This window comes from Anser cygnoides, chromosome 1 (assembly GCF_040182565.1).
Source record: "Anser cygnoides isolate HZ-2024a breed goose chromosome 1, Taihu_goose_T2T_genome, whole genome shotgun sequence".
NCBI classification, from domain to species: domain Eukaryota; kingdom Metazoa; phylum Chordata; class Aves; order Anseriformes; family Anatidae; genus Anser; species Anser cygnoides.
Window position 1 is genome coordinate 38,430,790 of NC_089873.1, and position 60,948 is coordinate 38,491,737.

The 60,948-nt window shown below is 40.1% G+C and overlaps 3 protein-coding genes across 4 annotated transcripts; all 3 read right to left on the bottom strand.

Annotated features, from left to right (window-relative positions):
- Positions 1 to 7,128: 7,128 nt before the first annotated feature.
- IFNG (interferon gamma) lies at positions 7,129 to 11,735 on the bottom strand. 2 transcript variants are annotated; one of them, XM_013198313.3, is made up of 4 exons: positions 10,390 to 11,735; positions 8,446 to 8,514; positions 7,900 to 8,079; positions 7,129 to 7,259 (listed from the first exon to the last, which is right to left on the bottom strand). In XM_013198313.3, exons 1-4 carry the CDS (start codon positions 10,510 to 10,512, stop codon positions 7,137 to 7,139), a joined length of 495 nt encoding a protein of 164 aa, XP_013053767.1. In that variant the 5' UTR covers positions 10,513 to 11,735; the 3' UTR covers positions 7,129 to 7,136. The 2 variants fall into 2 exon arrangements, with proteins under 2 accessions (XP_013053767.1, XP_047921287.1); XM_048065330.2 differs by lacking the exon at positions 10,390 to 11,735 and having other exon boundaries at positions 8,446 to 9,227.
- A 20,010-nt stretch (positions 11,736 to 31,745) lies between these two features.
- IL26 (interleukin 26) lies at positions 31,746 to 39,340 on the bottom strand. The gene is made up of 5 exons (XM_048065363.2): positions 39,056 to 39,340; positions 38,587 to 38,643; positions 37,021 to 37,152; positions 32,414 to 32,479; positions 31,746 to 32,328 (listed from the first exon to the last, which is right to left on the bottom strand). Exons 1-5 carry the CDS (start codon positions 39,224 to 39,226, stop codon positions 32,242 to 32,244), a joined length of 513 nt encoding a protein of 170 aa, XP_047921320.1. The 5' UTR covers positions 39,227 to 39,340; the 3' UTR covers positions 31,746 to 32,241.
- A 15,061-nt stretch (positions 39,341 to 54,401) lies between these two features.
- IL22 (interleukin 22) lies at positions 54,402 to 57,154 on the bottom strand. The gene is made up of 5 exons (XM_013196285.3): positions 56,502 to 57,154; positions 55,700 to 55,765; positions 55,461 to 55,604; positions 55,153 to 55,218; positions 54,402 to 54,666 (listed from the first exon to the last, which is right to left on the bottom strand). The coding sequence occupies exons 1-5, from the start codon at positions 56,703 to 56,705 to the stop codon at positions 54,553 to 54,555; spliced, it is 594 nt and encodes a 197-aa protein (XP_013051739.1). The 5' UTR covers positions 56,706 to 57,154; the 3' UTR covers positions 54,402 to 54,552.
- Between the last annotated feature and the right edge of the window lie 3,794 nt (positions 57,155 to 60,948).

Consider the following 60,948-nt stretch of genomic DNA (forward strand, 5'->3'; position numbering starts at 1 on the left):
GATCCCTACCACATCACTGTGCTGCACTTTCAGAAATGCCCTGCAGAGAAATGCACACAAACAGCTTGTCCTGGAAAGGATAGCTAACACTGACAAGTATGTCAAAAAGAAGTTGATCCAATATTAAAGGCACCTTTGCGAGAAAGCCTTTTCTGTACTGTCAGGCTTTTGCTCACACAATTTCAGAAAGTTTATCAGAACAGTCACTCTGAAGCAGAAAATGGCCTAGGAAAATTGAAAATACACGAACTGATGTTGTACATGGTCTAACAAATTAAAATCTGTGTGAAGTGAGTACTGCGTGGACAACAAGAGTGTCTAGAGCTATTAAACTATTGTGGAGGGAGGACAGAGCTGCTCCTTAGCACTGAGAGCTCAGATGGACCCTGTCACATTCTCCAAGATCACCTCTGGTTTGAGACAGGGCTTTCAGTAGGTGGATTCCACAAGGAGCCAAGATGTCATTTCTGTAAAAAATGAAAATAAAATGTGCTTGGGTTTACAATAATTTTTAAAGCTTTTTTTTTTTTTTTTTTTTTTTAATGGTATGAGAAATGATTATTTGGAAGTAGCTTTCATCACTGGAGAGAAATTATTTAGCTGAGTTGGCTTCTACTTCTTATCTGAGACTTTGGTTTTCTCTGTGCAGTCTAAAAGATACCTATCTTGTCCTATCTGTGTATAACTTATTATGGAAACATAGACAAAAATGCATGAGTGTTTCTTCTCCTAATTGTTCATCTAGCATTGGTGCAGTTGGTCTATACATAATTTTAGAATTCATAAGAAAGAACACTGAAAATGAAGAGCTAGCTTAATAAGAGGACCAGTTAGAGGTTTTAAAATGAGTAATTATTTCCATTTATATCCATGTCATTAGCCACTTGTGAGAAATGCCATCACAGAAGTATACCAAGGTATTTTTTTTGCAGTGTTCAAGAAGCAAATATTTTTTTTGCAAAGTCTGTATGATTAAAAAACAGTGGCTAGATAAGTGCCAAGAACTTCATCAGCTGGGTAATATACATGGACCTTCATCTTCGTTTGTTTCAGACAGGAAACCACAAAAATCTGTTAGTTCATAGATAATTTTTCATAAACGTCTTCCCTGATAATCTACAAACTAAGACAACAATTACATGAATGTCATAAGGCAGATGAGAGCATTTTATGCATTTTCTACAAAACTCTGAAAGCTGCTGTGTACATTTTAAATTCATTGTTTTCTGGTATTTTATGTATTTTTGAGAATGTTGTTACTTATCAATAAATTATAGCCCTTCCATAAATTCATAACCATATTATTCCAAACATACTTCTAATAGTTTTAATGAGGGAAAGGAATTTAGCACATTTTTTTGTAATCAAAACCAGAACAACTCAGCTTTACAGAGAATAATAAAATCTTTCCAGCATTAGGTAAAAGGTGTTCCCTGGGTGTCTGGAGTGGCTGTAAGAGAAGCTTGACTGAGGAATCAAAAGACTTCAAGGCTTGACCAGCCAAATTAAGTAGAGTTCATGATACGCAGTGGTTTTCTGATTATGGGGAGCAACCCATGTTTTTCTTACTTCTGAGGATTGCACATCAGGTGCAAAGAAAGATAAAGAAAAGAAGAAAAGAGGAAGCTGGAAGATGGGTAGCAATATTTTGCTACACTAGGACCAATTCACCCAGAAATCATATTTATTGCTGTTGCTAGACCATTATGCTGCTCCTCACCTACTTCATCAGCCTACATATATCTTATGCATTGTAGAAGTTGCTGTTATCTCTACTCTGTCCTACACAGAACAGCAGAGAGGTGGTAGGTTTTGCATGAGTTGCTATTTTGAGCTGAAAATCCCACACTCGTCTGCCAAGTCTGGGTTGTTTTCCACCCCTACCTTTTTTGGGGGACTTTTTGATTACTCCTGCCTTCTACCAAGTAAAACAAAACAAAGCAAAACAAAAAACATGGTCACTCCTGGACTGGTGGAGGAAGGTGACAACTAGGAGAGATTTGAGCTGACGGCGTTGGCCCTGCAGGGTTCCAGAGTGAAAGAGCTGAGCTATAACCTGTAGGTACGGGGGATATAACCTGCTCTCGAGCATGCTTCTACACCAGGGGTGCAGCAAGTGGGCTGAGTGGCTATTGGTTTTCTAAAAGGTCTCAGGGGAATCCCGGAGATCTGCAAGCCAGTAATGGTGACATACCACGCAATACCGAGACAGAGTGGGCCCGTGGATAAATGTGGTGCACAAGAGAATAGTAAATGTGACGTTTATGAAAGGAAGTCACACCTCACTGCTAAGCTAGAGTTTACTGAGGAGTCAGTGAATATACAGACAGAGCAGAACCAAAATAACATAATCTCCTCGGATCTATAGAGGAGTTACAGCTGAGTCTCACAGTACAGGTACCAAAGAAGTTGAGTTGTTATAACAATAAGCAGTAAGAAAGTCCTCACATAAACGTGTAGCTGTTTAAAGATAAGAAATAAGTGATAAGAATCAGTGTACGGGTTTCGCAATTAAGAGAGTTTAGTCATGAGAAGGCTTGCCTGAGGCATGTGTTTTTTAATGTAGCCATCAGAAATTTGGGAAACGGGGTGAATTGTGAAATAATAAAGTTTGCTGGTATACTAAGTTATTCAGGATACCTAACAGGAGGTCCAGCTGCAGAGAACTATTAAAAGACTTCAAATTACTGAGTAACAAGGCAATAAAATGGCAGATAAAAATCAGTGCTGATAATTACAAAATTATACACATGAGAAAAGGCAATTTTCATTTTACATGCACAGTGACAGGCTCTGAGTAAGCTGGTAAGTCTAAGGAACAAGATTTTAGGATTGCGGCAGCCAGCTCTGTAAAAACATCAATTTGTCTGTGTAGTGGTAAAAATGTCAAATAGAAAACTAACGACTGTTAGAAAAGAACTGTCAGAAAACAGAAAACATCATTATGGCACGGTACGCTCACAGCCTGGTGCGTAGCACTGGTTCCCTGTCTCAAAGGGGCCAAAAGGTGGGAGAAAAGAGGTCAGGCTGCTGAGCACAGAGACCCTGCCTCTGCCTCGGGGAATATTTGTGCTACAGACACATGGAGGTCCTGGGGCAGCATTGCTACCTACTGCCCTGTCTTTGCTCCATATATATCACCAGCTACTGGCCATTGCTAACAGCTCTGCGGCGGACGCTGATCTCTGACCCAGCTGGTTTAAATGCATGTCTGTGCCTCCTTGCATATGAGCAGGACAGTAAGAAGGAGAATGCCAAGGAGCTATGCAGGAATACAGAGTAGGAACAGAATAAATATACTGCAGAAGCGGTGCATACACCACACAGACTTTCTGAGACAATGTTATCTTTTATTACTATTATTATTATTATTATTTCCTTTCTAATTTTAACTACTACATAGTATTGTTTCACTCCCGTGTATACACACACATCTATTAACTCTCTTTCTCAGTCTGTATAGCTGGAAATATTTATATCGACCTTCAGTAAAAATGTTCAATGCTTCTGCAATGTTTCTCTTCGGAAAGATTTAGGGCAGCCATTAAAATTCATTTCAGACTTAAATTTAGCTTAGCTGGAAGTGCTTCCCTTACTTGGATATAGTGAGGAATGATGCAAAGAGGAGATCCAGGACTTGTATTGGTATGAAATAAGAGATGACAGGCTTTCATACTGAAAGTGATTCATCTCATTTGTATAGTACACACAACTGAGAGGAAAAATGTGTTCTAGTGGAGTCTGATTTTTATGCTGTTCTTCTCTAACACTATTACCACATTAATGGAATAAAATGGGGAATTATTAGTTCAGCATTTTATCTTAAGCACCCAGCAGAAGTGCATCTCATGGACTTAAATTGGGTAGGGAAGGCTCAGGGGAAAGTCAACATGAGAAACAACTTATCTGGATTCCTATTAATTGTGAGGTAACTGCAGTAACGCTGGTGCATCTCTGCAATATCTGGTGTCAGGTTTATCACAAAAGGTTTAAAGATGCTTAAAAGTTGAAAGAGAAAGAAAGAAAGAAAGAAAGAAAGAAAGAAAGAAAGAAAGAAAGAAAGAAAGAAAGAAAGAAAGAAAGAAAGAAAGAAAGAAAGAAAGAAAGAAAGAAAGAAAGAAAGAAAGAAAGAAAGAAAGAAAGAAAGAAAGAAAGAAAGAAAGAAAGAAAGAAAGAAAGAAAGAAAGAAAGAAAGAAAGAAAGAAAGAAAGAAAGAGAAAGAGAAGAGAAGAGAGAGAAGAGAAAGAGAAGAGAAGAGAAGAGAAGAGAAGAGAAGAGAAGAGAAGAGAAGAGAAGAGAAGAGAAGAGAAGAGAAGAGAAGAGAAGAGAAGAGAAGAGAAGAGAAGAGAAGAGAAGAGAAGAGAAGAGAAGAGAAGAGAAGAGAAGAGAAGAGAAGAGAAGAGAAGAGAAGAGAAGAGAAGAGAAGAGAAGAGAAGAGAAGAGAAGAGAAGAGAAGAGAAGAGAAGAGAAGAGAAGAGAAGAGAAGAGAAGAGAAGAGAAGAGAAGAGAAGAGAGAAAAGAAAAGAAAAGAAAAGAAAAGAGAAAAGAAAAGAAAAGAAAAGAAAAGAAAAGAAAAGAAAAGAAAAGAAAAGAAAAGAAAAGAAAAGAAAAGAAAAGAAAAGAAAAGAAAAGAAAAGAAAAGAAAAGAAAAGAAAAGAAAAGAAAAGAAAAGAAAAGAAAAGAAAAGAAAAGAAAAGAAAAGAAAAGAAAAGAAAAGAAAAAAGAAAAAAGAAAAACTACTGATATCTGGGTGTAAAACTACATTTTGGCAGCTGCTACTCCATCTCCCAGGTGTTCATTGCCTCCCTACACCTCTGCCTCTACTACCCAGCTCTAAGATGAGCAGCACGTCAAACCTGGGAAATGATGTGGCTGAGCAACAACCTCCCCCTCCAAAAAACAGCTATTTTGAGCCAGGTTTAATAGGTAGCAGCAGGAATACTTAAGATGGCACAGAGGATGACATGTTTGTGGGCATGGTCATCTGAGGTAGGATGGATGGGCTAGTGTTTTCTCTGTTGGATGTATAGCAAGGGCCTTATTTGTTTTTCTGCGGACCCCCTTGGCAAGGTGTGGAAGGATGTAGATGTTTCAGTTTATAGTCTAATAAAATAGGAAACTTCTCTTTGAGCTCCTAACCAGTCCTGGCTTTAAATTTCAAAAGCTGAGTATTAATTTAATCAGGAGTAGCAGGCACAACCACTGTCTCAGTGTTGGCGGCCAATGAACCTTTAACTTGTCCCTTCCCTTCCCTTCCCCATAGAATCTGCTATTGCTGGCTTTGCTTCCTGAGAGGACAGCTATTCCCTTTTAAGTAATAGCTCACAAAACAGCACATACAGAGGACACACTGCCTATGTTAAACGCATACTGAGGCTTCTCTTGCTTAGTCCAGGAACTGGAGAAATCCTGAAGCATCGCATCTCTTGCATGTCACACACACATTCATGGCTGTGATGAGTAGAAACAAGAACAGCTGTTTCTTTCAAAGTCAGTTCAAGTCTCCAGGATTACTGAGTCACTTTGTTATGACTGTAAAATGAGGATAGAAATGAAGGTGTCTTACCCCAGGGGAGACAGCTGGGCCCAAGGGAGTAGAAAAGCCTGCAACAGTTACAGCTAAACCCATTGGGCTTACTGCAACTAAACTTTGGGCATGGCCAGGTGTTACTGACAGAATTTATGGGTTCAGCCAAAGTTCGGGGTGGATTGGAGGTCCCATGTTGGCAGGAATCCCAAAGAAAGTCTGTCCCATTCCCAGTCAGCCCAAGCAAGTCTACCCCCAGGTTGTTTGTTTGGTAACCACCTGGGGACCTGAAAATTTGAAAGTCCCATGAACTGCCCTCCCCAGGCCCAAGCCTCCGAGACAGCTCAAAGCCCAGACAGCCCTAGGCCTTCGGCTTGTACCACTTGCAAAGAGACCAGCAGATGAGCCGACTTCCGTCTAGGCTCCATATCTTTGACTCTTTGACTTGCAGAGAAATTGAGAAGTGTTGGTTTTTTTTGTTAGTTTGTTTTGGTTTTTGGTTGTTTTTGTTTTTGTTTTAATCAGAGTAACAACACGTTTCAAATCATCAGAGCCTTCCTTGGAACAAAGTAATGTTTCTTCATCCAGAAGAAACAGAACTTGAGGAACTTGAGGATTTTAGACCCCAGATTACTTCTGCCAGATTTCTTCAAACCCATTGTCCATTCCCAAATCTTGGGCAGAAAGAAGGAAATTAAATGTGTTTTCATATGTCTGTACAGGGCCATCTTTGATGGCATCAACCAAGATTAGAATTCTACTTTGCACAGAGATTCTGGTGAATAAATAAGTAAGCATATTTAATTAATTTATTTTTTATTTAATATCCAAAAATTAAAAAGCTTTCATTGTGAAATTCAAACATTTAAATAATATTCCAGTACAAAAATATAGTCCTTAAGATAAAAACATCCATACTGCTACCTCCAAATAAATAAATTGACATCAGACACATTCAGATGATTCAATACAAAAAAAAAAAAAAAAAAAAGGAAAGAAATTTTCATAATCAGTGAGTTGAAGTCAGTGCAATAGAGTTCGTCACATTTCCTGGAGCTGTCAAGTAGCCTGTCCTCTTAGTCAGTTCAGTGCATATCAATAACTATCAGCAATAAATCACCAAAGCCCCAGTTCAGAAAAGTGCTTCAGCATTTTGCTCATCTTTAAGCATGTCTATTTGCTTGATTTGGATTTATATATGCTTAGAGCTAAGCAGATATGCATGTGTTTTCCTGAGTACAGAAACTTTCCCGGCTTGGTGCCTCAAATAAGCGAAGGATGAGACTGATGAGGACAACACTACTTGGATACCTGGGTATCACGTCAGTTCAGTATTTCCATATGGAAACTGGGTAAACATCACCTCATTCTGTAATTTCAGATCAACAGACACGTAACAGATAGACAGAATTTTAAGACAAAATAATTTCTTACATAGCAGTAGGAGGTATAAATACTTTGATTGGTGTTTCTTTATAAATAATTATTTAAAATACTTAAATATTAATAAATAAATGTATAAAAAGCTCAATGAGAAGATTTAAAAAAAAAAAAACTGTGCATCATAAAATTTGTAAAATAATTCAGTACAAAAGGCCATATGATGTCATTAACATCTGCATCTCTTTGGAGACTGGCTCCTTTTCCTTTTGAGAGTTGAAGTCTCCAGCAGTTTCTGTAAGACACTGAACAGCTCACTCACAGCCTTGCGTTGGATTTTCAAGCCAGTCAGCTGTTTTGAGTAAGAAACAAACAGAATGAAGGTCACACCAAGAACTGTTATTATTTACAGATCACATCCTACAGTCTACACTGCTAATGGGGCAGAGCAGAGAGGAACCAGCAGCTTTCAATTACTCTACCACCCAATTCCTGAAACAAAGAGCCAATATTCATATATTTTTTTCTGCTTTCTTCATTACTTTGCAACACGTCACAGACTGGCTGTGTGCTGTGCAATGGAGGCACTCTATGATTATTGCTGTGTTGCAATGCCATCTGAGTTACCCACGAGGAGTCAGCTCAATCAGGGCATCAGTATCAGCGGAGGTCGGTGGCTCACACCGCTGACACCCAGTAAGCCAGGTGGCCCCAGAGCCCTCAGAGGCATGCCATGGCCAGGCACAATTTTCCAACCCAATTTGTAATCATAAGGAGCTGTTGATGGTGCCTCTGTGCCAGACTCCACCAAGACTCGGGGTGGGCAGTCTCTGAGCTGATGCATGGCTGGAAACATCAAGTTTTCCAGCCTGAACAGAGCCATCCGGGGATTACCAAATGGGTTACTAAACCGTTACTGGCCTGAGTCAGACTCAAACTCAGCTGGAAAATATAAAGTCATGAGTGCCTTGGAGGCAGGGAAAGAGCCTTACCTGAAGGTTTGACAGGTCCACGAGGTCTTTGAACTTCTTATAGTCATCAGAAAGGGTGTCTCTCAGAGTATTGAGCTGCTCAGACAGGTTTTTGATGTGTGGCTTTGACATGTCAGTTTTCTTTAACATTTCCAAGTACAGGGAAACAATCTGGCTCAGTATGATCCTTTTTTCATTTCTCTGTTGAAGAATACAGTCAAAAAGAAAAGCTTGTGAATGTCCATCAAGAGGAAAATGAACGAAACTAAAATACAGCATTTGGGGTTTCTTTCTGCCACTAGAGACAGGATGCCAAAGAAGATGCTGTAACTCATCTCCTGGGCTTACTGTAGCTCAGGACCAGCTTCATGGTGCGGCACAAAGCACTTTGATCTTTATGAAGAGCATTTTAGTACGTTTTTTTTTTTTTTCATTTTTAAGTTCCTAAAGCAACCTCTGCTTTTGTTCGTTCTGCCCTGTCTGGTTACACTGGTCTTGGAGCTGCTTTTTACCAAAAGTGCCCTACAACATGCCTGAGATGCTTTGTCACGTGTGGTTCTGACTTACCTCTGTCCAGTTTTTCAGTTTCTCTATAAAAACAGGATTGCCATCAGCTACATCTGAATTACTTGCGTTCTGCAACAGAGAACATACACATCTGTTATACATACAGTACTTATCACAAGGCAAATAGTGTTCTCCTCTCAAATGAGCAGTAAAAAACATAGACAAGTAATTTTTGCACCACTGGCCTATAACTACTACTGTGCTTTCACTTTTGGACTTCTTTTCACTTCTGAGAGTATATTTTGCAAATATGTTCTCTAAGCACCAATTCACATTGGATGACTGCATAGTAACAGAAACAGCATTAATCTGCTTTTAAATGTCTTCTCCTGCTATAACTCATCTGAATAGAGACATTTAGCACCACATGTTTCACTAAATGCTCTATGCAAGTTTTGGTACTGACAGCTGAGAATTAAACTTAATAAGCCCAGCAGCTGTCTAGGCAATTGTCAGACCTGGTCTTGGATGTTTTCTTATAAGTTGAAATCCACCAGTCTGTGGGCTTGAATTTACCCAGTCTTAGTAAAATCTCATATGGAACAAAGACAAATTAACTGTACTATAAAATTGCAGTTTGTAAAACCAGAGAATAGCCCAGTAGCCCACAGTCAGACGTGGGGATACATAGGGGTTGTGGGCTACCAAAAGGCTTGCAGGGTCTGAGTTTAACCATCAGGTGTTAGCCACACACTGTGGCAGATTCTAGGAAACAAAGAGCAATACAATTCTCCTACCAAGGAAAGGCAAATTGAATCATTTCCTTTTCTCTGTGTGTATGTTTTTTTTTTTCATTTTTTTTTTCTTTTTGTATACAACAGTCACTATTTCCTTTTTTGTCTGCTTGGTAATTTAAATATAATGAGTGTAATGGGAAAGCTTGCAGGCTGACAGAAACCTCGTAGGCTGATTGGCTCCCCACACCAAGCACCTTGCCGAGCCTTGGTTTGCACTTCTGAAAGGTGGTGAGCACCTGCTGCAGACTGCAGTTTTAATTTCTCTGCAAGAAGCTTACCACTGCTCAAGATGTCTCAGACAGTGTTATTTATATTCTAGTGAGAGCCTCTTTGATCTACACTAATGAAAAATTTAAGATATAAATCAAAATGCTAAAAAATCAGAGCTGGAAATAGGAGAAAACTCTTGCAGTTAATTTCATGTGTTTACAAATATATATATATGTATAATATATTAAGAATAAAATCTGTTAACTAGAAGTGACTCTATTGTAGATCCCTTATCTGTACGACTAATCCCAGCTAAAGTTAGCTCTGGTCTATTTTAATGCCTCCTGGGTGGAGAGAGGTGAATTGATATTACAATTAAGTTATCAAATTTCTGTCTGAAAAGAAGTGATATCACTTAACATTCCCACACCAGATCATAGGCAGAGATACGGAAGCAGGATGGCTGGAAGATGCTAAAGAATAAGCAGTAGTGACCAACCTTGGGCAACATATTATTGATAATAATAAAAAGCACAAGATGCTTCTGTTAAAGCAAAACATTTTGCTTATATTGCAAACTAATAATAAATCCTCCGTTAACTTAACTAAGCTAAAACTAATTCAGTGTCAGTAAATTGTAGCTGAATAGAATTGAATCAAGGTTCATTCATCCATTCATATCAAATTGCATTAAGATTTTTTTGTTATAAAATATTCCATGAAATCAAAAACCAAATGGAGCTGGTAGAAGCTCTGAAATAAATGCAAACTACTAAAAGCATTATTGAAAAACTGAACCATGTTAGTGAATAAATAAAAGCTAACAAAACCAAAGAAATTGTCCATATTCTGGTTTTAAAAAAAAAATGTAACAAGCGTTAGTTCTATGATCACTATTGGTACACACTGAGGTTTATGACAAGCAGTGCTCAAGCCTGGATTATATCTATAGCACAAGCAGAAGAAGAAGAGAAATGCAGTAGAAGATTGTACTTACAAAGTCAGCTTTCAGTTTGTCTATGTCATGTTGAAGTTGACTAAGAAATAGAGCACTTCCAGAACATCCAAAATAAATCACGATGACAGAGAGAACAAACAAGCAGTAGGTCTGGCAAGTCATTTTCTTGGTGATGGTTCAGTTATGGTTCAGTTAATATGCTCAGGTAACTTCTGGGAGATGTCAGATCTAAGAGTAATGAGCTTCAACTTCTAATAGTTGTGTCTTCTATTAGAAGAAAGTAGATGAGTGAACTTCATCTGACTGCCAGTGGTATTTATACCTGGTCTTGAATTTTTTTATTTCGTCATCACAGGCTGTGTATATTTAGCCAAGATAGTGTCAGATAAGACTTCACTTTTGGCTAGTCGAGGGAATCCCTCGAAAGCATCTTTCTTAAAGTATGGTCCTGGAAAATTTTTCAGTGGTTTGTCAGAGGGTAACATTTACGTGACAGTTCTGAATTTTCTTTTACACGTGGTTGGGGAAAAGGAGGAAATTATGATACGGGTTAAAGAGTATCCATTGTGGCTCAGGCATTCTTACAAGCTATCTGAAAAATCATATCATGTGGTTAAGGGGTCAATATAACAGCCAACTCACTTCCGGCATTCTTTTAAAGTAACCACTGAGACTGACATGGTATACTTCACAGTCACTTAAAAATTGAAATCTCCTTACCACTGTCCTTTTGTGAAAAACTATTTGCATTGTTTCCATAGTCTAAGGTGTATTTTTTGCCTCTTTCCCATTATTCATCCCCAGATTCAAACTAGGCTTGTGGAAAATTAGGTTCTATCAAGGATACAATGATGCATCATATTAAATATCTCCATGGTTCCCTACTATCTGCAAAAGTAGAATATTTGCTACTCAGGACACTCATCTGTGTTTGACAATAATTAAAGTTCCCCACCTGCACATTCATTTGCACTTGTGCACATGAAGTATGAAAACAGAAGGACATGATTAAAAAAAAAAAAAAAATGGAAGCAGGCAGACAGGATGGTCTCCAGGTGTACACAGGCCACTGCAACAACTATGTTGAGGTAGCTGTGGAAGATGTTCCTGTGTAATAATTGAACTCTGCTTTGATGGATATCAAGGGAAAAAAGTTGACTGTGCAGAGCTGTATAAAGAAATCAGAGTAATTTTAGGCTATAGTATATAAATACAGGGTAGGAAGGAGACTCAATAAGGGGAAGAAGAAGGAACCCACAGGAAAAAAAAAAAGAGGGGATCAGGCAGAGGGCAGATGTGGGCTCAGTTCACACAGTGTACAGTGGAGGACGTCTGTAGCCCATCAGAAACAGATGAGAATCAAACAGGTCTCCAACAACTATGATTTGAGCTCTCCAGCTCCTGGATGGGTCATCAAGTGTTCTTTGCCAGAAGCTGTCTCCTTCCTCAGCAGCACCTCCAGCCTCAAGAAATGACCGGTAACTCTATCAACAGTTTTTAATCTGCAGCTTGAAAGAGGACCTCCATCTAGAAACTGGGTCTAGACTGCTACTACCACTGCAAAAGGGGAATTGCCATTTTGCAGAAACTAGAACCAAATCCCATCAGCAGTCACAGGCCCAAAAGCTACATGCAAAACTCCCTGGGAACAGCAGCATACCCAGATGGCACATGCCTCACAACAGGGGCAGTACTGTACAAATGTTATGACTGTAAGTGTACTTGGGGTAGTAATGCTATGCAATGTCTTTATAGGTTTTAACTTGAGAAATTAAAACTGTGTAAACAATGACTCAATTGCTGGAAGTATTGCTTTGGAAGTGAGATGATAATGCTAATCAAGGCTATTCAATGATGGTTCAAAGCACTGTAAAAACCACAAAGTAATCACATTAAAAATACAAAGTAGATTCACAGGTGTGCAAGGTAATAATAATACCAGCCTATCAGTGATGTGAAAATATCTGGATTGCTTTTCAAGGCAAGCACAGTCAAATGACATGTTGTTGCATGGTCAAACATAGGTTCATATGTACAGGAAAACCAAGAAAAATTTACAAGGTGAGAGATGTGCTGAAGGACATCAACTGGCCATGAGCCAATGGAGTGATTCTTTGGCAAAATGTTGGAAAGGAGTAGTCAAGTGGCATATGGAAAGCAATTCCTGTTACATATGGCTCTCTTTAAGCTGTCAGAAATATACAGTTGGAAGAGGGACTGGGTTATCGAATTCTTTTTTTTTTTTTTTTGCACATCCTAATTTGAGCAATGATTTTCTGTTGGATTACTAGAGAATGTGCAAAGAAATGCTGCTAGGATGGTAAATAGTTTGGAACAGTTATTTACTCAAATTAAAATACAACTGAACGCAATCAATTGCTGTAATTATCCAACCAGGCAGGAGATGGATATTCCAGGAGATGGAAACTGAAGTCAGTAATCCTGGCTTCTTCTGCAGAGAACTATTTATCATGTGCCGGGCTAGACTGCCTTGTTAAACCTATCAGACATGCATCTTTCATCTACAGGAGTCTGTACCTCTCAGGTCACCTCCCTTTGATCTCCCATTACCCAACAGAATGTTAAGCTAAGCTTTTCAGAGTAACAGGAAAATAAAATATCAGAAATAGAGAATTTTTCCAGTTCACCTTTTATAAATGCTGATTAAAACCTTTGGGGTGGTTAATTTCATCCCTAGATCTCATCACCTTTCAGAGGAGGCCACTGTCAACCATCTAATTTTGCGGGTAAGAAAACAGAAACATAGAACAATTCTTGATCATTCAGCATCTAGGAAAGGCAAATCTAGGAACACAAACAACATCCCCCAGTCCAGTCCTTTGCCCACTAACCATCACTAAAAGTATTATATATTAAAATGAGGCAAGAAATTAAGAAAATATTAAAGAAGAAAGCCATGACATCTGGCTTTGTCATATTATCTTCTGAGTGCAGGTCTGACTTCCAGGTACCTCTTCTGACTATCAAGGTTATATTTCTGTTTCAGTACTTCTACTCATCACCATATTTGAATTATCAGACAAAGGGGCAAACGTTCTGTGGCAAATTCATCATCTGGTTGCAGGACAGAAAATGAATCCTAATATAAAAATAGATAATACTTTTTCTAATTTTTTTTACATTTGAATAAGTGGTACCATGTTAAAGTTGACATGCTTGCCTTGTAACATTCTCATATATTAACACGTCACCACGTCTCTCCAGATCATATTGAAACAAGTCAACAGCCTACAGCAGGTGGTCAGAATGTAAGGGCCCTCAAGGCCCAGGGATCTTGCCAGCTCCCAGCCCTGTTTTGCGTCCTTCCCAGCAAAAGTGTTAAAACAAGTGTCCATTGTCTCGTGTATGCCTTGTTGCCCAAAAAGAGTGATCAGTCAAGTGGGAAGGAAGACTCAAGTTCAGAGAGCTCCTATGGATTGATTTTCCAGAGCATCAGTTCCAGAGACTGACCCAAGGGCCTAAAAGCATCCAATCCTTTTTCCGTCTTTCTTACTACAGATGTACCAAGCATATGCTGGATGGGACTGAACGTTTACCACTAATACAAGCTCTTTGCCTGAGTACTAGTCCTAATCTAGCAAAAAAAGAGGTGCCAGAACAGTATTGAAAAGTCTTGTGCCACATATAATTGGAGTGGTCCTTGTGTGTGGCTTAACAGTCGGAGCTGGACTCTCATCTGTTCCAAAAGCAGTAGGAAATGAAACCAAGGTGTTTTTTTCATTTTGCTGCCTGGAAGTCATCTGACTCTTCATGTAAAGTAGAGGTTTCACACCCTTTTGTTCAGGCAATGTGTTACACCAATTACCCGATGATGTCCTTGCAAAGTCATGTCAGATTTCACTATGACCACTTACTAAAGATTTTTCCCTTTCATTTTTTATTTTATGTGAAATCCTAAGAGTGCTGGCTGAGTGGTTAGCAAGGAACTTCATTTACCAGTCCAGCAGATCTCCTCCAGACTTTCGTTTCTCTAAAACTCAGTGTCTGTTTCTATTACCACTGCACAAGGAAAGCAGCCCAGAGTTGGAAATCCCTGCCTGAGCTGTAATTCTGATCTTGCATAACACTTCACCTCTTTGCTTTACTTTCTTATAAAGCAGGAAAATATTTCCTTCTTTTCTTCCTCCACAATAATGAGGGTATTTTTTTGGGAATTCTACAAATATATTTTCCTCTGGAAAATGATGATCTTTTTAAAAGGAACTTTTCATTGAATAGAATTGACTTCATAAATTTTCTTTTTATTATTTTGAGGTTGAGAGTAAGTTCTGAAATTCTCAAAATTATTTCTTTTATCACTTTCTAAACTAAATATTCTACTCTGCCCATTCAAAGCACTTTTTGGAAATTTTGTTGTTTGGAGAGAACTAGAAAAGCAGTTTGTACTGACCTGAAATACCACACAAGAAAGACCCTTCAGATAAGATACTTTGCACCTTACCGTGTATAAAGTTTTCTATAAAATGAAGATGCATTTTATAAACATCGTTCTACCCAAAATGATATTCCGAGATGTTCTAGCTCTTCCATAATACCGCTGCTCTCTGTAAGACCGGCAGTCTAGTATTTCCATTAGCTTTTCCACAAATATTTGTTAGTTGTAAGGTAACATTTTTATTCACTTTAAGAAAACTAATTCATTAAGAAACAAATTCCAATGTAATTTGGCTTGACTGTATACTCTAGTTCCAACTTGCTGTTACTTCCCATGAATATATTTGTCTTTGCTGTACATTAATATCCACACAAAAAATAAAAAATAAAAATAAAAATAATAAAAATAAAAATTCGCTCACAGTGTCTTTCCCAGCAAAAGGGAGCATGTTTTCATCTATATACAACTCTTCATCCCGAGGAATCTCTGTCATTTTCAGAGACCACTATTTATTCAGTTTCACTTTCTTAGGACCTTAGGTCCACATTCAATAGAAGCCAAAATGTCATCTGAACTTCCGCATCCAGGTATCTGTCATAGTACCTCATGACACCTTTTCAAAAGGACTGTGTTGTTTTTAAAGAGAGAAGGCCAAATTACACTAGACTTTGATCAGCTGTCAGTTAGTTGTTGTATGTATTGGGTGAATACAGTTAGGGGTCTACATCAACCTCATCACCAGCTTGCAACATCTCCCGAAATAGCAGGGACTCTGCCAGAAGTTCATTGCAGACTGATCGGGGGCTATGATTTCCAGTGTTAACAACCCAGTACCTTCCACACATTCTCAATATAATATCCCAATAGTGTTTTTCAGACTTTCCACCGGTTGGTGAGCCAGCTCCATTCATCTTCTTCCCATTATGTTTATTGAATTTTCTCTGTGTATTGGTTTTTGTGACTCATTCCTTCTTCTTTTGTTGATTGTCTGTGTTGCTGGCTTTTATCTTCAGTGGAGTTTTATGCTTTAGTTTTTAACAAGAAATTCAAGTGTCGTTCCAGTGCTTATTGTACAGTCACATTTGTTTTCCCAGCTTAAGTACCTTTCTCACACAGACACAGACTTGTATTGTGCGAAAATAATATGCGTATTTAAATTTGAAGGAAAACACTAGTGAAAGCAACCCTGTAATGCCTTAATTTCTTACTGAAATACGTTGAAATATGAGCATTGGGGGGGGGGGGGGGGGAAATCTTGTCATTTTCATGTTATCCCTTACATTGTTTGTAATAATCAAATAACACATACGTATATGTAAGCACAAGTGTGCAGGTGTGGGCACATGTTGAAAGTTAATGACCTGTTTCAAATGTAAGTAAGACAAAAAATCCATGAAATATTTCAAATCAGCCTACAGAGTGGACATTTTTTGTCATAACTTTTTAGAAATGTCCACAGGAGGTTTCCTAGCAGAAATCTGATATGTGATGCAATCCTTTCTTCTAAAACAACCCAGGAGACAGTTTGGTGGGGATTCCCCTTGCCCGCCATACTCTTTAGTGCCATTCATAATTGTGTGACTAAGCAAACCAGTCAACTTTACTCACAGAAAAAAGCAAATCGGAATGATGATTTGGTCCTACCTGTTTCTGTCCTGCCTTCAGAACACTTATGAGGACACCAGAAAATCAAACGTACAAGCAATCCGTCCACAGATGACATTTTACTTAGAAATGGACCTCTTGAGAGCAATTTAGTTGCAAAGAGTTTCGAGTTAGATTTAAAATTTAAAGTCAAAGGAGAAATATGCAAGACCTTTGCTCTTTAGGAGTTAAAAAATAAACTAAAGAAACTTTTCACACCCTTAGTACGTTTCCTCTTCATCTCCACAGGAAATAAGACTACCTCTAGAAGAGCTACTGTGGGTCGAGTGTAGAGGCACTTTATTTTAAAGTCACATATCTTCTTTTTTCAAAGACCCAGACTAACATCTATAAAGTGCTCCGAATGGACATCCTCTAATCAGCATTAGGAGATGTGAAGATTTAACTAGCAAATGTGCTAATAATAAATATTTGAAAGAGAAATCAGAGAATTAAGATTCTGTTGCTTTTTGAAGTTGCTAGCAAGTCTCTATCCCCAAACTAAAATAAAGCAAGATTTGTAAAAGACAATAAAACAAAGAGTTGTAGGAGAAGAACAAAATGCAATCCCAAGTAGCATACTTTAAAATAATCAAAATGCAAGTATCATAGCAGATTGGGTTGCTAATCTTTTTTTCCTAAGGAAATGAAACTTCTGCAGTTTCTCTCACTGTCAGTTCCTTCCCCTTCAGTAATTTTTGAACAAAGTCAGCAATTTTATCCAAATCTGAGAAAGAGTAAGAAGATTCACAGCTAATTTAATCCCTGACACTTTCATTAAAATTGACAGCTAAGCATCAGCAAGATTGTTCTACTAATCACGGACCGCAGGCTGGTATTTTAAAGTATCTGTATGAGTTGAATACTGTAAAGAGAGGAATTGCTTTCCTTATACAGCTATTTGATTGTTGTGAAATCATATTCATTACAACAATTATTCAATGGTTTATTAACATCTAGGAAAGCCTATATGGTGGTTATGAAAAGCTTCCAAAACTTATGAAGAAGAGTTATGAAAAGAACTTTACCCTCCCACATAAGATAAGCTTATTGTTTCATATTAATGTGTACAGGGCTCTGGACTCTTACTTCATTCTTCTTTGCCCCTACCTCTACTTTGCCACATCAGCCTATTCCGTGTTTGTCATTGAATCATAGGCTATCTCGAGTCGGGAGGGACCCACAAGTATCACTGAGTCCAACTCCTGGCTCCACACAGGGCTACCTAAAAATTAAAACATAAGTCTGTCTGTGCAGCAAAATGAAAGGAGAGATTTTAGCATGTGCTAGCATAGCTAGGGCTGTCGTATTTTAATCTGGCTAGTATGGATATGAGTAGCAGAGGAACTATGATACACCAGGCTTCAGCTGTGGTGTATTATTACTCTATATACACAAGCAAAGAACAGCCATCCTTTTGAAGTTTTGCAAAAACATATACATATACAAGTTGAATTTCAATTGTGAAGGGCACAGAGTGCAGGTACTTCAACTCTGGTTCTCATTAGCACACTTCAAATGTTCTCCCCATTCCATGGGAGGTTTTTCCTTTGTAAAATCACCGAGTCTGCTTGGATAGATGCTTCAAAAATGCCCAAAGAAGTTTCAGATTGGCCGATCATTTTTCTCCTCTCATTTAAGGTATAACGGCGTATGAGTGAGTGCTTCTACTTTAGTGCGCCGTTTGTACCACACATAGGAGGTTAAAACCAGTCTCCTGATCAACTCTGCTCACCGCACCTAGGGTTCCACTGATAAGCTGTCTTGGAGCCTGCAGAACTGGATTCTTTTCAGATAAAATAAAACTGGAAGATGTTCTTAGAAACTCACTTGATGTTCCCCAATTGTTAATGGGATTCCAGCCACAGGACCAGATTACAGCTAGTTTAAAACTCAAAACAAATCTGTGCAGCAGTTGGGTCCTCAACATCAGGTTACTTGACTTACAGATCTGCTCCTACAGCATTGCTCTTTTTGATAATGCAGATAAAATATGTCTTGCAGCAATGTCTGATGTCTTATTTGAACTGTTTAAGTGCCAACATTGAATGTTCTAAGCACTGGGAAGCAGGAAATTAAAATGTTTCTGTAATAGATCCTTAACCAGAATAATCATTCTCAATGAGACAGACAGGTGTACTGAAAGGAATACTTATGGGAAAAGTGATTAAATATCTAAGAGTAATCATGAATCTTCTTATTTGTGGACACACACAGAAACACATCTAAAAAATAAATAAAAATGCAATCTCTGTCACTGCATCTTGAATTACACTCAAAAGAGGCTATAGTAGGATGTCACTGCTTCCAAGGGAGTCTGTGCAGGAACGGTATGTCAAAGAGCCAGTGATAATAGAGTATTGATTAGCTGAAGAAAGAATTGATTCATCTGGGTTTTCTAGTCCTCTTGAATTACATGATTATGCTTTGTTGGGATTTGCAGTTTTAGGAAGTCTTAGAGTAACTCCAGAAGTGCAGTAGAACTTATGAAAAAGAAATAGTGAAGCAACAGTCGTGCCTGGAGCACAGACAACAAAGTTTAGGAAAAGCAGAAGTAAAGAAAGAGGTGATGAAGACATTTTGTATGCCACTGAAGGAAATAATTGTCAAAAAGTCTGAAGAAAAATCGTAGAGAAAAAAAAATGGGCCTAGGTAAAATATCCTAGTAAAAGGCATTCTTTTGGACTCATGCAAGGTGTTCACCATCCAATACCATGGCTGTATAAATATAAAATACAATCAAATAGAATATGATTAAGAAGGTAAATACTACTGGGAAATGTATCATCATAGAAGATCTTAATTTTCTGATTAAAGACAGGATGTTTTTACATGAGCTATAACTTTACAGTTACATGATAATATTTTCATTTCAAAGAGAAACATTTTGAGAAGTTAGTGAAACTAATTACAGGATCTGAAAGGAAGGCGAATATGAAGCAAAACTGGAGTTTCTGAAAGTCAGAAGTGCACAATTGTTTAGAGTTTAGCTCAGAGCTAAAAAAGAAAACTATGACCAACTGGAGTCTAGCTTTACTGAAGAGGACCTGGAAAGAGGTTCAGGTGGATAACTGAACATAAGTGGGCATTGCATCCTTGAGCAATGTAGTCAAACTGTGCCCTGGGCAAAAGCATCTGCAAAAGTACGGTCAGAAGGTCATGGGATGTAATCTCTCCCACTCTGCTTGGCACTAGTCAGGCCACTTTTAGTACAATGCACCCAATTTTGCTCCCCACAGTTTAAGAGAGACGCTGAAAAACAAGAGGTTTCAGCAGAGGATCACTGATGTGATTAGACCGTTAGAGATCATTAGTTATGAAGAAGGATGGAAGGAATTGCGTTTGTCCAGCTACAAGGTGAGAAAGCTTGGGAGTACCTAACCACAGCCTTCCACTAGCCAAAAGGTAGCTACAGGGAAGACAGAAGTACTCATTTCACAGATATGCATGGTGGTGGAGCAAGCCAACAGGAAGAAGTTGCTTGAAGGGGATCTTCATCATGAGAACAATTTAGCCTAAGAGTAGGTTGCCCAAAGAAGCAACAGATTCTGTCTTCAACTATTCAAGATTCTTCATGACAGGACTCTTTATAATCTAACACAAGGCCTTGCTTTCAGCAGCAGGTTGGACTGCGTATCTCCAGTGCTCCCTTCCAGCTTGGTGTTTTCTATGATCCTATTCTCATGAGAGCAGGCAACCCAACCACCTCTTAAAGAATAGCAGAAACGTATTAGAGCCTTGAGGGACAGAAAGATGTGCTGATCAGCAGTGATAACTGCATCTTAAAACTTAACAAATGCACAGCGAACAAGTTCATGTAAAGGCATCAGTAGAAAAACAGTAAAATGTGCCTTCATCGTGTAAACAAGAGGAACATAAGGAAAAAAGTGAGGCTGGCACTGGTTGAGGTTAAAGCTATGCTGCATGATTGTGTACAGTGTAGCCCAAAAATTAAATGGACAATTTAGCTCAATTTTTAATACAGTCAGGGATGTTAAAAAGTGAAGGTAGTAGGTGAGCAATATAATTTTGAGTGCTGCTGACACAGAAGAAAAATCAGGATGACTGATAGTGACAGGAATCAAACTATCTCCTCTAAGGCAAAAGCAGAAACAAGAATGTGTAGTTAAAGGTTCTCTCATCAGAGAAATAACTTGAATAAATAGGCATATAAAAATGCATCTAAAGTAAGGAGAAAATTTCATCAAAATGAGTGATAGTGCTGTCAGATCAGAGAATAGCAAATATAACAGCTGTGATTAAGAAAAGAGAAATAACAGGCAAGGTAGATAAAGACATGTTATCTGATGACAGTGACGTGCAAGGCTTTAGAACAAATTATGAAATAATCAATATTATTAAAGACAAGTAAGTGTAAGAAAAAAAAATGAAGCCTGGGTTCATCAAAGGCAAACTGAACCAAGAGGGACTTGATTTAGTTGAGAATTAGATCAATAAAATTGGGAGAAATGTGATTATACAAATGCCAGGCCTGGTGTGTGAGTTCTAGTCAGGAAAAGCTGGGACAGGACCTTTTGTAGGAGGGGAACAATCTCAGTGTTGTGCTGCTTATAGCAGGAACCATAGAGGCAATGCTGTGATGGAAATGGATGCTGTGAGGATTAATTGTACAAGGTATATCCAGGCGAGGGAGGAAGGGAATAATGCTAATGCACGGCTGGGGTTAGCCCTGTGCTGTAAAGATGAGTTCAAAGTAGAAATGATCCATAAAACAAGTAGTGATCTCCTGTTCTATGGAAGTCTACAAGAGTTTGGCTTGTTCAACTACAGAAAGGCAAATGCTGAGAGAAGTAATTGTTACTTGAACTATATTACAGTAGAAAAATAGTGAATTCACTAAGTCATGTAAGCTAACAATAATTTGTACTAGAAGAAATAGCTATAAGCTGGCCACATGCAAATTTAGACCAAAAGATGGAAGATTTCTGGCAATCTGAACATGAGATTCTGGAACAGCCTTCCCAAAAAGAACAGGAAAGGATTCTTAGCTATAAAACTTCCTGAGTGTTTTGTCTGCCTTCTTCAAAACTGCTTATTCTTGAGCTCAGTATCTTGTGCTTACAATAAATAAATAAATAAAATCCATTTTACAGTCTTTAAAGTAATAATTTAAACCAGTTGGTCTGGTGAGGAGCTGTCTTATTGTTAGTTCCAGGCAAACTGGATTTCCTGATTTTAGTAAAAACAAGTAAATGTATGTTGTGCTTTCTTCTGTTTGACTGGAGAATTCTGGTGCTTCTTATAAGGTCACTGTTGTCGATGAACTGCAGTCTTTTTTTTTTTTATCTTCCCTTTTGTTGATGGGATTGAATTGATGTCTTTAATGTCTTGTTTTTACCAGAGGGCACATTTACTTATAACTCTTCTTCAAATCCATTGTAATATGCCAATGTTTCAAAGGAATAAAATGTTGGATCAGACTCAGAAAATCAATAGTGAAACCACATATAGAATTTAAATCATCTTCCTGGTTCCTCTCATTTGTCCTCGTTGAGGAAAGAGTTGGGCACTTGTACGCATTCTTTTTGCCATAGTACCACAGGGACTGTTTGTAACAATTCTTAAGTCTTTTCACAGTCATTGAAACACCTGTCCTAGAGTTTAGGTATGGGAAATAATCTTTATTAGACCATAGCCCCCCAGCACATCAGTATGGTCTCTTCCCTTCCACCTACTAAACCTCCCTCAAACATTCATGTTGTTTTCCTTTGTATAGAGGGGTATGTGCCAGTACCTTTCTTTTTAATGACCTGAAAACAGATTGTGCTGAATATATCTACCAGCTGAGCATGGTTTGTATCAGTGAGATATTCTCCTCAACCATCCTCTGGTGTCAGCAGGGCTTTTGGAGAATACGGGGAACACAAGCACAGGTTGCTGGTCGCAGAGAAGCAAGCTGCTGACAAGCAAGGCAGCACCTTCTTTCTAGCCATTTGTCACCTTGCAATCGCTTTACTTGTCTCCGAACTTTGAATGCCCTTGGCTTTGCTCAAGTGGAATGGGATTTCTTTTTCTAAAATCCCCACATATTTCGTTGAGCAAGAAACCATCTTCCATTCCAGTGGTAACAGCAAAGGAGCCCCAGATAGCCAGAAATAGCCTGAAATTGAGAAGCGGGGTGGTGACCCCACCACCATCCACGCAGCAGCTCCCACCTCACATGGGGGACATCCCGGCAGCGGGGGTGATGCTGGGTACCAACCCAAGAAACTCTAAATTTAATGCTGACGTGGGCTGCTCTTCTCCAGCCGCCACCACGGCCGCCTGCCGGCTTGGAGTTCACGTCTGCCAGCCATCGTGCTGAGTTTTACGTGAAGCGCTCTTTCCTCTGCTGCGGGTAGAAAAACAGGCTGCCTTTTCCACTAACAATGTGTGGTTTCTCATTCACAAAAATTTTTTCCTCACATATAGGAGTCTCGATTGTAAATACTTTATCAAGTGACTAATTTATCACGCCTGTGGTTTATCTCGTTGAGCTCTCTTCATCACTTGGAAAGTGCTACTGGTTATTCCCTGATCGTGGTACAGGAACAGAGAAAACATCTACACTGACATGACCAAGTTCGTCTAGGAGACGTCAGTGGGTTCTTCGCTCGTGGTTAGGGACAACGTTCAGGTCTGGCGCATACCATCTCTTCTTTCTTGCAGGGAGGGAGAAAGCAGGAAGGAATTGATGATATTTAATTAACGATGGGCACCCATGCCAATTAACCGATTGATGCTTGTCCTTCCACTTTCCCCCTCTCCTGCTCGTTCAACTCATTTTGGTACTTTTATAGTGCAACCATGCTTTCAACCGAGCTAATGAGAAGGAAGTTACGTCCCTGAAGAAGCCAAGGTGCAGAGCTGTTTTTGTTTGCTTGTTTCTGCCGATTATCAAGCTTCAGCTGCACGGATCAGCCCCCTGCAGCCCTTCTAACTAACTGAACAACTAACCAAATCTTCAGCAGAAACAAGCAAATGTAACTTCCTTCTCATCAGCTCGGTTGAAAGCATGGTTACACTATAAAAGTACCAAAATGAGTTGAACGAGCAGCGGAGGGGGAAAGTGGAAGGACAAGCATCAATCGGTTAATGGTAACAAGTGATTCGCACAAACAGGCCAGAACTGTGGTATTATGTCATGCGTCTAAAGGTCTCTGAGACCTTAGAGAGAATAAAAATGTAATAATTGACTAAAGGCTGGTGGAAAAGCAAAGCCAAATTTGCATAACCCTTAAAGGGAAACAAAATTTTTGTACCCAGCTGCCACTGGCCCAGCGGTTGCTCAGCAGTCAGCTGCGTCATCTCCAGATGAGTTGTCAGTAGTGTTCAGTTTGGTCAGCTCAGGTTCTGGCAGATCAGGAGACATGGCGAACCTCCTGCCTGCATGGCCAGCTGCAGGAGTCCACTCAGTGTCGGGCTCCAAGGCTGAAGCAGGCAACACATGCTGGATCCCAGGCTTGAAAGAAGCAGTCCAGCTACGTGATCTACCTCCAAAGCTATCAGCAACTTTTGTGTATGGTTCGGAGAGGATGAAGCGCCATTGATGAACACATTTCTGAGTTAAGTAAAGGAGCACAAAGTGAATACAGGCATTTCCAGAATCAAAATGGACTGTGGAAATGGCACATATCTCCCTACAAGGGAGATTCCCTCAGGTTCATTTAATGGAAATTAATTTTATCCCTTTCATAAGAAAAGATTACATCGCCCTCTCACTATTTGAAAATTGCAGAACCTGTCCCTAACATTATCATGATTATAGACTATTCTGGACACTGTTTTTGTAGCAGTAATGAAATTAAAACCCATGTACAACCTCACGCATACTCTCTAATAGTATTTCATTATCTTCTCTGCAACTTCGACTCCTGGAAGTCCCACTCCCTGCTGTCTTTAAAGAGATTATTCTGTCTGCAAAATACAGCAACAGACTGAGGCTAAAGCTGAGAACCAAACACCCTGAGCTCCTGTACTCTCCTGGTGTCACTCTTCCACTTCTGCACTCCCATGCCAGCTTCATCTGGTGCCCTCTTCCTCCATATATTTTCTCTTACTAAGCCATGTTAAATTTAGATTTTCATAGGTTTTTATCTTTGAATATTCAAAAATCAGATAACGGCAATCAGATAGCTGTTATTACTTAAATATTTTATCATGATGTGCTCTTCCACTGCTGTGCCACGTTGCTGAATCTTAAGAAAAGGGATTCACTGACCCTCTGCTGAGCCTGAAAACAAGTTTCTCACCCCAGGAAGCGATGTATCTCCTAAAAAGTCACCAAAAGCTGTGGTGAGGGGGTGAGACATATCAGGGAGAGAGAAAAAGAGAAGGCAGGAACAGGCTGGAGGTCACTGGGGTGGACACCAGCCTGCTCAGAGGGGAGATCAAGGTCCTTTGACTGGTGTCTAACCTGCCCTATAAGAGCGGCCATCTTGGCCTGCGGAGTCTCCAAGGTTGGGTCTTGTGCCTAAACCTCTCTGCTCATTTTGCATGAAAAGCAAAAGCCTCAGCGTCTCTAGCAAGGGGACTACAGTCTTCTTCAAAGATATCTTACTAAGAAAGAAACATCTGTGACTTCTTATCTCTCTTAATTATATTTCATAACTCATTCAACCTTTTGCTCTTGCAGGACTTGATGACCTCCTGCAGCTATTCTTTCCCCCAGCACAGACATTTTATGGCAAGGCAGTTGCATGTATTTTTTCTTTCCACTGTGGAAATAAAGCCCCTTGTCCTTCAACTAACCTTCTCAAGACACAGATGGCCAACAGTGACTGTGGGGCTGTATTTGATGTAGTTACAGCTGAACACAGAGATGGGTTTGACGGGGCAAACTAGGGGGCTTCAAGGTATGACATGCATGGTTTTGTGACAGAAGAGCTCCGCTGAGGCTGCGCAGTCCCACTGCTCACAGTGAGGTTACGTGCATCTCTGTAACACTTTATCCTGTCAGAAATGAGGCAATAGTCCTTAAAAGCCAGCCTTCTGTAGCTCCTAACAGAGGTTTTTGAGACCCAGCTGGGTGAAGTCCCAGACAGCCTGATCCAACCCCCTGGCTGACCCTGCTATGAGCAGAAAGTTGGCCTCTGGAGGCCCCTGCCAGCCTCAATTACCGTGTGATGCTGTGGCTTTATGATAACTGATGCCTTTCAGAGCTGCAACCCCACCCATGGGACTGAAAAAAAGCATTATTTGAAATATTTTGCAGCTTAGCCTACTCCTACTCCTGACACATTACCAATGTCTTTATTCCATGATCATCTACAGCTTCACTCAACAGTATTGTATTTCCATTACCTTCTTTTTCCATCTAGCAATGCTCCTTGTACACCTATCGCCTGCATTTACATTTCCTAATCCCTCTTCTACTGGAGCCAATAGAATAGGGATACTGAACTAAATACTGATTTTAAAGTGAAATCTGAATTAAAGTGAGACTGTTCTCTGGATGTGTTCATGGAAAGCTCAATATTTCCTGTCAGTTACCAAAAGAGAATATCACAGTGGCAGTCGTTATTTACAATAAATAAAAGCTTGGGTAGACATGGGAAAAAACTGCAAAGTGACCATATCATGTTGGGTGAACTCCGGCGTAATCTTTCCCTTCCAGTAACAGCGCTGCCTGCACAGCCATCCTTTCTGTTCGTGGCCACATAGGTGCTGACGGGGAAGATGACACGAGCGGTACCTGGGCACAGTGCCTGCAGGAGGCTGTTTTGGGAAGCGTCTTGCCAAACATGAGACCACCACTCCATACATTTCACTTCTGGCCACACATCTTTGCAGTGAAGAGGCTACCATGGATGTTGGTGTATGTTGTGGGCGTGGAGAAACAGTGGCCAAATCCAACACAAGTTACACTATCGTCCAAATCCTGTTCTTATTCCTGTGTTTCAAGAAAAATTACCTTCCTTCTAATGCTGTCTAAAGGAAACCATTACAGCGTCTGCTAAGGACTACTTCATAATACTACCTCAGGACTCCAGCTGAGATCAGGAATTTGCAGTATATGGTTCTGGCTATAGCAGAAATTGCTTATTAAGAGATGGTCTCTGGTCTGATGATTTTGCACTTCAGAGAAAAAAGCCTGAGAAAACAGATAAATTTTGTACTTTGTCTTACCTTTGATGGAAATTGTTGTCTTTGCTGACTGTTGCTGTATTATTTACATAACGCCAAAACTATACGTACAGCTGCCACTTTCCACTAGATCAGTGTTTTTCAAGAAGTTACAAGGTAGCGACAATTTTATTGCACAGCCACACATTTTTCATTCTTACTTTTACAGTAACAGTCACAAAATACCCTTTTCCCTGTAATAACAGTCATTACTCCAAAAAGACCAAAACACTGTGATAAGACAAGCCGTGCTAAACAGAGTTGCCAACTAACACTACATAAGTTAATCTCCTTCTGCAGATTCCTGTGCACAAAGCAAAGAAAAACTAATTTATGCAAATAATTGATAGACATTTTTTCCATTTGCCACATGAGAACGGTGCCTGAATGAAGTGACTTGCCTAAGGTCACATAAGAAGACTGTAACAAATTCAGGGACTAAATTAATATCTGATTTATAAACCTAGTTTTTGCTTAGATGCCTATCTTTCTTCCCCTGCACTTTTAATTCTAAAATTGTTGCAATTTAATTAAAAAAATATAATAATCTTTGAATCCAACTGTTTATCTATCTCAGTTTTACATTCAAGGAAACTACTTATGAAACGTGATCTAACACTTTCTCCATTAACTGAAGAGTCAAAAGTAAACTGGGACCAACATGAATCTTGTTTTCTAAGAGTGACACCTAGAGTTTCATTTGAAGAATGAAAAAGGTTTTCTTTACTTTTTCAAGGTTAAAAGGCAATAGGCATTTTGTCCAAGCTTATTACTTCAAATTGATGGTTAAATATTATATACTAATTATTTTGCTATGTTTTTGTGTGGATACCACACACAAAATCTGTTGTTAAGTGGCTTGCATATGTTATCTGTCATTTACTGGAACAATTCTCTATTAAACAAAAGCCTTTATTCTGCAGGCCCCATAATTTACCTTTCATTCATGAGTAATTAATTGCTTTGGAAATGAGATTTGCATTAGTGTATGAATAGATGCACAACACCCAGAGGTGCTCTCATTTTATAGACAAGGCAACCAAGATTCTGCAGTGTCCTAAACCATACGGAAAATGAGGGTGAAAACCCCCAAGTCCCGAGGCTTTATGCCATGAGATAACCTGATTTTCTCATCAGATGGATGGAGGCAGCAGGGTTGAGTCTTGATGCCCAAATCCTCTCGTTTTGGAGGTCTCCCGCCCGTAGTCAGATCTAACCTGTGAGAGCACAGCGTTGAGGCTGGGTTTGCCCTTCCTCACCCCACCACCGTGAGGCAGTGTCCAAATCACTGAAGAAGGTGCCACTTGTGGGTTGACATATAGTTAGACAAATTACTTAAATTCAGCTGGAATATATAAAAATTAGCTATCATCTGATCTGTTTAGGCCCTTTTCAAACTGTGTCTATTTTTTTCTGTGCCATCTCTGTATGGCTACATCCCTTCAAAAAACAAAGCAGCAAAGATTATTTTGAGAAGATGTTTTAAGCCACTTCAGTAATTTTGAAAAGCTGTTGCTTTTTTGTTCCAGGAACTCCTTTTCAGCACAAAGCTCATGTCCATCTTCACCTCTTGTCACAGTGAAAAACACAAATAATCCACATGCAGTCATTGCGGACATCTTCTGCAGTTTTTAATTTTCAACTCTGAACATCCATGAGGGGAGAAAAAGCAAGACTGCATGTGGTAGCTCAGCAAAATTTCCACAAGAAAAAAATCACAGAAGTCACTCAAAAATGTTGCTCATGGATTCTCTGAACTAAATGTGGAGGCTTTTCTGATTGCAGGCATCAGTTGCTGTCTTCTACGACAGAGAAGCAGCAGCTACTCCTGCTCCTGCACCCCTGAGAGCCCCTGGGACATCTGATGGAGGTCATGTTCATGGTCAGTTTTCTATTCCATACAGCAGGCCCATTCCTGCCCTGGAGCCGGCTCTTCTGCAGTGGCCATCCCATGGCAGGTGAGGCTTTCCACCACGCACTGTGCCAGGCAAGCATCCAGCAAACCTGCTCCAGGCTGTCACCAGGTCCTAGAGCATTTCCAGCTGCTTCCCTTCCCTCAGGTCCTCCCACTGCCCAGCTCACTCACACCATGGGAGAACATCCAGGCTCCTGCTCCAGCTGTGTGTGGATCCTGCCCTTCAGGGTGGTGGGGTTCTGAGACCTTCCCTGCTCTGTCTCTGCAGCTTCCTGTTAATTAAAGAGCTCTGACAGCTTTTCCCGCTCCTTTTCGCTGAATATGTCACAACAAACAGCTTCATGAAATCTAAAAGGGAGAGTTAGGACTGCATTTCAGCCTCTGAACCTCTTAACTGTCTTACTATATATATATATAGTAAATTTAAAAAAAAAAAAAAAAAGGAAAATCATTAAGATATGAATAATTTGAAAGTGATTCCACTGAGTCAGAAATGCTTTTGTTCAGTTAGTTTGTTTTATACTATAGTATGCTGAAATAAAATACGGTAACAGATATAGACGCCTGGTAAGGTACTGCAACAAAACCTAGTGTGCTGTATTCTGCAACCCCCTCTAGTAATAAAATAATAAATAATGGAATATGACATAACAGGATATATCATAATAGTAGGATACAACAGAGGATTAAATCTCAGTCTCATGATTAAATACACAAAAGTGTTCATGTGGAGCTGATATTCCTCTAGAGCAGCTGGATAAAGCAGTCTCTGACCCTTCTCAAGGGATTGGAGGGGCAGAAGGAAGCTTTCCTGGCCTCACCTCCTCCTTTTATGTAATTTCATATGTGTTCTGGATTGACATGTACCTGTCAAATTTAAAATCATAGTGTAGGATGGAGTATTAGGTTTGCTGTCTCCCAGAGTATGAAAGTTACATTCACGAGAAGAGTTTTTGTCAGGCATATCTGTTATCCATCATGAGGAACAGGTTTAAATTTATTGTGCCAGGCTGTTAGGAAAAATTTTAGCAAATAATATATTCTTCACTGATTAGATGTTTTTTGATGTGTTTGTTTGAGAATTATTTCAGCAAGTTATTTACTGTTTCATTAACTTTTATAGGAGTTCGCAACTGAATTTGTCTTACAAAATATTCTCACACTTCTCTTTTCCCCCTGTGTGCCCTGTAACTTCAGTTGCTGATGAAGCTGGAGATCAGAGATGGTGTGAAAATGATACAGGTCAAAAAAGAGTTGCTCAACGGGGAGGAGCTGTCAATCACCACCTGACTTGTTATGTGAGAGGTGCCTTTGTTTTCTTCTTGTATCATATTATTTCATCTGTATAACTGGTTTTCTGTCTTTGGAAGTGTAACAAGAATTTGAATTTACCTGAGAATCATCCATAGTGGAGACTGTTGGATTTTCTCCTCCTTTTAGAATTCTTCCAGTCATCCCTTCTTTTTACAGAACCTGTGGGATACATGTAATCATGTGAGATCATGGTAAAAGAGGAAAATGGTCAGCGAACAGAAACTACCATGTACGAATATTTCTTTACATCAACGTTAGACCACAGCATCTTCAGTGTTTACCCTAAGTGTTAACCCTAAATTGTTAACAAGTCAGGTTCTCTGGACGAGGATGGATAATATGTGATGGCTGAAGTCAACAAAGGGGCATCAACAGGCTCCTGCAAGAGAAGCGTGTGTCAGAGTCATGGCACTGACAGGTGAACTCTGGAATACACAAAGCACACAAAGTGCTTGCTTTTATTGCTGTCCCAGAACTTTAGTCAGTCAGTGGTATTCCCCAAGAGCATCCAGTATAACAGAAAAATGTCCTATATTTCAACGGATAATGAATACACTTGCTTGATGTTAATTGCTAAAATGTAAAGCTAGAAAACCAATGTCATGACAGTTCATTGCTTGTGCTGAAAGGCTCATCATGTCTTCATTGCATGACTCTTCATATGAAATTTAAGTACAAAGCAATTGCATTGTGTTCTCATTGAATATCAGTGCTTGTACCTGTCTGAAATGATTTGTTATTAAAAAGAACATTTAAAAGTACTGGGTTGCCATCAGAAGCTGGTGCTGCTGGGATTTGCTAAATGCTTTGGCATGTTCCCATAATAATGGTGTCCTTTTTTTTAAAAAAAAAAAAAAAAAAAGTATAGGGTATTAATGAGTAACTGAGTAACTTGCACATTGCAGTTTAATATTTCCTTTCTTTGGTTTTTGCCACAAGTGGTCAGTGCTGATGCAGTGTGTTGCAAAGTTGTGGAAGGAGCTGGAAGAGAAAGCCAGCCGTGCTGCAGATCTCTGAGCCATACAAAAGACCAAGGCAGATATGCTTTGTGAGAAGGGAGACGGGAGGTGGGGTTGTAAGGAGTTGCTGGAGTATGGGCTAGCAAGTAGCTCTGATCCCCACAGATGCTGATCACTAGCTAGATTCACTCATGCTTTCTCACCTCCACAACGCTGGGAAGTGATTCACAAGCTTAAAGAAGACGTGATGCTCTTCTCTCTCCTCAGCTCTCACCAGCTACAAACAACTCACCTGGATGAAGATAGCAGCCCACTGGACCTTTCACAACTTCAGGAGAACAGGTAGCCACCCTGCCTACTACTGCTCCAGCTATCACCTCTGCAGGATCCCCAGAGACCTTCTGAGTGGTCTCTGAATAAAAATGAAGGAGCATTGACCTGAGCCTGTTCAGAGAGCACATGTAGTCAGATCCTAGAGCGAAAAACATCACCTGACAGCGACCAACCACCACTACCCCTGGGCTGCAGAAGGCCACAGCACAGAGGAACGACTGTCTTGCGTTCTTCTGTATCAGCACACTAATGTGTTTAATGCTCTGGCATAACAGTCACTATGAGATTTGAAATTCTGCAGAATTTCACCCTCATGGAAGTTCAAAAAAAACTAGGAATACTTTCATTACCTAGATAGTTTCTTCTGATAAGTCTTTGCAAATGTGGGAAAACCAGAACTCTATCTTCATTCTGTACTATATGAAAGATCTTTTGGAAACAATTACCATCACTGAGTAACAACTTCCTATAAATCCCACTCACACCATCTTGCAGTCCCAATCAATGATGATCCATTTGTTGTGTTTTCTGCATTGTTTAATCTCAGACAGAACATGTGACATCTGAAGGTCATGCATGAGTCACAGACCAAAGTTTTGTCATTAATTGGAGTATATTTATTAGGTATCAATTATTAACTTAAATTAATAATAACAATAAGCAGCATAGACTTCATTTTCTTATTGATATGTAGAATGGCTTATGTATAGTTACATATCTATAGCAAACAAACAAACAAATAAACAAAAAAGAAGTATAGCTTAGGGGAAGGATTTTCAGAAGTGCTTCATGTTGCTTTGACTTGTAATTACACAGGGGTGGCACAAGGCCTGGCTGGATTGTGCCCAGTGCTCACGGGACATTTTGTCTGATCCGTGTGGGAGCAGACTTCAAGTTAGGCTCGTACAGTGTGCCCGGGGGCTGTCTGCAGCTAGCAGGCAGGTAGGGCACAAAGTGCATCATGCTGTAAACTCTCCAGAGGCTGCTCTTGCAATTGAGAGCAGGTGTAGCTGCTATGCCAGGCCAACCTTGAAAGCTTTTGAAAATCCATCTTTATGCCTCTGCATTATAGAGGCTCTCTTCCAGTGTGACAGAGCTGTTGCCAGGCCAGTTGTACATCAAGTTCTCGGTTGATTTTCAGGCCTTTTAGGTAAGGATCCATTCTTAGCACAGAGGTGGCATGTTGTCAGTCACCTCCTCGTTCCTCATAAGATGGTTTGTATGTAGGCCTGAATCCAGGGAAGGAGAATATCCAGCTCACTGATGGCCTTGTAGATTCCCTTCTCTCCAAGCTGTCAAGAAGATAAAGACATTAGAAAAGAAACCACCCACAACACTTAAGCAGCACAGGTGGGAGCTAACACCTCCTGGTCTTACCTTAAGAAATGTTGTCTTTATATTTTTGACAGCTGGAGTTAACCTTGTGGATGGAGCACATGGAAGCTGAAGGGATGAGAAGAAACCAAAAGAGCTTGTTGCACCAAAGATGCTGATGGAAAGACATAGCAGTGAGGAAGAGTCAAACCCACAGTGTGGCACCATCGGACTGCTTGTAAACCGCGTGAAATCAGCATCATCTCAGCATCTCCTGCTACTACACTTGTGTCATTTTACTTGTGTGCTTACTGGAAAATTGAGTCCACACCACAAAAACTGTAATGTGGGTATCACCACGTCTTCATATTACACTCTTTCTATTTATCTCAGGGCTCTTTACACCAGTGGCAGTTACAATTTTTGTACAGTGTGGCCTATCTCTAAAGTTCAGGTCATTCAACTTGAATTTCCAGCCTGGAGGCACTGCCAACAGGGTGTCCCCAGGCCTGGCACCCACCAAACCGGGGGGCTCCACCTGCTGTGCACCACTGCCTGCTCGTTCTGCATGCTCACAGTAAGTCCTCACTCATCACAACTCTTTTAGCTGATTTTTTTAGAGAAGTCTGGCTAAACTTTCTGAGCAGCACCTTCATCATGGCTTCCTGACTCCCCAGCTCCCTGTGCTTTACGAGAAAAAGAATCCTTCTTTTAGGGAAAAAGTGGAAAAATCTGGTATTATCCAATTTATGAAAAAAAAGACAATGTTTTGGAAAAGGAAAAAGTCAAAGATCTTGAACTCATATGAAGAGACGTCACTACTGAAATGGACAATGAGTCCATCCTTCTACCTCAAAGAGACTTTTTAAAAAGGAACACAAACATTTCTTTTCAAGTTACCTTTTGTGCATGTTTTATTTACATGAAAATGTGTATAAAAGCAGCTCGAATTTATAAACCTTAAATAATCTTCTAACTAGGTCGGAACTTCATGATCTGGGGCTTTTTTTTAAGGTACATCTGCATGATGCAGATTTCCATAGAAGTAAATTGGTAGCAGAACTGACCACTGATTTAGTGGTAAAACTGCCCCAAGTGTTAATATGCATTACAAACTCTTCTCTTCTTGCATACAGAGCAAATGAACAAATAAGCAAGCAAGCTAGTTTGCTTATTTCAAGCTATGCTGCAATCTCTGCTAAAGACCTACAAGCTCTGCCTGTAATGATTAAAAATCCTGCAGTGAATATATTGCCTTCCTGCACTCCATTCAAATGCAAGAAAAAAAAAATTCCGCAACCTCCTATTTATGTAGGAACATCATAAGCAGTTCAGAAGCAGCTTGACGCTGTTCTCAACACTGTTGTCATCCCGATAGGGCACATGAGCAAGTAAATGCGCTTTTTGTTGAGGGCAGTAGTGCTGCAGATGGATGTTCCCAGTTTCCAAGAAGAAATGTATATTCCCTTTACCATGCAATCATATTCTAAATGAAAGACCTTGATTTCACTGCAGAGAAGGGATTTAGAGATTTTGGTACCTACGTATTTTTAAAAAAACAGGACTCAGGCTCTTAAGTTATTGGAAAATGTTAATGTTTCTTTGTTTGGAAAACAATCAAACAAACAAACAAAAAAAAACACCAACAACTAGCAACATTAAAATCACGATGATAAGGTAGTAGAAAATCTTCAGTAGCGGTTTGGAAAAAAATGTTAAGATTTTTAAATAGCATGGCTATTTAACTTGGCTCTATAGCTGCCTGAATTAGAGCCAGAGTTCATGAAAGAATATAGGGTGGGTAAGTATACAAAGGTGTCACTCTTTCCCTCAATTGTATAAAGAACTCAACCCTTGAAAGAGGATGAATGCCTTATGGAAGTATGTTGCCATGGTGGAAATCCCTTCTGATAAACATCTTATAATACAACTAGATAATAAAAATTAAAGATCTTATGTAAATGGATGAATTAGATTGCTAATTTATTGGGGAATAATATGGTGGAGAAATCCCAAACTGTGTTTTAGCAGAAGATTCATTACTTTCATTCTGATCACAGTTTCTATTATTCTTTCATATGATTTCTATTGTTGGCTTTGAATTAATAAAAATTATTTAAAAATTGTTAGTTTCCAGAAATGAGATGTCTCCTAGAAAATCATGACAAGTCATCATTTCAGAAAGAGCTATTGTTTTTCTACTATAACAGGAAGTCTTTTCATTCCTACCAGTATATTTTAAGATCTGGAAATTTAAATAGTAATGTTTAGATTTGTGTTGGATAAAACACAGACACTAATTATGAAAAAGAATATAGGAGCTTTGAGAAATGCACTTGTCTCCATACAGCACTAGAAGCAAATGTATTACTATATATATTACTGTATATATTGTGTATATATATATTACTGTATTATATAAATGCATTACTATACATGATTCTATGATTCTATGATTCTATGATAGTAGCTCCAGTCACTGACGGTATATCAGAATAACTAATGTTCTAAGTTGAGTCACAGCTGATAATCTGAACTTCTCTGCGTGTACTGGCACTTGTATGGGGCGTAATTTCTTTTCCAGACAACAATGGAATCTCTTTCAATGATATTTTAACATACAATACCTGAAATTTTGACAGACACAGATAATTAAAATAGGGTGTGGAATGCTGTGAATAATGACTGTAAATTGCAACAATGTAGCACGGTTTAAATGCAGAACCTGAGAACTGGTGGAGTTTTCTCCCATTGGGGTCTGAATATTTTTATATTTTACAAATATTTTGGTTGTATTTTGTAATTCAGCACTGCAAGGAGATGTCTGAAGATACTTAGTCTTGAATAGCAAATATTTGTGTGCATGTAGAACCAATGTTTCTTTCTTATATGCCACCACACATAGAGCAGACAAAGGTATAACTCAATAACATTTCATTGACTTCTCACCCTGCCTTCACTTTTTGAAATTACCATAGACATTTACCTGGCCATTCATGGTTATATTAAACCCCAAGTCACACTTGAGATTTAGTGACACTGTCATTTGTGAGGACTACAGGTTTTGTGGAGAAAAAAAAAAATTATCCACAGGTCAAAAAGCTATAAGGCACACCCTGTCTTTATTCATCTACTCTTAAAAAAGAAGAGCCAGGTGGTAAGACCTCACAGGGGGTTCAGCAAGCTCACATGTAAGTGACAAGTCTGGGAAGAGAAATGATCCACAAGTGACACTGTCATGTTAGCATCATCCAGTAATCTATGTGTATATTTTCATTGGCAAATGTGTGCTTTAACTGCTGTCCTGGTGTCATTTGCAGGGTGAGATGATGACATGCTATTGGTAGAAGCACCTCTTCCCTGGAACACCTGGATCCACTGTCGGGACATGTTGCCAGTGGGCAACTGCTTTGACTTACAGGTATAACTGACATACGGAAACTGCTCCCTTGTGGTTTATTCCACATCATAGAATCACAAAATCCTAGGAACCATTTAGGTTGGAAAAGACCTTTGAGATCATCAAGTCCAACCATCCACCTCACACTACACATCCACCACTAAACCATGTCCCTAAGCACTGCACCCATATGTCTCTGATACCTCCAGGAACAGCAACTCCACCACCTTCCTGGGTAGCCTGTTCCAATGCCTAACCACACTTTCCATGAAGAAATTCTTCATGATATCTAATTTAAACCTCCTGTGGCACAACTTGAGGACATTGCCTTGCATCCTATCGCTTGCTACCTAAGAAAAGAGGCTGACACCCTCCTTGCTGAAACCTCCTTTCAGGTAGGTACAGAGAGATGAGATCTCCTTTCAGCCTCCCTTTCTCCAGACTACACAGCCCAGTTCCCTCAGCCACTCCTCATATGTCTTGTTTTCTGCTCCGTTCTCCAGCTTTGTCGCTCTTCTCTGGACACACTCGAGCAACTCACTATCCTTGCAGTGAGGGGCCCAAAACTGGACACGGTACTCAAGGTGTGCTCTCACCAGTGCCAAGAACAGAGGGATAATCACTTCCCTAGAGCCGCTGGCCACACTGTTTCTGATGTAGGCCAGGGTGCTGCTGGCCCTCTTGGCCACCTGGGCACACAGCTGGCTCATGTTCTGCTGGTTGATGAGCAGCACCCCCAGGGCCTTTTCTGCCAGGCAACTTTCCAGCCACTCTTCCCCAAGCCCATATTACTGCATGTCACTGCTTGCTTAGGAGATACCACCAGCTCTTTCCAGAGTATGGTGGAGCAGAGATGACATGTGAGTAAAGGTACCCAAGTCCACTGGGTATGCTGCTGAAGAAAGAAAGTATGACCAGAGTTAATGCTGTGGAAACAAAGAGCCACATTTCTCTGTTTACTCTGCATCTTTGCAGCTTTGGTGCTGAAGGGCAGTACAAGGCGACATCATCAGAAGCACCAGTGGGGAAGTGGGTTGTCTCCATAGCACCTCCGCCACCTCGCCTGCCCCCTGCACTCACTCTGAGAGGAAATGAGTGGTGTGAAACTTCCCCAGGCTCAGGGGGAAGCCCTCGGGAAGCTGGGTCCTCTGTGATGTAGGGCACACCATGACTACAAATCACCTTTTCTACTTGCTAAAAAAGTGCGATCTTGCCCTTTCTTAGCCTCTCAGATGAACAGAGGTAGTTTAGCTCTCACAAATATACTCACACATGCATTCATGTTCTCTTGCAGGACCTGGAAGGCGCTAATAACGTACAACTTTTCACTTTCCACTTCAAGATGACTGAAAACATTTTTCACGTAGAATGAGAGGACCTGGTCTCGAACACTGCAATTTGTCTGAAAACAAAGCAGGTAAGGAGCTACCAAATGAAAACCTTACAAGTCACGTATGACCTAAAATTTTCGCCTTGTAAAAATACATGTAGTTAGAAAGCATACAATCAATAGAAATATTTTCATGAACTTTAATATTCAGCTCAGCATACCCCTGTGTTTTCTGAAGGTAAGGCAAAAAGATGTTGCACTGGCACAGAAAGGAGAATTGTTAAGACTAGCCATGAAAAGAAGTGACAGCAACAAATTTAACTAATTCACAAGGAATAAATGGAAGTTGAATAGGGGAGTTAAGCCAGATCATCTTGGCCAAATTGTAGGTGCCATTGTCTGATTCCTCCACACCAGTGTCCCATGCCAAAGTGCTGTAAGGAATCCTGACCATCCCCCAGCTGTTGCTCCAGAAGAGATCAGTCATCTTGTACATGCTAGGCAATACCTTACTGAACCGTAGGATCTCTTGGACAACCAAAGGTATTTCAAATGGCTATATGCCCATTTTTATGCAACTGAACCAAGTATAGGGTGCAAAATTACCATCAGGAGGGGAAGGCAGCTGCAGATTAAGCCAGCAAAATGCAGGTGTCCACATGAATGTCCCGTGGGCAAGTGAGGAACATTTACTCCCAAGGTGATCAGTGAGATCCAGGGGAGTTCAAAGGCCAATAGGTCTCTGCTTAAGGATAAAACGACTCAATTGGCCCTGCTGACTAGATCCCTGCATAAAGGATGCTAAAATAACTCACACACTTGTGAGCTCACATACCTATAAATAGAACCCCCAAATCAGTATTTTACATGCCAAATCTTTAGGGGGTACTCTGATCTCCCTCTTCTAGAACATCTGCGGAGTTCAAAACCCAAAGCAGCTCTTGGGTGCTTGGGTTTCTTGGGTGCTCTGTAGCATTCCTGGGCCATCTGCAGTTCTGCACACCCTCAGCAGAAGGTTTCTCAGCTGCTGGGATGGTGGCTTTGGCTTTGTCCCTCATGTAAATAAGCTAATGCCTGAAAAGCATTGCTGGGAAGGACCACACACAGTAAAGCATTCACAGGAGGAGCAAGAGCTACCACAAACACACACCTCCCCAATGCGGCAAACACCCTCACCCCAACTCTCCAAGGAGAGTACCGCTGCAACCACCAAGAGACAAGTGCCTACAGCTAGGCTTTCCACATCCTCTTCTTTCTCCCCATATCACACTCACATCCCCTTCATGTCCCATAGGAAAATCACTTTCTTGGGGGGCAGAGATAACATTCTTCCTCTAAGTGAAGGGTTTCATTAAATGTACGGCTCTCATAAATACAATGTCCTTCCCAATTAAACACAGCTGACTTATGTGTCAGCTGTCATTCCTTTTGATCCCACAGTCTTATCTCTACAACCCAAAGGAAAATCAAAGCAAGAAAATGGAAAAACGGTTGTATAAATCTTACCATAAACAGCACTTTTGTTGTCTTTTTTAGAAGTCTTGTGTTCTTGATGAGATCCTTCTGTAAAATACAGTGTGCTAGTATTAATTAATCTAAGAAGAGGAAGGAAAAGAGAGCTTTGTCTAGTTGGTACAAAACTTCCTTCTGCAGTAGTGTTTCATACCAAGGTTCTTTGGGTGTTGTAGTAGCAATAATTATAAAAATGATAATCTTATTCAGATGTAGAATGAGGACTCAACAAATCTATGCTCCAATCCCAGCCTAGCTACAAACTTCTTCCATGACCTTGGTGAAATCATTCCACCTCTCTATGCATCTTCTTTTTTTCCATCTTTATGAAAGGAGTAGCATTTCCCTGTCTCTCAAGACCACAGAGATTATTCAGCTTATTAAAGTTTCCAGGTGGTCAATAATGAAGCTGCCAAAGAAGCATCCATAAATAAATAAACTTCATCTAGTGGGATCAACTTACAGGAACAGATGATTTTAAACTAGTTGCCTTGATATACAGGTTCTCTGTCACTTGGGAGAGGAGTCCTTTTCGGCAGATATGCTTTCCTGTAGGTGACTTTTTGCCTTCCACAGTGAAAAGACAAAGTAGAACTAAAAAATGCCCAGATCTGAAAATAGAATATACTTTCATCTTCGCTCCCAAATCTTCGTGCCTCTACAGTCACAGCAGCGTATGTGATACAGCAAGACTGGTTAGACGACAGAGGTTAACCTAATTTTGTTAACCCTCAAAGCAGCTTCTGCACTGAGATGCTCATGTAGATAACCTATTGCTCGTGTGCTGGCTGATCAGTATTGTTGCTGCGCTTTTTTATACATCTTGCTCCACTTTCAACAAATTTGACCACAATCATCTGTGACGTTTTCTAAACGATATCTCCATATTTACTGGCAGCAAGGTCAAGGTTTCCAAGAAAGAAGAACTTCCCTCTCATGTGAGAAGTTTTCTTTCATTTAAGTGGTGGTCAAGTGAGAAAAAAATTGTTGAGCTGGTTAGTTTGGTTTCGTAACAAAGTATACCTAATGTGTGATTTTTTTAAATTTTTTTCCACAAAACCTTATGGTAGCACTTTTGTAAAAGGTAATGGCCCAAAGGGAAAAAAAAATCAGTGTTAGTTTAACTGAGAAGTTTCAGAAAATCAGTTATCTATAAGGAAGCTGGACTATCCTGCCTTTAAAAATTCATTGCCTAGACTTTAAGAAGTGTTTTGTTTTCAGGGTATGGCAGCTAGTAGCAAATGATCTTGCTATTTTAATCTCTTGAATTAGTCTTCTACTGGGGCAAGATTTGTACCTATAGAAGCAGCAGGCTATGTATTGTGAAACAGAGGGCTCCAGCAAGGGCTCTGCTCAAGGACCAGGGCATGCCTGGCTATGAGGCTGCTTCAAAAGACCACCAAGAACCAAAGGTTGCTGGAAAATGGCATGTAGGGTCCCAACATACCCACCACAAAGGCAGTAAAATTTAAACCATAGAGTCAAATGCTCACTTTTCTACAGTCATGCTCAAACATAGATTGGTCAGTCTATATCTCTAGCCTGCTTTTGAGACAGCCAAATGCTTAGAGCTTCAGAGCTGTCTGAAGTGAAGCTGGAAGAATGGGATAAATTCATCTCATGTACCACTCAATTAATGCAAGGAACATCACATCAAAGATAGACTTGGAAATCCTGAAGCAGCACCAGCAGTATGATGCTGTTAAGCCGAGAACTGGTGTAAATCAGCCATCAAGACCCCTAGGACTAGCTGAGGTGTATGCAAGAAATGGGAGAAAGCAGCTTTTGGTCCAGCATAGCAATTCTTCAGCCTACATTGATACCAGCTCTGGGAGAAAGAAGGATGAGATGAGCTAGATTATAAACTCACCCCAGCCTGGATCCCACTAGATATTTATACAAATAAATGTACATAGCCTCCAGGCCAAGCTGGACTTGAATGTGGCTCCAGGGATCCGAGGATCATGGAAGCTCTAGCAAGTCCAGAGGAGGGCCATGAAGATGATCAGAGGGCTGGAGCATCTCTCTTATGAAGACAGGCTAGGGGGGTTGGGGTTGTTCAGCCTGGAGAAGAGAAAGCTGTGGGGAGACCTTATAGTGGTCTTCCAGTACCCAAAGGGGGCCTACAGGAGAGCTGGGGAGGGACTCTTTGTCAGGCAGTGTAGTGATAGGACAAGGGGGAATGTTTTAAACAAAAAAAGGGTAGGTTTATAATAGATATAAGGAGGAAATTCTTTACTGAGAGGGTGGTGAGGCAGTGGAACAGGTTACCCAGAGAAGCTGTGGATGCCCCATCCCTGGAGGTGCTCAAGGCCAGGCTGGGTGGGTCTTTGGGCAACCTGGTCTAGTGGGAGGTGTCCCTGACCATGGCAGGGGGTTGGAACAGGGATCTTTAGTGTCCCTTCCAACCCAAACCATTCTATGATTCTATGATCCCACCTGTAACAGCTCCTGGAAAAGGGTTTAAGCACACAACTACCCACACATCCCATTAGCTTCACCAGTGCTGAAGAGCTCTTGGGGTCCAGGCCGAAAGAGGGCTGCCAAGAGAGAGCTTAGACTTTTGGTAAGTGGAGATGATAGAGACCTGATTCCCTGCATGCATTGTAGTGCTCATTTGAACTATGGTCTGTGCTTAAGCTCTCTAAATGCTGTCAGACTTGCTTAATGAGATACACAAAACCTCAGCATACAACATATATGGACGGAAGGTTAACCACTTGCTCCAAGTTTCTTCCTAGAAAAGGATCTCAGGCAACTGCAAGAGTAGAGTCAGAACGCAAAACTGCCTCAGCTTCCCCAAGGTGTGGTACTCCCTGGTCAACAGTTTTCCTCTAAATGGAATAAATGGGTCATGCAGCCAGTCTATAATGGCTTTTCACAAGAAAATCAATAATTTTCAACATCTCTGAAACTTCTGTTGCTGGAAAACCCTTGAGCCCACAAGTTTCATTTTGTCTGTTCTGTGAGCTCCTATGCTTGGAGGGCTGTAGTAGTAATACCATTGCATTGGGCTCTAAAGAGCTCCTCAGGTGAATGAGCAAACACCTTGATGGATCTGGCTAACTTTTAAACTGAGTGGTGTAAACAAATGCAGATGGATGTAGAAGTATGCTGTCCATATTACATACTGATAATATAAGATATAGGGTTTCCTTAGCATTCCTGACATAGAAGGATGGTGGGTACCATTTAATATCAGATCCTGTACAGTTACACTCCACCTCTTCTGAAATGCCTACTTAGTTATCAGTCAGAGAATAACCATTATCCATTAACTTTCTGTTCCCTGTTCAGAGCAAAGTTGTTTTTTTTTTTTTTGGGGGGTCTCATTTAGTGTTCCGTAGTACCACTACATTTTAGTGCCACTTTGGCTCTCAGGCATAATTATGATTATAAATAATATAGAATAACAAAGAACTGGTATTACGCCATGTTTTAAAGTTGCATGAGGTAGAGGAAGAAACAAATTCAGGGACACAGACCTTTTAGAAATGAACAGTGAAAAGATCTGCAAAGCTTTGTGTGGATGGTGGAACTGATATACCCAGAGCCAGTCTGAGGACAGTAGTAAAACACACAACAGAGCATGTTGACTTCCAGACGAAAGACAGAAACTATGGAAATTTAAGGAGACCACCCTAGTGAAAATGGGCTCTTACGTTATGGAGAATTTTAGATGCACAGTATTGTAAATACTTAAAGAGCAATACAATACTGACGGCACATGAAAAGTTCATGTATTACATAAATACAAGTTGTGTAAATTTTAAAAAGAATAAGAAAAACTAACAGAGTAGCCAACATATCAGAGAAGAAAATCTTGCCTGATTTGCCCTGGCTAGGGACAAAGTTTCAAAGAAGGCTGCAAGTAATTTACAAATGCAAAGCTCCATACAAATACAAGGCCAGTGCATGAGCACCAGCTTGGAGAAGATCTTTTCTTCACTAACTTACTGAGAATCATTGAACTGAACCATGGAATTATTTTGACCTGTGTGAGTTAAGTAGATACCATTAATATTAAACTCTCTTTATCTATGTAAAACATGCAGATACATCTATGATTGCTACAAAGTTCTTACCCTATTTAAGGTAACAAACATGTCATCTCATTGTTTTACAGCTTAGTTGGCTTTCTGATCTGCATCCAGAAAAAGCCCCAACTAATTTCTTCTGAATCTTTTCACCTTTCACATTTTCTGTTTATTCAATTTCCTGTTAGTGTAACTATAACTAAATTAGCTGTATGCTTCCTATAAATGTTAATGACACTTGTTCACCTGCTGCTAACCTTATCTTATGCTATTTCTTAATCCCATAACTTTTGTTCTCTTCTCCTTAGATATCTTACTCAATTCACTTTGATCTTCTGAAAAATAGTAGGTCTACATGAAGATCTGTGGTATTTATGCTCCAAAATTTGATTTGATAAGTAACAACGAAGTCTACTGAGATTTTTCAAGAATTGAGGATAATAATACCTATCCTACTATAGGACTCAAAAAAACGAAATATTCTAGTGCCTCCATCATAGAGAGAAGCTTGGAGTGGAGAAGCTCCTATCACCCAGAGATGATTCTGCAATCTTCTGAACAGGATTGTAATGAACATAAGCATATAGCTAAGCCTGAAATACCCACAGAAATGCCCAACACTGCTCCTTTTAACCTTCTTTTACCATCCGAAGTGATAGCAAACTTCAGCGCTGGTTTAGATTTTTTCACAATTAATGAACAATTATGAGCCAAGTTTTCAGAGAAAGAGAAGAGAAGAGAAGAGAAGAGAAGAGAAGAGAAGAGAAGAGAAGAGAAGAGAAGAGAAGAGAAGAGAAGAGAAGAGAAGAGAAGAGAAGAGAAGAGAAGAGAAGAGAAGAGAAGAGAAGAGAAGAGAAGAGAAGAGAAGAGAAGAGAAGAGAAGAGAAGAGAAGAGAAGAGAAGAGAAGAGAAGAGAAGAGAAGAGAAGAGAAGAGAGAAGAGAAGAGAGAGAGAAGAGAAGAGAAGAGAAGAGGAGATGCAAACTGAAACCGGGAGAGTGTACGAAAGGCTGCAAAAATTTGACACCTAGGATGGGATGTCTGGTGCCTTTCTCATCCCTAAGTATAAAATCACTACAGTTGTTCCCATGGCATACCCACACTACATGGTGCCTGCCTGGGTGCTCTTCAACTGCCTTTGTTGAATATATCACAGAATCACAGAATGGTTGAAGTAGGAAAGAACCTCCGGAGGCCACCTGGTCCAACACCCTGCTCAAGCAGGGCCACCCAGAGCAAGTTGCACAGGACTACGTCCAGGTGGCTTTTGAAGATCTCCAAGGAGGAGACTCCACAGCCTCTCTGGGCAGCCCGTGCCATACTCAGGCACCCACACAGTAAAGAATTGCTTCCTGGTGTTTAGATGGAACCTCTTGCGTTCTGGTTTGTGACCATTGCCTCTTGTCCTGACACTGGCACCACTGAAAAGAGTCTATCTCCATCCTCTTTACACTCTCGCTTCAGATATTTCAATAAGAAAGATTCCCCATTCTCCTCTCCCCTCCCCCTCCCCAAGCCTCCTCTTCTCCAGGATAAGCCATCCCAGCTCTCTCAGCCTCTACTCAGATGAAAGATGCTCCAGCTTCTTAATCTTATTTGTGACCCTGCACCAGCAGGACCATGTGTCCAACACACTCAGAATTTTTTCACTCTATGCCTTAGATGAACTTCATAAAAATTTTAAGGCATCAAGTAAAGCAGTAATCAGACTCAAACCTAGGCAAAAAAAAAAAAAAAAAAAAAGTACAACCACAATTACATTTCCTCTGGGCATTTGCATCTCTTTGCACATTATGAGTAACATCTTGTGATTAAGCCTCAAATGTGAATTGCTATAAAACATACTGGTAATGCCCTCTCATCTTCTCATCTTCAAGGAAAGGCACAAATTGTTTCAAGTGGTGGGTGTCCCTGGGTTACTGGTCTGGTTCTCTGTTTCAGTGTGGTAACAGATGGCCAATAACTGTCTGCCAAGCTAGTCTTACTTCAGCTACCTGATAAGAAGGCCTCAGGATGCTGTCACTCCAGAGACAGTTTACAGAGTGTGCTCATAGTCCAATTTGAAATCATCAAGGTACTAAACCTAAAATTTCCCTCCGTGCACAGAAAATAAGCAGTAGTTTAAGTTTTCAAAGCAGCAGTGAATCATTATGGCCAACAATTAGCTGTCTCAGAAGAATGCAAAGCACCCCCTGAATATTTCAAGACGCTGTTCAAATATCTCCAGCTGTGTAATTAAAAATCAGTAATCACTTCATGACTAGAAAAGGATTTGTGTTTGACATAAAACCTTTATACAGATATCCTTTACTAGTCACATCATTGTAGTCTGTTGGGGAGATTGTTATTTGAGAGGAATGATTATTGAATATGAAAGCAGATTCATATTGTCCCAATCAACCCATTACAAGCTCTCACTTAATGGCAGTGATTCAGCTTCTATACTCTTTAGAAAATGTGAGTTTGATCCCCACCATACTCTTTAAGAAAATCCCTGTACAGAGGTATTATTGCACAGTTTACAGAGATGGTTGGCAGAAACAGACAGCTCAGCTTTCCCACGTAGACAGACGGCTGTTCCAAACTCTTTACTTTCTCTTGCACATAGAAGAGTATTCAGAAGCCTGTGACCTGCTTTCTCTTGAAATTTCATTACAGCTTTATAAAACGGTTATACTAAAATTGTAAAAGGAAAAAGCAAACCGCGTGGAAACCTGGGCACGGTTCTGGGGGAGGAGGGTGCCTACATCTAGGCTGGTAGAAGTGGGTCATTATGTACAGCACCGCTTTTACATCCAAGAGCTTCTGTCTCCTTCCATCTTTGTACCCAACTTTTCAGCTTTTTCTCTTTCCTTCATTTTTTCTTACCCTTCTTGTCTTGTATTCTATTTTTTTACAGTTTTAAAATTTAATTTTTAAAGCTTTTTCCCCTCTGTTCTCTTATCCCAGTACATCACTGAGCAGCTTGGCAATGCCGGCCGAGGATGGCCAGATGGCTCTGTGAGTAATGTCGACTGGGAGCTGGGCTAGACGATTGTGAAGCTGCAGAAGCTGATTTCTTGGTGTTGGGAATGAATGTTGTATCCTGGCTGCTATTGGACTGACTGCTACAGGATGTCTGCAAACTTGGTTCTCCAACAGTAGCATCAGAAAATAACAGCAAGGGAAGCAATGGCACAGTAGGCAATAACAAGATTTTCTAGAGCATTTTTCCTCTGGAGGTACCATCCTCCCTCTGGTGAACTTAAACCTATTGGTAATGGTTGTGGTTCCTTCAGTTACATTTCCCTTGGAAGTAGCCCCCATTTGGTCTGTGACCCGAAGTCAGAGATTGCTGCCGTGGTGGCATCTCTTCAGCTTTTGTTCAACAGCCCCTTAACATCTCCGGATTTCTCCAGTTCCCACTGTGTATCTGCTTTCTTTGTGAAGTGCTGCTTTCAATCTCATTAGTAGGGGCCTTTTTTTGTGGAAAATATAATTGTCAGATAAGATCACATTTCACACTTTTTTGCTACAGAAGATATAGGAGCTGAATAATGAATCACTCACACAGGGTTCATTTTCCAAAACATGTAAAATCCTGCTGGCACAGGCCACATAAATAAACACCAGTGAAGTACTTGAAGGTGGAGTATAATCTACATTTCTTGTTGGCAGTATTTATATAAAAGAGATTGCATTGTAAAGACTTTAAAAGTTATAGGAAAAAAAGAAAAAAGAAAAAAAGAAAAAACATAAAATATGAGTAGCACATAGACAGATGTGCCAAATGTTAAAATATGAGTTGACATTTTGACTTAAGATTAGGGAAATTTTGAGTTTGTTTGTTTGTTTTTCCAATCTAAAAAGAAAAAAAACAAAGTTTTTACTTTGTTACCATCTAAAATATCATTGCTTATTACAATTAGTATTATTTAATTATTAATTATGACAGTAATTAGATCTAGAAACCCAGGAGAAAACAATGAAATTCACATTTCCTACATCATTTAAAAGTCTTTTTTAGAAACTTAAGAGAAAATAAAATACTGATTATATCTAACTTTGGATAACTTGCTTGTCTGAAGTTTTACTCTTTTGTTTATTTTTAGGCTTTATTCCTCACTTAGTCTGGAGCCAATATGTAAAATCATGCAAAACACTTTAAAATACAAAAGATATGTTTAACGAATAACTTATTTAAGAAAGCATAAATATTTCAACTTTTAATTTTTGCAGATTTAGTAAAGCTTTTATGGAATGTTTATGTGCAAAATTTTAATTACAGACCTGAGCATTGACCTTAAATACTCCCACATATTCCATTAACTTTGTACCTGTAACAGAAGTTTAAAGTATCTAATATGTTCGTAGGACTGAATTTGAAACTAATTAGAAAATTGTTGATGTCCTCATATAGAAATAACAACTTTTTTATGTATATGAAGATAGATAGATTCATAGCTTCCAGTGAACAATCAATAAATACTGATTCTTTTTTTCCCATTTCTGAAGAACCATACTGGGCTTTTTGAATTTCCAGGAGAAAGTCAATACTTACGTAGAAAAGCAGCAAAAACATTCACTTCTTCATAAAACTCGTCTTCTGTCAGAAGAAAACAATAAAATATTCCAGTGGAAAAGGCCTCCAGAGAGAGAGAGAGAGACAAATCCTTTCTCATCATTCTTATTATTCTTTGAATTTGTTACATCAGCAGAAAAAGGCTAGATCTATACCTCTCCTCATGGGCTGGGTAAATTTCAAAACAACCTTGATTTTAGTGTCTTTTTTCCAGCTCTAATTAAATCTTTCAGTATTTTTAACCAATTGGGAAGAAGCTTTTGTCAGTTTCACTGAAAACAACAGTGTATGTTGGCCCAATACCAGATAAACTCCCCTGGGATTTTTAAACCTTTCCTCACATTTCCAGTTTAGATTATTAGATTATTTGAAAGCAAATCTTTTCACAGAAGAATTCCTTCCCTTGAGAAGGAGTGTTTTCCCAGTAAATTTACCTTCACTCCAATTAGCAGATCCATAAAAATCAGATTTCTTTTGCTTTGGTATTCAACCATGATGCTTCAAAACTTTCAGGCAAGCCCTGAAAAGAATATCAGGTCTGAAATATTTGATCAAACCTTTGAATTCTACTGAGGTTTGCTCTTACTAATCTGTCACTTCTGAAAACAAACATTTTATTTATCACAGCAAAGAACAAGAGATACTTTATCAATCTGCAACCTCTCTTTTATCTCAGTTATGATAATGAGGTTACAGAATAAACCTAACCTTCTTGGCCAGAACTTCAGATTGCGGCTCTAAGAAATTCTCTGTTTTACTTTTCGGAAATGTAGAAAAGATGAGTTGCTCCCTTCTTCCTATTTTCAGAGAAACCTCACATGTTCATCTCACCTAAAACACATTCTTTATTATTAATTGTTCATTTCCAGCGTCATTGGAAACATTGCACACACTGAAGTTTGTAAGTGCAAGTGACATTAAAATAGCAACGGAAAACAGTTAAGAAATGAAAAATGAAATCTAAATTTATTGCCATAATGTTTCCAAAGTAAAATACAATAGATGAAGCTATTTATTTCTGGTTCTCTCTCTTGCCAGTAGCTTGACCTGGGAGCAACATAACTCCCTGCAGTTCACAGCTGGAATTTGTCATGCCTGGCCATAGACCTCTGGAGGCTGGATCTCTGAGTGGAGGATGGATCTCTCATCACCTAGGGTTCCCTCTATGGCTGGTGGAGGGGAATGGGCCCTCAGAGGATGCCTCACCTCATCTGCCTGACATCCTTGCTGATGCGGGAGCTGGAGATGTCTGTCTACATCACAGGCTCTGTGGAGACCTGTGGGCACCAACTGAGAGTTTGTTGGCTAGTCTTCTGGCACCCAAGGTAGAGGTGACTGATACAAGGCCATTATCAAAATGAGGAAACCATGTGGTGTTTTACCAGCTTGTTGGATCAGAGGGATTTGTTTTGCATTCCCAGTCACTGCCCAGAAGTCCTTGTCACTTAACTGAATCATTGGCAGATTCAAAATGATGCCACAGTTGAGTAGCTCCCTGTTTTGAAGGCTTCAGCCTCACACATCAAGTTAAATCAGAAAGTTGGTGTGTAAGGAACTGTCTTGCATTTTCTGAGACACACAGGGGTCCCAACAAACCAAGATACTTTTCTGAATGTTATGCAACCTCTATTACATATAACAGCAATGATCATTGTGTTGATGTTAACAAATTCATCCCTACAAATTAATCATATTTTTTGCCAAGTTCTGTGCTTGACAAACAAGTATTGCCCATTTTTGTGTTACTTGAAGAAGAATGAACTTCAGATCTGTTAAACTCTAAATCTGGGATTATCTACCTAAAATGTCAGTTATTGAAATTGTTTATGATTAAACATGACAAGGGGAGAGAAAATCTGAATTTTCTTCTGTTGTTCAAGACTGACAGAAGTTACATTATAAAGGAGAACTATAGGAATTGGTCAAACCAGGAATTTTAGAGACATGTTTGATAACAAGTATTAAGCCAAGACAAAGTCTGGATAGTTTTAGAACAACAAACAAACAAAATAAAGGTCTCTGCAACGACAAACAGTGTGTAATCTTTATTTTGGAGCCTTTGTTTCCCAAATAAATGTCAATATGGTGAACTTTCTGGAACAAGCCTTTCCCTGAAGCAGTCCAGTTTCTCACATCTATCTAACACTTGTGTTCAAATCTTTCGTCTTTTCTGTGTAATAAAATTAAGTTGATACACATACAAACAACAAGCCTTATCTTGAAGTCAATAGGAAGTTTCTTTCTATATTCTGTGGAGCAAGACCATATACATGATGACCTATCCATTGGGGAGATCTTACACATCATGGCCTAATGCAAAAGACAAATCAGAAAGTCAATCTTCAAGAATGCATAACTTTCAGACTTTGACCCAGACAAAACTGTCCATTGCTTTCACAGTTGGAATCAACCAAACAGAATATCGTCACCACTTCTTAAACATACTGTTGGGTTTGGAAGTGTTCCTCTTTTGGAAAAATCTTTAAATTGATACAATTTGGCAGTTTTTGGAACACAATATCTTTTCCATTCAGTCATTTGAAACTAGGGCTACAATTTCACACTGATATGCCTTAATGGTTCTCATGAATTAATTTGTTGAAGATAAATGGGCAGTACTTCTCAGGATAATTTTTTAAATTTCTCTCCAGAGTTGGAAAGCTGTAGGAATACCTTCTTTTCTAAACCATTCATGAGTGTATTCCAAATGAAAGACAGCAATCAATATCTGTGAATTTGGCCAGAGATTTGGAATTTAATGGTTAAGCAGAGAGAGGGATTTCCTAGACTTCAGAAGAAATCGTTTCGCTAACACAGTAATATAATACTTTTGCTAGTGGTGAAATTCATACAGTTCATCTGATGAGGTCTGGCTATGTGTAAACCCAGAAAAAGTTGTTACAAATGGATATGAGTTTAGAACCACATGCGGCCCCAGAGATGCCATCAGCCTTAACACAGTTTGTATTTAGTCATTTACCTCACTCAAATAAAACTTCCTAACAAATTCTTGAAAAACATTGAATCCTGGTCTGGACCCCATGAAAGGCTGCATGACTTTCCTACCTACATGTGCTGGTTTATGCACCATGTCATAGGTAACTGCCTGCCAAAAATCCCTGGAGTCCCACAGGACTGCACTATAGGTTTTCCTTCTTTCCATGGGCTCTACCTTCTTGGAAGCATCAGTAATAAGCCTGAGGTTGACTTTAATGTCTCTACCAATCCTGCTTCATGTTAGCAGGCCAGTACTGCTCCAGATCACACCAGTTTTACAAACATCCATTGGCTACTGATGATGGCTATGACTGAAAAGGCACAGCCTATCAGGAATGTATGGTTATTCAATGCAGTCTGTACCTTCTTCAAAGCAGAGTTCAGCTAATTGTGTTTTAAAGCACAGGCTGATATAGTCACATGCTGCTGGTTAACCATTGGGATAGCTTCAGCTTCAGCTCTTTGCAACCTCTAAAATATACTTCCAGCAGCAAACTGGAAATATCAACACTTTCTTATTCTAGGTCACTTAAAGAGTATATATTCAGACACTGAATATGTAAATCTCATAACTGAGTAAAACTCAATATAATATATTTAACAGAGGTTTCTTAAACTGTCACCAATACTTACTCAGCAGGATGTGGAAACTTCTCTTCATGCTTTGGGTTCCCCTGTCTTCTCTATATGAAGTTTCAGAGTTAGCTTAAATGTTTTATAATTATCTATGTAGCAAAAAAGTGCCTGTTCCGGTCCCCTAATGTAAGTGAAGGGGAGGGAGGAAAAGTCCACAGAAAGTAAATCTGTCCTTTTTTTTTTTGCCTTTTAAAAGGTCCCCCAGTCTCTACAACGGAGGTGTCCTCAACAAAGGATGTGGAGCAAACGCCCTCCCTAACAACGCTAAGTTAAGAACCTCTGGGAATTACAAATAGTCCATAACTTGGCCAGGGTAGCGGTGAGGAAAGGAAAATAGGGCAACGGAAATTGTGCGAACAACAGGGTTTCTGTTTGGTGACCCAACCGAAAAATTAAACCAAAAAAAAATCATTTTGGGTCAGCCCAAAGTACTTGTCAAACTCAAAATGAAAGAACTCATTTTGCTTTCGTACCTCTTTTCATTGTTTGAGAAAAAATGTAGGTAAAATTCTAAACCAAAACAGTATTTTGAAGTATAAAACTGAAATATTTTATTTGGGAAATGTCAAAATTCAATACTTCAGCGTGATTTCCCTTTTCTGAGCTGTAACTATTGACCGAAATGAAACCCAGCTTATCTGACTCAAATTACTTCTTTATTTCCTTTTTGTTCAGTAATTGTTTGTCCCAGACATTTCCTTGGTTGTAAGGGAAATCTCCGACTTCTACTTCCTTTGTCTGTTCAAAACTGACCGTCAACCAGCATCCTTCACACGCCCACAAGCCACGCATACCCTGCAAGAAAATCTATGTAGGAAATTCTGCAAAATTTGCCGTGTGGCATTTTCAGGGTTCCGGCTCACTAGGTTACCATGGCAAAGTCTTCCATCTGATGGTTTTCCAGGTTGAGGAAGTTGATACATAAATTACTATCATTTACACCGGTGAACAAAAGGTTTATTTGGGTTTACCCCAGGGTGGAAAGCTTGAGAGATTTGACGTGTCTGGGTAGGACAGCTCAAAAAGGACAATGTGGAAGGGACCTAGAGGAAGTAGAAGAAAGAAATAAGTTAATTATCCATTTGCGAAGCGATGCTATCAGTGAGGAACAGCACAAACGGTTCTTGGTCTAGTCTCTACAACCAAGGAAGAAAATGGGTACTTCTAGAGAAAATCCCTCTCATTCTGTTCAGAGTCACAGTCTTTATAAACCTCTAATGTAGATCAGATGAATCACACGTGAATAATTCCTATTACCTTTCATTACGTGTAAAGGGAGCCAAGTGTAACTTTGGGATAGGCTTGTCTATGAAAGGTCAGTGAGATGAATTTTCCAGCTGGTGTTTAACTTCCATTTTTTAACTTTTGCTGTCAGCTGTTGTAAGTTCGAATGATAAGAGAAAGGATGTCAGACAAAGAGAAAAGATGTCGGACAACAGCTCTTGATAATGTCTTTGCTTATCCCACAATTAAGAAAATAAATATCCTCTTCAATATAGTAAAAGGTTAAATCCCTAACACTGTCATATGTTAGCAAAGCCTGTCTGGCTGTCACCATTGTTCACTTCTGCCTTGACTGTGAACAGGGATATAATTCATATGTTGAGAGTCACAAAGCAGAGTGTGGAGCAAAGCAAACCACGTTGATTGCATCTAGTTTGACAGGCAATGGACATCTATCACCCAGATGCATCATATATCATCTCAGTATGTGAGTTCCCACAAGAAAGTGTTGTATCGGTTAACATAAACCTTTTTCAAATTGGGTGTGGGTGGATGTTTTTGTCCTGAGACCACTCTGGTTCAGGATTCACATGGCATAGCTTAATCTTGCTTTTATGACAGTTCATTACAACAGCTGATGTAAGATGCATTGAAACTAACTACATTTGGACTAACTTTCACAGAATTGTAGGGGTTGGAAGGGACCTCAAGAGATCATCAGGTAAAACCCCCCTTTGGTTCCTCTTTGAATGTAATTATGACACTATCAAGACAGAAATCATTTCCCCAAAATATTTTTACAATTTACAATATCTATTCATGGGGATTCTTCTAGATATCTCTTTAGCAACAATTTTTTAATTTTAATTTCCCTGAGATGCCATGTTTACAAGACTTCACCTGCACTGCCACCTCAACTGGGTCCTTTATTCTGAGGAACTTCATCATGACTTTTTTTAAAATGTGGACAGAATACTGCTGACCGGATGAAGAAACGATAAAGCCTTGTTCAAGAAGTCTTTACCAGTTGCTGACTATCCACAATTATATATTTATTCTGATTTTCTGACTATTTGAATACTTTTGACCTCTTCAACCTTTAACCAACCACTAATAACTCTGGCTGTACTAGAGCAACTCCTTTGTCTTTGCCCAGGGGACATTGCTGAATCACAGAAGAATCAGAGAATCATTAAGGTTGGAAAAGACCTCCAAGATCATCTGGTCCAACCAGATCATCTGAAAAACCTGATAATGATGGTTTAAAGTGTTCTTCAGTGACTTCACATTTATATGTCTAGGAGCTTGTATCAAGAGGAGGCACCGAGCAATTCCCTTCTGAAGTGCTCTCACAACCACGATGCTGCAGAGCACCGTTTGGGCTTTCAGCATGCCTATGGGTCAGTGAGAACTCAGCGCTTTGAATTTTCACTTTGCTGCTGCTGCTTGACTGTCTCCATCTCCTCTGACCTGAGGAGGTGGGGACAGTTTGAGATTTTTTTGCCAACAGCTGTTCAAGGCCGGATCTTTCCTAAGGAGGTGCTGAGGCAGAACCAATGAACCTTAACAGTGACTCTCTGGAGCGTTGCTATTTCTCCCACCCCTACCCACAAGAAAGGCTGATCCACGTGCTCCCCACTAAGCTCCAGCCTGTGACAAGTGGAAATTTCAGCATTAGGGTGAAGAAGCATTTTCCCAAGCTTTCCTAAGCTTGCATCCTTTCTGGATACAAGGATACAGCCACAGGCCCAGCAGCCCTGCATGCATGGTATATGTCACCTCCCCTGCATTTCAGTAAAAGAGAAAAGTTCTATAAAATAGCAATATTAGATGACCCAAAATATTTATTATAATAAATTACTGAATAGGCATTTATAAAACAATACTTCTGCATATAAATATTACACAGCGGTTTTAATTTCATAGTTCGTGTAAAAGCCTCTAGTACAGCTTCATAAATACATTTTCTTGGCTATATTTCAATTTATATAAATAAAAGTATGTATAATTATTACCTTAAAATAAGTTACTATTAAATATAAGTGAAAAAACTAATTTCTGAATGTTCAAAATACCAACATTTCAGGTAAGGGTCAGAAGAGGGCAACATACACAAGAGAGATTTCCAATAAAAGACTCAAAACTTGCTGGCCACAGAGCACTGCCTACCTTGACCGAAGCTGACACACGTGTCAAATCTCAGCCTATTAAATACAGAAACAGTTGCCTTATTCCAATGCAGATGAGCAGAGTAGGAGCGTGCCTTTGAAAATAACTAGTGTGCTGTGTTGAAATGTAGCAACACACACCGTTCTGGAGTTTTTGTTTGGAAAGAAGGCAGCAGTATGCACCCTGTCTCTGCCCAATTAGTTGGCTATTTTCAGTACAGGTTAAAAAACATATACTGCATTTACAGATGTGATTTTTTTTCCACAGTAGTTAATCAATTTGAATAATAGTATGAGTTTTTTTGGAGACATCTCTTCAAGACTGATCTTTTTTTTTTTCAGTTTTTCTTCTTGTTCCCTCCCTTCTTTGGTGCATCAGTACAAGCATTTTCTAGGTAGTCAAACAGTAAATCCAGTTCTCCAATGGCTTTATTCTTTCCATTCTCTCCCAACTAGAAAAGAGCAGAACACAAGTTTTAGCATCTCACTGTTTCTCAAATTTAAATTAAGCTTGTCACAGAAACTGACTTGAGAACTTACTCTCCTTATTCTCACAAGCAGTTGTAATTATTGACTATTGATATACTACTTTTACTATAGATATTGACTACTATATATAGCAGTTGTAAATATTGACTATTAAAGTCATTATACCATAAGATATAAATTAGCTCTTTCAAATCCAGTCTAGGATACAAAATGATCTGCAGCCTGACTTCTGAAGGACAATTTTAAATTACTATAACACATGCAGAGAGTTAATAGCACCAACGAAGGAGGGCTGGAAGTGGAAACATCACTAATCCCTTCTTTAATGCCCCTGCAAACTTCACATCTTAAATAAACTCCAGAACTTGTTTCATAACTAGATGAGCCTTAATTCAGCTAAATAATTGGGGTTTTGAACTGTTCTATTTAAATGTTGGGGAAAAATGTACCTGTTTCATTTTGCTCTTCATTTCTTCCAGGTTCTTTTCAATGTGCTCTCTGTTTCCTGAGAATTTCTATTAAAATAAAAAATAAAAATAAAAATAAAAATCCAGAGGTAACATTGACATCTGTATGTGACAATATGCTGCTGCTTTTTTTTTTTTCACACCTTTCTATCAACCTCCAGTTTGATATCTTTGATCTGAGGTTTCCTTTCATATCACTGCCTTTTGCCACTGTTTGCAGCTTTCTGAGATTCGGGAGCAGTGATGAGATTCACGATGCAGCAAAGGGAAAGAAGCCCCACACAACTTACACATCTGCTCAGCTCCGAGGTCAGGGATGCCAGGAACTGTGCCACCTCCTCAGCGTATGGGTACTTCTCCCTGGCCTCGGTGAGAAGGACGTCTTTCACTATAATCTCCACAATTCTCTTCATCATGTAACAGCGGTTGTTTTCCTATGCACGCAAGTAGAAGGTCGTGTTAAATCATGGTGAGAGGTCAACGAGTGCTGCAGAAGGATGCCAAATCGTCCTCCCGGTGTAGGACTTACCTTGATGTTGATGTAGAGCTGCTGCCCAATGAGCCTGTTGTCAGTGTCCTGGTCTGAGGCCCTGGCCTGAGAGGAAAAGGAAATGTCAGGTGGGGGTGGGAGCCTTACCTATAAATTAACAGTAAACCCTAAGGTTTTTATCAATAACAGTCCAGGTGACACAAGGAAATTATCATAGATATCTTGTTCAGGGTAGATAATTTCGGACATTGTGGCTGTTTCTCCCCTTAACTGTCTAAGAATCAAGGTCATTGGAAAATAAATAAGAAGAAATCTGAATTCCTGTCCCTCTCTTAAATGTTAGACATCATAGTGGTTACGATGACTAAAGCAGATACTGTGGGTGGCCATCCTCAGCGTGGCCCACAGCGCTGCATGGGGGTGCTGCAGCTCTCAATGGTGTACAACAGAGGGACCCACACATGGCAAAGGCAGGCCAAAAACCCATCCAAGCAGAGAACCCCAGAAGCTGCCTGGCCATGGCTGGAGTCCCAGACAGACCCAGCTCTGAATGGGCTGGGGAACAAGAGAAATTTAAGCTCATGCCTCACAATTGCTGCAGCAGCCACTCCAGAGGAGCTGAACTGCACCAGGGCTGCAGGAGAGGCAGCATCTTCCCCTGACCACACCACCAGCGGGCAACAGACCTACTCCACATGTCAAGAACTGCCTCACTGCAAATAAGTGTTGCTCTATGGAAAGGCATGAGAAAGAGAGAGAAATGCTGAAGGCTAGAAGCCAGGGAAACAGCAGAGAAGGAGGTCCTCTTATCCTGCCATGAAGGGCAGATGGGTTACTGTACCATTTTAGCCAAGGTGTAGGTGCGATTCCTGATGTAGTGCTGCTGAAAGTTGGTCTTCCTGAGCCTGCAGGCTTGGTGGCTGGTAGAAGCCACCCCTGCCCCTTTTGGAGGCAGAGGGCTGGTGAGAAGTAGAGGGAGACAGCAACAGCAGCAGAAGATGACCCATCCTGAGAAGCTCTTGGTCAAGGTCTGCAGGGAGGCCATGGTTCACGATCCAAAGTCGTCTGTCCCAGCAGGCTGCAGTTACAGAGCTCAGCACTGATGATAGAGAGTAATGTTAGCGTCAGGGAGAATAGGCAAGGGCAGGACAGGAGAGGCACGAAGGCTGCTAGCCTTACCTTTGCTGTGATTCTAGATGTGCTCTGAAGGAGGTGAGGTGCACCTTATATAGGGCCATCAACATCTCTCTCAGCTTTTTTTGGGGTATTGGTGGTGAATTAAAAATGACATCAGCAAGTCTCTTACTTTCCAGTATCCTCTTCTGAGAACTACTTAACCACTATAAAACCCACAAATACAACTTCAAGGCCATTGTAGTCCTTAGGTTCTTATAAAACAAACCAACTTTTAATGCAGGGGCAAAACAGGGGGTTTTACTGGGGCAGGAATCCTGAATCTTTTTCGTATAAAAACATTTGAGAAATGTGTGAGTGTGTGCCTTATGTCCTGATTGCACCACACTGATTATATTGGCAATTTGATGGCAGGTAATATCATCTATATTTATTTCTGTTCATCTTCTGTTGTAAAGGACCCATGCCCCACTGGAGCTGATGGGGGTACACAAAAGGTCAGTCTGCTCCAGACCCAAAGGACTGACCACCGGTGGTTCTCATCCTGCAAATACTCTTCCCGTGCTGTGCCCCACTGGAGTCACCAGCTGTCTGCCCATCACTGTGTAATTCATCTCTGAGAGATCAGAAACTGTGGGACCAACGCTGTATTTCTCATATCCCTTACCTCCCAAATTCCCATTTTCCAAAAAAAAAAAGATCCGTATTCCAGGCTGTAACCAGTGGTGATGACCAGAGCTGTGGTCATGCACTTACTTGTCCAGGTGATTTCCATGTTCCTCATCCTGTTCTGCTGATGTAAAGGTGCAGTGCTGCACCTTGAGCCTGAAATATTATGCAGAGTGCTAAAGGGAAACTGTTCTCTCCTTAGAGAGCAGCTTGCAACCCAGCTGAGATCACAACACATGAGGATGCAGAACTGGTACAAATGCAAGCTCCTGGTTGTCTGACACCCACAGAGCACGCAGGTGACAAACTGGACCCAGCGAGCCAAAGCTCCAGCTCTGCATCTGAGAGCAAACAGGGGCTACCCTGGGGCTGAGCTTCACCCCTCACGGCTGAGGCTCTCGGGACAAGCATAGCTCATCTGGAGCTTGCCCTATTATGTGCAGGAGGGTAGAGCAGGAGGACCACTTGCTGGAGCAAATTAGAGTTACAAGATGGGGAAAAAAATCCCCAGGGAAAGGCAAAATGTGGTGGGGAGAATTTGGCCCTTACCCATAGTCACTATTACCCTCTGAGCTGAAATGTCCATCTCTTTTCTTATACCTCCTAAAAGGAAGCAGTTAAAGGCCAGCTGGCACCAGGTTTATACTCTAGCTTCCTCTGATGCATCCACATCCTTCATCTCTCCATGCCTCAGTCACCCTGCGATACCCCTCAGCTCAGCTCTGCACAACTCTGTGCCCTTGAAGCTGCCCCCACTCACTCTGGAGCTGGTCCCAGCAGAGCCATCATCACCACGTCCCTTTCCATGCCTCGCAAAGGTATCCCACCCATTTCCATGCCTGGCCTTCAACAGCATCCTGACCGCAGCGGGCAGCAGAAAGAGAGAGCAAGCCTGGACCCAGGATGCTGATGACCCAGTTCATGCCTCAGATGTACCAAAAGGCTGTTCAAGAACATGTTTATAAGCTCTTTTCTGTGAATTTTTCATTTGCCAGGCTAATAGGTCCAGCTGGCGAGCAGGTCAATGAGAAGATAGGAGGATGAGTTATACTTAGCCAAAAGACAGGCATTTATGACCCAACTAGGAGAAATCTAGACAGAGAGGCTATTTCAAAGGATTGTCCTCCTCTGAAGTGCGCTCCCATGAACTCTTCTCTGGGTGTTACAGAGTCCGACAGCCACAGTCTGCTTCTAAGTTAGGTTTCTCTTACTTTTCCACCAGCTCATCCAGCAGACCAAATGTCCCAAGACCAAAACAAAAGCTGTGAACAAGCATTGAGAGCTTTCCTGAGGGGAGCAGGAGCCCTCCTCCTGGTCCAGAATCCCTGTCCTCCTGACCTTCTGGATCCCACCTCACCATCCCTTTGGTCATTCACTCTCATCAGACGAATCCAGTTTTGCCTGACCTCTTCTCGTGGCTCAGATCTCATGGAAACAGTTTGTGACCTGTGCAAGCAAGTGCTGTGGCACTCGTGTCTGTTCAAACTGCTGTGAGGAGCCCACATGCTCCCAAGCTTCCTGCTCCAGTGGATAACTAAATAGCACCAGGCAGAGGGATGAGGAATTAAATGCTGAATCTTTCTTCTGCTTTCTTTTATGCAATGATTATAGGATCTCTTCTATCTTGCTTCTCGAGTAGTGCAAATCATAGACTGGGACACACTTATTTTCATAAAGTAACTTAGACTATGTAAGTCTTTCTTTCTCTCTTTCTTTTATACTTTTAGTCACCTCTCTCAGGTTATACATCATTGGCTGTGCCAAGATGTCTTCCTTCTGAGGCTTTCAAAAGAGCCTTGTTTCATTTGTTTAATTTACCTCCCTGCCTCTGATATTCACCTTTATTTTCCAGACACTTAAATGACCATTGTAAGTTCATTAATGCATACTTCACAAATTACCTTTTTATGACATTTTTAAAGCCTTTGCATTAATTAACCTTTTGTTTTTGTGAGTTATAACAAAACTCTTGTCTGTTTCCTAATCACCTTTCATCAGGTGACTGATGGTTCTTGATGTACCACTGAGCTACGGTGTAGCCATGGGCATGGTTGTAGTTATTCCCTGTAGCATGTCAAGAGAAACTCTTTGGAAATGGAGCTATGCCCCCTTTTCCCATGGTCTGCTATTTTTGTTCTGAGATTGCACTGAACAAGGATGTGACCGGTCACTGCTATCACTGACTAGCTCGCTGCACCCTACACAGGAGGTACACGTCCAGCTTTCTTCCTACATTAACATCGCCAAGTATTCTAGCAAGTAATATGGTAATGAGTATTTCCCTACGGCCTGAACTACCGATGTCTCATGATATGCTATAGTCATAAGCTTTTATTTTAAAGTGTTCTCTCTGAAAATAAACAAATAAATGCCCTGAACTCTTTGAGCTTGGAGAAAAGGGGGAGGGGGGAATCAAACAAACAAAATTCAAAAATCAATTTTTGCTTTTAATTGTGTGAGTTTTTGTAGGTTTAATGCTATTTTTATTTTTGAGGCTACTAGTACTGTATTATGAGAAAACATACCTGCTCTGGTTCTATTTTAATTTAAACCTACGAAGACCTCTGAACTTTTATAAAGTAGCCCCTGTATTGTTTTTTAAGTATAATTACTTCAAAAATTAATTTTGAAAATTTCCACAGATCACATTTTCTCCACAGTGATGCCCCAAGAGTTAAACATCTATCCTATTGCTGACTTTATCAATAAACTTTTGAAGTGTAATTGCATGGAGTTTCCCTACTTCATTAAGAAACCGTAGCGGTTGAATATTCTCGACAATGACTTCTTGACCCATATTGATCACAGAGGATTTTTTGAGGAGGTCTGGAACTCTGCATCACGTCTGCCTCAAAAGCCACAAACACTTCCTTCTTTGAATGAGGCCACAGGTGAATAACCAATACTGTACTTCAGTGTTCATCCGCTGTGTATTACTAGCACACTGGCATGCAGGAATTTTCTTCAGCTTTAATACATTTTCTGTTAGCTGAGATTATGTTGCTTTATTAGAAACATCCTCAGGATCAAGCACTGGACTGGAAACATTGTCAGGAGTAGGCAAGCTGAAGAAAGAGTCTGTGTATTGTCCTCTGGGGTCTTTCACCTGACAAATGGAATTCTCTTAGATATCTGTACAAATGGACCACAGATGACTTAGCACTTAAAACTGAACATCTGGAGACATCCCCAGCTTTCTCCTGCCCTTGACTTTGTTCCATTATTATTATTTTTAATTAATTTTGAATAACGATTTTATTTTATTAAAATAAATGTTTGAAAATGTCTATTAGCTCATGTGTGACTGTGTAATTCATTGCATTTTATCTCAGTTCTTCTATGCTGAGTTTTTTCCTAGACTTTCAAGCTTGAAAAGATTAAAGACATTAAAAATGTTCCAGACAGATCACAGAGTCCCAGGATGGCTGAGGCTGGCAGGGCCCTCTGGGGCCCACCTTGTCCAACCCCTGCTCAAGCAGGGCCAC

Bases quoted from the DNA above. Each gene is read 5' to 3' on its own strand.
- IL22 (XM_013196285.3), bottom strand. From the start codon at position 56,705: ATGGCCTCCCTGCAGACCTTGACCAAGAGCTTCTCAGGATGGGTCATC. The intron at 55,766-56,501 runs GTACAGTAACCC...TTTTCCTCTCAG, and splicing joins CCTACACCTTGGCTAAAATG to GCCAGGGCCTCAGACCAGGA. The intron at 55,605-55,699 runs GTAAGTCCTACA...TTGCGTGCATAG, and splicing joins AGCTCTACATCAACATCAAG to GAAAACAACCGCTGTTACAT.
- IFNG (XM_048065330.2), bottom strand. From the start codon at position 8,733: ATGCAGTCATCCAATGTGAATTGGTGCTTAGAGAACATATTTGCAAAA. The intron at 8,080-8,445 runs GTAAGTCAGAAC...ATTCTTCAACAG, and splicing joins AACTGAAAAACTGGACAGAG to AGAAATGAAAAAAGGATCAT. The intron at 7,260-7,899 runs GTAAGGCTCTTT...TACTCAAAACAG, and splicing joins TGGACCTGTCAAACCTTCAG to CTGACTGGCTTGAAAATCCA.
- IL26 (XM_048065363.2), bottom strand. From the start codon at position 39,226: ATGAAAGTATATTCTATTTTCAGATCTGGGCATTTTTTAGTTCTACTT. The intron at 37,153-38,586 runs GTAAGATTTATA...CTTTGTTTTCAG, and splicing joins CAACAAAAGTGCTGTTTATG to ACAAATTGCAGTGTTCGAGA. The intron at 32,329-32,413 runs GTAAGACCAGGA...TCTTCTTGACAG, and splicing joins TAAAGACAACATTTCTTAAG to CTTGGAGAGAAGGGAATCTA.